This window comes from Drosophila hydei, unplaced genomic scaffold, assembly GCF_003285905.1.
Source record: "Drosophila hydei strain 15085-1641.00,03,60 unplaced genomic scaffold, DhydRS2 tig00000172-arrow-pilon, whole genome shotgun sequence".
Classification (NCBI taxonomy): Eukaryota; Metazoa; Arthropoda; class Insecta; order Diptera; family Drosophilidae; genus Drosophila; species Drosophila hydei.
In genome coordinates, this window is record NW_022045682.1 from 4,691,361 (window position 1) to 4,761,791 (window position 70,431).

The window sequence follows — 70,431 nt, forward strand, 5'->3', positions numbered from 1 at the left end:
CTGCATTAATTAACGGCCCAGTGCACACCCTATGCGCACTCAATCATGGCTAAATTCCGTTTGGCTATAAGCAAATAAATCTGAATGCAGCAATCAAGGCGGTAATTAATGTATAACTGGGCCCGCGGAACTCTGAATGTCCTTCTCAATGAATGCCCCAGTAACTAACTGGAGAGTTGAAGCTGAAATAATAAATATAACTGGGCATGCGAAACTTTGAAGATTCTATCAGACTACATTGATTGATTGATTGATTGACTGATTTATCAGTATAAGCAAATAAAACTGTGTTTTGCAACGATAACTTTTCCATAATTTGACGTGGTAAAGTCTCAATACCCAACGAAACAGGCTGTACAATATGATTGATTGATTGATTGATTGATTGACTGATTAAATAGTGTAAACAATTAAATTAAATTCTGATTCAGTATTCTAGATTAAAAAGAATTGTTAAATGGGCATGAGAAAATTTGATAGCAAAGAATATTTAATCTATTGATTGATGGATTGATGGATTGATTAATTGACTGAGCGAACAGTATAAGCAACCAAATTTAATTCTGTTTAAACATTCTAGATTAGCAGAAATTTCTATAAGCAAACAAAGCAATTTATTCTAAATAATTGATTGATTGATTGACTGAGTGAACTGTATAATCAATCAAATTTGATTGTGCTGAAATATTTTTGATTAAAGTCAATTAGTAATTAGGCAGGTGAAACTTTGATAACCAAATATGATACTTTGTGCAGTTTTATTGATTGATTGACTGATTGATCAAAGCAAACTAAATTTTGCAATGATAATAATTTTGATCCAAGTCGAAGTTAAGTAATTTTTTTGATTGATTGATTGGTTGACGAACAGATAGACTGAAAATTAAAGTACACCAACAGGAAGAACTCGAAACTGAATTTCTTATAAGCCAAGCATAAACTAGTTGATTGATTCAAGATTAGAGTACAGCAAAGCTCTCTCTGTCTATCAGCTATGCCCTCAAAAAACTTAAGGGTATTATATACACAGCTGAACGCATTATTTGTACATGCAGCTGAAGCCTAACTCAACTCAATGCTAACAGCCAACTCAACGTATGGACATGTGAGGGCTTCAAGCACTTCTAGCTAACACACACACAGATACAGATACAGACACATATGTTGGCACATGTATATATGTATATGTTAGCAAACAAATGCAGAGCTGCATATCGATATTTGTTTGCGTTGCGCGTGAATGAGCCAATGAATGATTGGAAAACTGTGAATGATTGAAGGCTTTTGTCTGAGTATAATTTAATTAAACAAATCAAAGCAGGCGATGTGCGTGTATACAACTCTGTGTGAGTGTATATGTAAGAGCGTTTGTATGTATGTATGTTTACACGGGGTGTCAAATGGGTGTTGTTCATGCACGTTCACAAAGTTAAAGGAGTATATTGGTTTTGTGTTCGTTTAGCTGTCTTTTGCGACTCAAACAATTTATACCCTACAGAAGCTAGAGACTGAAACTTGGAGAATAAACTCAAGCTTAAGCTGGTCTAAGGAGGACTTCAGTTTATAGAGCTACAATTCATCTTGATCTGTTTCCCACAGTCTTCTGCAATTTAAATGTACATATTCCTCCCATAGTCAAGTAGCGCGTATAACAAAGTCGCTTATGCTCGACTGCAACATCCTTAATTGTTTTTTTTCCTTCTGTTAATTGAAAATGTGTTCAGCGAATGCGAACAAATAGCTGAAGGCAGGGCAGCGCCCATTTGGAGCTTTAAATAATTAACAGGTCTTTGCACGCTTCCGCATTGTTGTTAAAATATATATATATATATATATATATATATATATATACGAATGTGTATCTGATTGTAATTGTTTATACACGTGCGACTGCTTTTATATTTAATTTATTTGCGAATTTGTATTTGAAAATTCTATATATATATGTATATATATATATATACATAGGTAAACATATGGTTTGTGTGATATTTTGGGGACAATGCCGCGCATAAAGTCAAATATATTAAATGGCTTTCAAATGCTTTAACATTTGTTTTTCTTTTTTTGTGCTATGCTCTGAGAGAAATTAGCTGAAAGTGCGAAAAATAATTAATAAATGGGTGTTTAAAAATAATTACCATAAAATATGGTATTTTTATGATAATTGAAAGAGTTTTATGATTTATATTTATATATCATTTGCATGCGTATTAACACATTCGATTATTCATTGCATATTTTAAGCTTAAATGCAATGCATTTCAAATTTATTGCTTAGTTTGTCTTTGTCGTTTTTTTTTTAATCTAGTCTGCATAATCAGTTTCATTTTAAACGTTATTGTTGCGTTTTTAGTAATAAAAACAATTTGAATAGTTTAAATGGAATTTAAACAATTTTCCATAGGCTCAAGTTTTGCATATTTAACGATTGGCTCCTAACAGAATATGTTAAGCACAGCATTTGCATAGCTAACACGTAAGAGCGCTGTTGGCGGAAGTACACGACTTACAGATACCCGAACTGAGTAAAACGTTGTCGAAATAGTTCGTTATTCTTTTGATCCTATAACGTATAACATATGATTAAATAACTGAAATTTGAATCGATTTTTATCGGTTTTATGGCAAAGTTAATAAAGATTATGTATAAAAGTTAAATAAGCAGACCAACATGATTCAGCCATATATTAAATGATTCTTTTCTAATATTTTATATATATGAAGTGAGTGCCGCCTTCTTCTGCCTGAAATGTGGACAAAACTAATATACCCTATATATGCATTTGCAATTGTATCGAGTATATAAAGCGTTGTTGATAAATAACTACAGTTATTTGCAGTTTCTACACATTATAATATATTTTAACCATAGAAGAGCCTTGAAAGAGTTAGCATTAATCGCAACAATTAAAATGCATGAAAACCGCAAAAATTCGGAATGCCAAATGCCAAATAGCAAATGTGAAATGCAAAATGCAAAATGTGAAACGTGAAATGTGAAATGCATTGCAATAATTTTTAGTCAACTAAGTGGCAAAGCCTTTAAAGTGGGTGTTAAATATTAAATGCGGAATGCAAAAACAATGCCATTACAGCGTTTTATGCAACCTAATGGCCGTCACATTCCAAAATGGCGCTGCGTCCGGAGACAAAATGGCGAGTGCAGCGGGCAGCGTGACCTTGTACAAAAATGGAAAGGCAATAATAAATGGTCCTTCTTCTGCCAACAACACATGCTGAGCGAATCTTCAGCATTGGCCCCTCCAAAAAAAGGAAGAAACTAAAACCTGTAAACAGGATGACCAGAAAACAGGGTGCTGCAGCTAATAAGCAGCATCAAAATTGGCTTAAGCCTGACTTAGATTAAGTGGCTAACAAACTGCAAGGAATGATATCAATCTGAAGAGCATACATCAATAGAGATAAATAACTAATGAGCATATTGATTGCGCCAAGTAAGCTACATTGTAAAAGTGGTGAAAATGAACTGATTCAGTGTTCAATGAACGATATAAATCAGTTCGTCAGGCACAAGGCCTTTGTCCAGCAGCTCAATTGTTCAGGCATTATTCCATTATCTTAAAGCTTTGTTCAGCTTATGTTCCATTTAGTGGCTCAGCTGTGCATAAACAATGCGTTCTATTGAGCGACGGCACGAGAGAAAAGTTCTGCAATACGAATAGTTCATGATTAATAATTACGAACTGGTTCATCAGCAGAACTAGTGCATATGAAATGAATAATAACTTAATAAATTTGAAATTGTGCCGTTCACAAGCTGCTGAACTAAGTGAACTAGTTCAAATATGAACTTATTCATTCAATTGAACTAGAATTGCCGTTTATAAGATATTTATATGGAAATACAGTTCTTGATTTCAAAAAGTTTCAGTCTAAGTTCACATTTGCCTAAAGCCAATATACCTTTTTCTTACTCTTTAAACAGGGTATATCGAAAAGTCAATCAAATTGCTGAAAATAACTCTTAAGCAATTAGGAATAAGATGCACTTAGCTGACTGCTAGGCCGTCTTATGCCCTCTATAAGATATATGTATATAGATATATTGTCTGTAATACGATTTTCTTCAATCTACTGTTAGCTTGCGTTATCTAAATTTAGTATATATATTATATGCAGTAAATATGTCTCTTGGGTTTTCATCTCTGGCATCGACTGGCTGCAAGTTATATAAATGTGAAATTGGCTTAAATTGACAGTTCGAATTGCATTTGCAGGCAAGCAAAATGTAAGAAAGTTAAACGAAAGAAAAAAGGAGTGAAATCATTTCGGAACTTTTCACTATTTTGACATGCTGCGAGCTTTAAAACTTTGACGCTTTTTCCCTTTTTCAGGCTAGAAAAATCGCTGGGAAAAATCACAAAACTATTTGCGACTTATCGCCGAAAAAAAGATAGGCCATTGAATAAATATCAAAAGCAAATGGTCATAAATATTTCTGATCGGCTTTTCATGCCCATCTCTTTTTTCTATTCTCTTTTTTTGTTGTTGTTTTGTCGTGCTTTGCAGCCGCAATATTTTTTTATGGTATCTTTGCACATGGCGCAACAAACCGAAAAAAGAAGCAAAGAAAATGATTATTTTTAGAGAGCTGCGAGACACGTTAAAATCATTTATGCCGCTTAAAAAGCCACAAATGTCTGGCTGGTATCCCGACTGCCCGCCTGACAGCTGAGCAATGTGGAGTTTTTTTGTTGTGTTTCGCTTTTTGTTTTGCAAAGGGGATTTGCACGGCTGTAAAGCGAACGCTGAAAAGTGCGAGCAACAATACTCGTATATAACGTATACGCCGCGTATACTTTTTACGACGATAGAAAACGCGACGCGAGGAGCTTTACGATGCGTGCATCATTTGATTTTATTGCAAATGGCCCAACGAGCGGCTCGCAAGTGTCAAAAAAGAGAGAAAGAATGAACCAAGCAAAAATCATAAGGAAATAACAAAAAAAAAGAAAGAGTTCTGTTGCTTAGAGACTGTTTGACTAGCGAGCACTTTGTTTGCAGCTGCTAGGTGTTAGGTTAATATGACTTGCCGCGTGAAGTCGATGCGCCGTGCTACTCCTTACTAGATCTAGTTAGAGTATCTTAACTGCATGTATCCTAGGCGGGGTATTAAAAGTAAATCAATTTTCGATTTTGCCCTGCATCGCGCCGGGACATGTGGTTCGGTGCGGTGGCGTATGAGCAATGCGAATGGTGGCCCCGTCCTTGAGCCAGTTGTGCGGCCATTTGTTTGTGATTAATGCGATGATTGCGACAATAGCGCGAATGCAGCGATGCACAGCACGTCAAATGCAAATAACCGGCGGCCTGAATATAATCAAATCGAAAATGGCAACAACATCAAAGTTGACGACGGCGACGGAAGCTGCAACAGCAAATGAAACAAAACACAGAGCCTAGCCCCAAGGGCTGGGCTGATGCAGGCTGGGTGGCTGGGCGACTGCGTGTGCCAAGGCCAGACGAATATCAATTAAATTATGGAAGGTGCAAAGCTCTGCATGCAACTGCTAGCTACGTCTACCACTCGAAGGCTTAACAAATATTTTCATGTTTTTCCATTTTATTGACATTTTCTATTTGCCACCGGACAGCACATGCAAAAGGACACAGCAAGGCGGCAAGACAGCCGGAAAAGCGGGCACATAAAAACCAAATTCGACAGGTTATTTCTATTTGTGACAAAATATTTCATACTTTGGCATGTCGCATTGGCATAGGTGACAAATGTATTCGGAAAATGGGTTACGAAATGAACAAAATTGAACAAAATTTCAGACTATGACTTAATATTGGAAACAACACAAGTGTCTGGAAAAACAATACAACAAGCTATACCACAAAAGAAACGTGCGAGGCAGAGAGAAAGAGAGAAAGATAGACAGAGCGAGAGAATAAACATAGCGTAGCAGCTTAGACGCAGGGAAGGAGAGAAGATAGAAAAGCAATTAAAGCGAGAGATAAGGATAAAGTGAAAGGGAACGAGAGAGAAAGAGAGAGAGGGAGAGAGAATAGGGCAATAGGATGGCATACGGAGGAGGAGAGTCGAAATAGAGAAGTATAAATAAAGAGGGACAGTCCGCTTTAAAAGAAAAATAGTGTATAGAAAAAATCTTAATTAAATGACAATTGTATTGAAAGCAATCCCAACTTTGCAAAGAAGAAAAGCAAAGAAACATAGCGAAAGAAGCAGAGAAGATAAAAAGGTAAATTCGGGGAAAATATCAAAACTTAGCATTTAAAAAAGCAGAGAGCGCTGTAGGCAGATCCCACTAGCAATAAATACTTAGCTGTAAACATATTTGAACTGAAATAAATTATAGGAAAAAAGGAACACCATATTCACCTTGCAGTTGATTTCACTAATTTATTTTAATTGAATATATTACTTATTTTAAAAGTTTAAGTCCAAACACATGAAATTTTATTTACAAATTTGTGCGATTATTATTGTGGCGGTCGAGTAACAAGCGATAGGTTCGTTCGATATTTTTCGAACTTTGGCGGGTACCTATAAAATTACGAAATGTTGTTAGGTTCAATAAATATCGATAAGAATTTAATTGTTACGTGCACATTATGAGCGATAAATTTGAGTGACCATACTACAGAATAAGACTGCTAAACATGATAGCGTATTCAATTTAGAAAATGGCAATACCTATATAATGAATAGTCAAATAGAGTAATAGACTAACTAACTAAAACAAATATAAAATTCAACTTAAATATGCTTAAGTTCGACCATTCAAATCGTGCGCGCCAGTTATCGATAGCAAACAGATGTTTGCCCAATAAACATCGTAACAGCCCTGCTCTTGTCTTGTTTTTCTGCTTGCCCAACGAGTAGCTTATTAGTAAATATAAAAATAAATAACTTAATCGTATTGAAATGTCGGTCTGCACAGCTACTGAAATAGCTGAAAAGCGGCGCATTGCACTGGCAAAGCTGCAGGCGAAGAAAAACCAAACACCAGTTATAAATTCAAACACAAAACCCGCAACAAGTGTTAGTGAACAATTGGGCGCAAAATCCGCGTCCAATTTTTACAAATCGCCGCCTCAAAATAATACAAAGACAGTTAACTATAATAACAACAATGTCAGCCAAAACAAGAGCTCCGCTTTTCTAAATGCGCTCAAAGCTATAAAGTCCACAAGTGCGCGTGAATTAGGCCGCGCTGCCGCCCATCCATATCAACGACCCAATGGCGCAAACAGACCCAGCCTCACACTTAGTCCGGAGAAGGAGCAGCCGCTGGCGTCTGTTTTTACCAAATCCATCAACTGTAAAATATATTTGATAAGTGCGCAGCGTTTTGCTGTTGTACCTTCTGGCTTTCATCAACAATTAATTGAAGTCTTTAAGAATATGCCAAGTAAATCGTATGATGCCCAAACACGTATCTGGGATTTTGATCTCAAGGACTACCAGCTGCTGCAGCAGCATGTCGGAGATCTTAAACCGCATGTGGTTATTGGTAGCATACCTAAGAAAGTTATTGACCTGTGCAAGCGACAGGCAAAGCCCATAGAAAGAAGCGTTTTGGCGTCCATTGAAGAGAAGCTGGTCGAAATGCTGATGCCCTTCCAGGAGGAGGGTGTGTGGTAAGAAAGTTACGCTACAATCACAAAGATTATCTTCAAAATATGTAAACCACTTTTCTCTCTCTCACAGCTTCGCGATAGCTCAACAGGGACGCGTCATGATCTGCGATGAAATGGGCCTGGGCAAGACCTATCAGGCTTTAGCTATAGCGGACTATTTCAAGGAAGATTGGCCATTACTCATCTGCACGACGGCCAGCACACGCGACGCTTGGGCAAAACATATAACAGAACTGCTTCCCTCCGTGCCGGTGCACTGTATCCAGTTGCTGACCAACAACAATATGTATGTAGTGGACGCCAAGATTTTGATAACCAGCTACAACATGATGGAACGCCATATGGATAAGCTAATGGAGCGAAAATTTGGCTGCGTGATCTACGATGAATCACACACTCTAAAGAATGGCAAAGCCAAGTGCACAGCCGTGGCCAAGAGGCTGGCAGATCAGGCTAAGCGTGTTATCTTACTCTCTGGCACGCCTGCTCTCTCGCGACCCCTGGAGCTCTTCACACAGATTCAACTCGTGGACAGTCGCTTTATGAACTTTATGGAGTACAGTAAGTCTAGCTAATCTATTTATTTATATATCTCTTTGGTAATTGTCTTCTACCTTTGTCAGCTTCCCGCTATTGTGACGGCAAGCAATCCCATTTTGGCTGGGATGCCAATGGCCAGTCGAATTTAGATGAGCTAAAGGTGATCTTAATGCTCAAATATATGATAAGGCGAACCAAGGCGGAGGTGCTGCCACAGTTGGCCGAGAAGAATCGGTAAGAATTCCAATATTTATAATCTCTAATTACATTAACTTTAAGAATCTAATCAATGGTTGTTTTTGCAGTGAAACAGTTGTGCTTGATCCCGCTTTGATTTGGACAAATGATGCTGAAAAAACTACTTGTAATGAGCTCAACAACGAGCTGCAAAAGGCCAAAGGCAAATCTCGCGAGGAGCTTCTCTTGCGTTTCTATGCGCGCACAGCAGAGGTGAAAACAAGGGCTGTTTGGTAAATAGTGCGAGTCCATCGACAGTCGCTGCTTTGGACTAATCTCTCTTTATATCTTCCAACCATGCAGCGCATATTTAAAAACTTTGATTAAAGAAAAGATGAAGTTCATCATCTTTGCACACCATCGCATTATGATGGATGCTATAAGTGATTGTCTAAGTGCTCTTAAAGTGTCCTTCATTCGCATCGATGGACAAACCCGCAGCGATGTGAGAGCCGACTATGTGGATACCTTTCAAAAGAAAAGCAGCTGCAAGGCTGCAGTCCTATCGCTGAAAGCGTGCAACTCGGGCATCACGCTAACGGCAGCGGAAATTATTGTATTTGCAGAGCTCGATTGGAACCCTAGCGTATGTCTATGCTCCAAATCAAACTCTAATCCACTTTAACTTTCTTCATGTTCTTATTTGCTGCCTTCTAGACCCTGGCACAAGCCGAGAGTCGCGCACATCGCATTGGCCAGACGAAACCTGTGGTCTGTCGCTATCTCATGGCTAATCAGACAGCTGATGATACCATTTGGAATATGTTAAAGAATAAGCAGGAGGTGCTTAGCAAAGTGGGAATTTTTGCCGAGGACTTACAGCATGCCACGCACACAGCAGCGCCGACAACTGTAAGCGTTTAACTCTCATTAAACTAACTTTAACTAATGCCATTTATTGATTTTAGTCGAGCAAGATTGATCAGTATTTTTCGCCAAACAAAGCTGCAGCAGCCAAATTGGAGCCAAGCTCAGCTGAGGCACCAGTCAAAGAGAACATTTCCAGCAGCGAGAAGGAGAAACCCTCAACCGTGGATAGCGAAAAGGATATAGCTGCATTTTTCAATGAAGATGATGATGATGATGCATTTAAGGACCTAATCTTTTGATGGTTCGGTTGTACTCGATATATTTTGCAAAATTTTATTTATTTAATTATAAGAGTTAATAAATCTATAAATAAATTTGGAAATATGCCTATGGCTATTATTGATTGTAAATGAAAATTAGAGTTTTATATAAATATTGTTGTAGTGATGATTATATAGTTTGTAAACTAGATTTTAATTATTTTTAGACATTTAAAATTTGATTTTGACAATTTTTCCCTTTATGAGATTCGAACCCGGAAATTTGCAAAAAGCAGAATTTAAGATGTCAGATTCAGATCAAGTCTATAAAATATATTTAAATTGAATACAAGATAAACCTAAGATGTAATGAGTTCAGTTTAGATGAAAATTTCCTTTTTGCTATAGGGTAAAAAAAGCAGTTAATAGAGCTCAGGCGATAAGGGTTTGTCGTTTCAAAACTAAACAAGTTACTTTTCAGTTAAGCTTAACTAAAATATGCTTTAATAGTCTTAAGCATGCACGCAATGCCAACGTCCTTTGCGCATGCCCACATATTTGTAGCTAATCCATTTCAACCAACTGCCTTGGCAACCACCTGAAACATTAGTCGAGAAAACTTTTTGAATTGACTCAAAAAACAAATAGGATAAACAAAATATATATCGAAAGGCATGGACGGCTCAATAGGCGAAAATGCGGACCTGACGGGGGCGGATGGTGAGGAGGAGGATCTTAATGACGATTACAATGTGTCCTTTATGCAGGACATCATCACACTCGAGTAAGCAGCATCTATAGAGCTCAATTGACGTATTTACTAGATTGCTTTTCAATCTTTGCTTAGACACTCCTTTGGCTACGACTGCAAGCGTCTGTTTAATCTGATTTCGGTAGATGATGACACATTGCTCTTTGCATCCGGCAACTTCTTGCATTACTTTAGCATCTCAAAGGGCGAGGTGACCTTTCGCGAGACCGTCTTTGGCTGCGGCATTGGCTTTATTGCCGTAAGTAGTTCAGTCAAAGATATATAGATGTCACCTCTGGCTTATACTCCTGCAGAAAAATGAACGTCCCGAGTTTAGTCATCTCTTTACTGTTGGTGAAAATGGACCCAAGCCAACGATCTTCATCTACTCGTATCCCTCTCACGATATCCACACAAAACTCTTGAATGCAGCCAAAAATTGCTTCACTGCCGGCTCCTACAATTCGACCGGCGACCTCTTCGCGTCGCAGGCTGGCTATCCGGACTTCATTATCACCATTTGGCGCTGGCAGCAGGCGGAGGTGGTACTGCGTGCCAAATCGTTTCAGAGCAATATACTTTATGTGCACTTCTCCGAGTATAATCCTATTTTGCTGTGCTCCGCCGGTCTTAGCCATATTAAGTTCTGGAAGATGGCTAACACGTTTACGGGCTTAAAGCTGAAAGGAGATCTGGGACGGTTTGGCAAAACGGACTTTAGTGACATCTGTGCGATGTATATGCTGCCCGATGAGAATGTCATCTCGGGCAGTGATTGGGGCAATATTCTCCTATGGGAAGCAGGTCTCATCAAATTCGAGGTCTGTCGCAAGGGTCGCAAGCCGTGCCATACGAAGCCCATCACACGGATCACCATGTCGAATGGAGAGGTCACAACCGTTGGCATGGATGGCTACGTGCGTGTCTGGTATTGGGAAACAGTGGACTTGGCCGATCCGCCGGAAGACGATCTCTTTGTCGAAATCGATCCCATCTATGAGTTCAAAATCTCCAACGTCGAGCTGCGCGCCATGCAGAAAATCAAACCGTTTGATAAAAAAGATTTCGGGTACTATGCTCAGGATGGACTGGGCGGAATTTGGTTCTGCGATATCAATACCTTTGATGTGCCGAGACCACCCAAGCAGATCTACTCCTGCGTGGGCGGACGCGTGCTGGCTGCCCAAATGTCAGCCATATCGCCTCATCTCTTAGCCCTCTCCGAGACTGGCAAGCTCTTCGTCTATGATTTCGAGCGACGCAAGTTGCTGTTGGACAAACAGTTCGCCTCGAATGGTGTGGACATACTTTGGCTCGACTCGCAGATATCCAGCTTTGGCACAGAGTTGATTGCTGGATTTGAAGACGGCATACTGCGACAGCTCTTTCTCGATCTCAGCAATCCGAACAAGGCGTCCATTCAGCTGATACGCGCCTACAAGGCACACACAGCGCCCATCACCTGCCTGGGGGTGAACCGTATTAGCACACTCTTGGTCAGTGGAGCGAAGGACAAAACCATGTTCATCTATCGTTTGAGCAACGATGCCGAGAAGTTGGTCCAGCTGAACCCGCTTGGCTTTGTGGAATTTATGGCCGTGCCCAATTGCTTCCACTGGCACCAGCAAGAGTCCTCGGTGGTGCTGTGTGGGTGCGTGACCGGCGAGGTCTATGAGTATAACATACGCGTGAATGTAACCGCAGCGGAGACATATCTGAGCTACAATATCACGGACCCGAGTCGCTTGCGCAGCACCCGCTTCGTCTCGGTGAAGAGTCGCATACGGCGGGACTTGAGGCGCGAGATGATTAAAAAGCGCAAGGATAAGAAAAAGGAGCGTAAGCTACGCGAAATCGAAAAGCTGAAGAAGGCGAATCCTGGCTTACAAATCGATTTGGAAAGCGCACTGGCCGATTCGGAACCAGAGGAAGAGGAGGAGCCGCTCCACATACCCGCCATACCCAATCGCGTCATCTGGCTGCGCTACACGGAACGCAATACCATCTGGGTCTCCATGGCGGGCTACGATGCCGGCTACCTCTATGAGCTTGACTTTGACAGTCCGGAGCCAAAGTACTGCACGCTGATTGCGGATGCGGACGACATTGAAATACACTGCTACTACATCCTGTAAGTCAACTTAAGAGTAAGGTATCGCCACTCTAATTGGCTCGTTCTCCATTCTTTAGCGAAGAGTTCATTCTGTTTGGTCTGATGAACGGCAGCCTCCGCATTAATCACATAAATTCGGAGAACTTCACAGATCTGTCCGACTATCGCACGTATCCGATGCACGATGCCCTCAAAGGCACCATTCCTGCTATATTAAGCAGCTACAATGGCGAATATCTGGTCACCATTGGGTTCGACGGCAACATCTTTCTGTACAAGTGGAATGGGCCGAAGTATGTTCGCAGTTCACTGTGGTCGAAGTTGCCGGGCTTGCCCAGTCCAAGAACTGTGGAGGACATTACCGATCCGGAGGAGCCGTCGCTGGAGCAGGTAAAGATCAATGCGGAGCTAAAACGTCAGCAGGAAGCAGCCGAGGCACACGATCGTGATGTTCTAGCCAAGATTGGGTTACTGCAGTCCACATACTTCGACATCATCAAGAAGAATGATGAGCTACCACCAGGCTTACGTGTGTCGGACAAAGAGTTGCTGCTTGATCCGCGCATCACGCAACAAATCCGGGACGAGCTGCAGGCCGAGCTTGACGATGTGCGTGAGGATCTCGCCTATGATCTGGAGGTTGCCCAGGTCGGTCACCAGAAGCTCTACAATCATTTTCTCAAGTGCTTGGAGCATATACCCTTTACTGTTACGCCGCTCTAGTGAGTTCCTTCAAATCTCTTAAGACCTTCAGTCAAGCAATGCTATATCGAAATCCACAGCGCCAACATAGATCCCGTATGCACATTTCGCGTGGAGGCTTTGGGCGAGGACTTTGAGCAAATCAAGCGCGACATTGAGGAACGGCTTAGGATGGAACACGATATGCGGTAAGCATGCTCCAATTACTAACTTCAACTCCACTTCTGTAATCCTAAAATATTTAAATTTTTATCACACAAACAAGCAGCGGGGAAAGCGAAGTGCTTGTGCCAGAGCAGCCCGAAGTGTAAGACTATCCAGTTAAATACTTACAATTTGAGCACCTCTTCTATAACTGTATACTTATTCATTTAAACTGAACTTCTCCGTATATGGGAGAAATTTTAACTTCCTTTACTCGTTCCTTCCTTCTTGCCATCGTTGCCTTTACTGAAGTTATTCCTGTCTCATATATATTTTTTTTATTCTATATTAGATATTGATATCCTTGTTTATTTTAAAGATTATTTTCCACGTTTCCTTATCTATTTATTTTGGTTCCTTCTAGTTGCCTTCCTTCATGGGTTTTTTCTATGTTTCCTGTCGAAATCCCTGTACTAAAAGTTATTTATTCTTTGTTAACATAATTTTTTAAGGAAGGAATACTTTTAGTTTCTCCCGTCTAGATGGCTAGTTCTATCTGTAAACCGACAGTGTTTTCTTTAAGTAAACCCCATTAAAACTTGTTCCTCATCATTGTGCAGCTTTACCGAAATGGTAGCCTCTGACGAAAAGGAGGATATAATGGGCGTACCACCCACTGAGACGTTCTTCTTTGGCCGAGAGCCACAGGCAATTACGCCACGTTTTAGCAGAAAGATGATGCGTTTGCTGCATCGCTATCGAGATAGGCAAATGTACGAGGTGCGCCGCATATTCGATTGGGAGAAGCTGGAGCGCCAGAAGCCCGATCCGAATCGCAATCATCCCGACGACGATGCCGAGATAGCGGCCGCAATGCGAAATCTGGGTGACTATAAGCTAAAGATTGGTGACGAATATGAGCCAAAGACCACGGATAACCTGACGGCCAAGTATATTGAGATTGTTAAATGCAGAGAGGAATACTTCAATATGCTCGACAAGTACAACCATCGGGTGAGATCGCTGAGGGAACGCAAAAAGGCGATAATGCACAACATCGCCAAGCGTCGTACACGATTACAGCAAATACACCAATATCTGCCGGAGACGAATCGTATGAACATGCGGCAGATCAATGAGATTGACATCGAAAACGAGTATCCAGAGACGAATCTCATCGAGCACTTTACGCCCGGTTGCGGTATTAACGTGGATGATATACTCAGCTTGGATGTTACCGTTGACGAGCTAATAGCCGCAAAGACCCCACAAGTTACCGTCTCGCAAGTTAGTCTTTACGATATGGATAACTACGCCAACGCGGCAATGCGTGAGCAGATCAAATTCAAGGCGCTCCAGATCAGCAAGTTGTCGAGTACATTGCCACCGACCGAAATGCTCCAGTATATAGAGAGCCTACCCTTGAACACAGATCCAATTTACTACGAGTTAGATGAAGAGGGCAACGGACCCCTGATCCAGGAGATGAGACATCGCTGGCTACGCGTTCTGGTTGTCGAGCAGTTGCTTATGCTGGCCGATGTCGATGAGGAGATACGCCTGTTCGATTTGTCCTTGGAGAAGCTGCAGTCCGAACGCATTAATATCAAAATGAACGCCGAGTTTCTTTCTTCTTATCTGATCACGCTCAATCAGGAGCTCTACATACTGCGCGACAGCGAGGAGATCGAGACACAACTACTCATGAATGCCAAGCACGCCATGAGCACACGCAACGAGCTGCAACTGGTGATCAATGCAACCAATCGACAGCTGGAGGACCTGCGCAAGAACATAGAAAAACTCAATGACCAAATTGTGGCACTGCAGCAGAACTTCCTCATCACGGTGAAAGGGCACAAGTTCTATGATTTTTTGCGACGCATCTTCAAGAAAAAATGGCGTCCGCCGAAGCGTGTACATGGCGACGACGAAGAATCATCTTCGTCCTCTTCCTCGTCGTCGTCTAGTGAGGATGGCGCCGCCGATGCTCAAAGCATTGACTCTTTGGACGTAACCACAATACGGCTGGACGAGGCCACTTGTCCCAGCGGCTTGGATCGCTCCGTCTACGAGTGGTCCTTCGCAATGCGCGCAGATCGTCATGCCCTCGAGCGCACCTTGGCTGAGTGCCATCGTGACGTGGAGCGCAAACGTCGTGAGATTGCCGAAATGCAGACCAAAATGAAGTACCACGAGGAGGTGTACCAGCGGGAGAAGAATACGCTGCTCGAGTTTCGGGTAAGTCGGACCGATGTCTGTGTGAAGGATGCTTAAATTCTTCCTTCTACGATCCTTTTCCTCTGCAGCGCAACAGGCAGCACGAGATCAACAAGGTGCAGATCAGCACGATTCTGCGCATGGATCAGCTGCAGCATTTTCGAGAGGGCGAGGACTACAGGGATGTCTCCAATGCCATTCTCTTCGATGCTGACATTCTGGTGGAGCTGCGTCGACGTGCCGAGAAGCTGCATGAAGAGACGTTAGCTACGAAACGCTGGCATCGCATCAACTTCATTCACTTGCGTCGCATGACTCGGGATATTAAGTTCATGAAATTCGAGATAACGCGCCTGGAGGAGGAGATCAAGCAGGCCATGATGAAACGCTTCGGACTGATCATCAATCTGGATGAGCTGGAAGAGGAGGTGTTGCGACGCTACATCTTCGATCTGGAGACAACGGCCGAGGAGGAGATGCGAGCCCTCGAAAAGGAGCTGCGCAGAAGGCAGGTGGGTCGTCCGTTAACTCTCAGTCAAATCTATTGTCAATTGTAACATGCACTTGCTATTGCCAACCCTTTTCCATTCATCGTGCTACAGCTTGAGCTCTCGCGCTGCGAGGAGGAACTGGTGCAGGAGACGCAGAACAACACGGAGAAGGTGAACATACAGACGGTGCTGCGGGAGCAGAAGATCGTGTTGGACGTCCTGCTAGATATCCAGGAGCGCAATTATAACAAATGGGCTAATCCACAAGTGCTTAATCTTAGCTACGACATCGAGAAGCTAATGGGCATTGACAATCAGCTGCTGCAGCAAATCGAGGTGGGTACTTTCGGACAGCATTGATCATATATGTAATTAGTGGGTAATCCCTCTCCACGTAGAGTTTGGAACGTGAGATCTGTACGCTACGCCTGAAAGCCAAGCCACTGCAGATCAACGAGCTTTTTCCGCAACAGACGGATGTCGTCACCACGGAGATTTTGCCGATGGATGCGGAGATATGTCCTGCCATACTCAATGTGGACGCATATATGCTGCCACCGATGCCGGATGAGTTTATCATGGATCGCGTTCACACGATCGTACAGAAGAACTTCAATCATCTGCTCGGCCGACATACAACGGCAGAGAACGTGAGAAAATTCGCGCAAAGATCTTCGCTTTATCTTTGCCAGGCGGCGTACAACTTCCAGGGCATGTATACGGATCGCATAGCCGAGTGCATCACGGAGCACCTGGAAACTATTGTGCCAAAGAAATACTTCATACACATCAGCGCCGAGGATCTTCGCAAGCTTTTCAAAGAGGTGATTGCCGTCTTTGACTATGAACGCTCCGATGTGAACACCGAAGAATTGATCTCGGGCATCTTTGATCATGCAAAGGATTCGCTTTGCGGTCGTCCTGCCTCTGAGGTGGTCAATCGCACCCAGTTCCTGGTGCTGCACATATTCAAAGAGCTGATCGAGGTGCTACCTTTCGAAGAGTTCCAGGCAGATGAAACGATACGAATTATTGTGGACATACTGGAGCGCGAGCCCATGATAGATCCACGTGCCATCAACATCGAAGAGCTGATAGAAAATACGCTGCGCTATGCCCGTGAGAATCTGCTGGATGATATTACGGCGCTGCCCATCCGCAAGCTGGGCTGCGACATACAGAAGGAGCTGCTAAAGAGGCGCCAGTACAAGCAACCCAATTGCCAATCTCCGCTGGCAGTGAGAATTGCCAGCAAGAAGCCCCCATCAAGTACAGGATTACCATTTTAAGGCAAGATCCGCAAGATTCCGGACTCCTCTTTCATCTTTTCTGCCTGTTGTAAACCAAATACAGAATCTATCTGACTATTCTATTGATATAGAACGCGTTAACAATTTGCTACAGGATTGAAGTCGTTGCCAATTAGTGAATTGAGGGTTCCAATGCACTCTGATTGGACAGCAATAATATATCCCATTACTAAAAGGATTGAAGTGCCACACCGTATACGGGACTTCTTTTTGAAGGCTCGGTAGAAGAAATCTACATTTATTTTGTTCTACCTGCAATAAATTAAACATAGTTATAGAATGCATTTGTAAATAGATTATAGCGAATTCCAGTTAGTTTGAGTTTATTTGGATTATTCCGTTAGTCAACGGATTGTAAAACTGTATTAATGTGGATGCATTCATTCTAGACGGCGTTTCACAGTGTTAATTTTGAGCGGCAACAGCTCCAGCATCTCCCGCACTACACCAATCTCACCCTGCAGCTGCTCTGCCGGCTCCTTCTGCTGGTCGCAGGCATCGCTGAAACGCTTGTAGTAGGTTAAACATTGATTCAATTGCTCCAGCTGCTGCTGGGGATGCGCGCTGATCAGCTTGTAGTAGAGGCGACCAATATGAAAGTGGGCATAGAGCATGGTGCGCAACTCCTCGTTGTCCATGCCAGGCTTCCACTGCTGGCTGTCACTGCTGACCAAATATGACTTTACATAACTCTCAAAATGCTTGATGGCTTTCAGGCAGCTTTGGTTTACGCGTTTTATATCTTCGGGTGTCGGCGATTGATTCGACTTTATGGCATCCAGGCGCACATCGAGAATGGCTGCATGTGCGGTGCCCGCCACATACCAGCATTCCTGGCAGATCTTCAAATAGCACACCGGATCGAGTAGATCGAGAAGATCCTCTAAGTATTTGGCGCGTCGCTTTTGCATCTTGGCTTGATTTTCTGGCTGCTCCTCGAAGAAGGCAATGTGCTCGTAGGCCTCGGCATAATCCTGTATAATCTTCGCATACTCTGTGGCTTCTGTTTCTGCTTTGTAGTAATCCTTCGCTACATCCAGCCACTCGTTGATGAAGTGAAAGACTAGCTTCGCATCATCGAATGTCAGACAGTAGTCACAGGTAATGCGCCGCTCGATGGCTGTTAGGTCGAGGTCCACAAAGCGATAATCGATATCTTCTACTTGCAGCTGCTTGGCAGCTGCCGCCAGCTTCTTCTGCTCCTGCTCCTCCTCCTCGTCGTCGCGCAGCAGCCGTTCCTTAGACGTCTGCAAGAGCAGCAGGCCGTATTTCGCCCAGCAGCGTGCCACATCCGCATAGCGATGCTTGAAGGTCTCCGAAGCATCCGACTTCTCCTGCTCACTCATATCCGGCTTCAGCATTTGCGTTTCGTGCTCAGCCATTACAATGGTGGCAGCAGCCAGATGATGGCGCGCCTCCTTAAATCTCTCCTGTCCAATGTAATATTGCGAAAGCGTTGCCGTATTGAGCGCAAAGTCAACGGCATCGTACGATTTGTATTGCAGCTGTCGGTGAAGCGTTCGATGGCAGCATTGCGCAGATTTTTCTGGTTCACCTAAATGCCCATACATCTGAGCCAAATAGAAGCAGCAGAGCGTATACAAATTCTCTAGCTCATTCTCGCCGCCCTTGGCTGGTCGTAGCTCATCAGGTGGATTATAGAGATCTTCAACTGTTAAAGCTATCTGACCACTAGTCTTGAATTCCTCATAACACTTATCGGCTTTTAAAAGCAGCTCGACTGCTTTCTTATACTCCTGCCTGGAGGCAAGTACAATGCTCAGCTCGTTCACAGCGCCCATATATGGTAGTATACCTTGTGGGCATTGCTTGTGTGGCTCCATAAGCTCCAAGCAGCGATTCAGCAATTGCTCACCGTCGCCGACCTCCTCAACGTATATATAAATTCGTCCCAGGTCGCGGCATGTGAAGCCTAACATGGACTTGTAACACAGCTCATCGGAGCCTCCTTCTTCTTCAGCTGCTTGTATGGATATAAGTTGCTCGTCCAACTGTTTTTTCAAATCGAGGAGCACGTCACGCGCTTTGTAATGGGAACGATAGGGATCAGTGGGTGGATCTGTGCGACTATCCTGTTCCACTAGTTTGGCCGATTTCTCGAATAGCTCTTTGTAGTCGCTGAGTATTTCTTTAGGTATAACCATATTGTATGTATTTTAAATAATTTAATTTCGAAATTTCCAATTTTGTTACTTTTGACTCATTTTATGTTTTATTTTTTTAACATGAAACTTAGCAATTGTGGCGGCCAGGCGATAAGAGAATTTGCCTACTTATACGAAATCAATATTGCAATTCATCGTATATCTTTGCATATTGGTTATCTGAATCGTATTTACCAACATTGATTGCGACTGTCATCACCAGTTTTCTGAAAACAGCGAACAATATTAACAATATATAAATAATGGCTTCTGATGGCGAGGATATGAATGTAACAGCATCTGAAAGCGAAGTTTCTGCAGCAGAAACGGAAACTGATACTGAGGATGCACCGTTACCGGATTTAGAAACAGATGAAGAAAATTTAGATGTTGAAGCTGTGCCCCTATCGAACGACGAAGCAGAAATGGAGGAATTATTGGGACAACTGGAGGATTACACGCCCACTGTGCCAGATGCGCTTACTATGCGGATACTCAATAGCGTAAGTTAACTTGAAGACCTCCTGCTTAACTGCTTTTAACAATTTTCATAGTCTGGCTTTGGCTCCGTGGATCCCCGAATCGTTCGCATAATTTCTGTTTCAGCACAAAAATTCATCTCGGACATTGCAAATGATGCGTTGCAGCATTGTAAAACACGCACAACTAACATTCAACACTCTAGCGGCCACAGCTCCAGCAAGGTAAGCTATTAATTTCTCAGCAATAAACAAAATAACTTAAATATAAATATAAATATTGTTGCAGGACAAGAAGAACCCAAAAGATCGCAAATACACGTTGGCTATGGAGGACTTGGTACCAGCTCTGGCCGATCATGGCATAACAATGCGGAAACCACAATATTTTGTATAAAATATCATACATTAAAATCACATACAGAAAAAATAGAAAATATAATAAGTATATATTTACAATTGTAACAGCAATTACTTTTTATATGCAATTTCTAACAGTTACTACTATCGGTTACATGTCAAACAAGCTAATCTCATCAAAAGCTATCAGATTTAGTTTAATATAACAGTACAATTTAATGAAAAATATATATGAATGACTAGCGAACTATCGAAAAAAGAATATGCTGCTTATTATTTTAATTCTTTTAATAATAAAAATATATTTTATTCAATTTTAACTTAAAAAAAACTCATGTAACTAACAGTTACTGTTGACGGCTACCTACATGCGGCAACCCTAAGCGAACTATCGAAATAAACCAGTTGATTGTTCTTATCGATGTCGAACATATGTTCAGTGGCAAGAAGCAGCACAAGATGGGAGTGTTTTCGTTTCGTCCGATATTTTATTTTTTTAATTATTTACGCGCTAAATAGTTGTAATTATTTGTTAAAAATACAGAAAAAAGTGTAAATACGACTCGCGCTAACTATAAATATAACTGCAAGCGCGTGGCTTCGATGAAAACGGACGAAAATAGTAAACAAAAATTGAGACAACGACGACCTCCAATACAAAGTGGGAAAAATCGAACTTTGTGCGCGTATGTGTGTGTGTGCATGTGTATGTTCAATAAGTTAAAATCAATGAAAGCAAATAAACATGAAATGTTTATGCATATTCATTGATAAAGTGCAAGAATAAGTAAAATGTGGTTAGACAGCATTAAGCGTTAATTTAATAAACGAGCTATCAACACCCAACCCCTTCTACCCTCGTTTGGCAAGAAAAAGAAAATCTGCGAAAATGGATTTGGATGAAACAAGCGACAATGGAATTTCCCTTGGGTTTCCCGAAGTGGGCACCTGGAATCGCACACACAATGTTCCGCTGGAGAACATGAAAATCGATGCACCCATGGTATAAATACATATGTATACTTATGCACATTTTACCCATATACGTATTTGCTTTGATTAATGTGTCATGAATCAGCAGAGGACGAGGCTTTATCAGCTTCTCGAATACTGCCTCTCACGTTGATCGCTCGCTACCCACTTAAATAGCCACAGTCATTCGACGAACAAGTGCGCGACTTTTTCCATTTGCAGCAGGCCTTATCAATCATTTAAAGATCTTTGGTCATTGACACAGACACACTCTCTCTCCATTACACTAGTGAACATAGACACAGTTTATTTAGAGCCAGCTTCGTATGTAATTGATCTAACTTAATATATATACCGATAACTACTCAAATGTATCGTTAACTATTCAACAATTAGTCAATCAAGGGGAATATAGAAGCACATTCTCTATAAATATGTTTAAAAATAATATACATAAACTTCGATAAATATCCGATATTCAGTCGATAGGTAGGTAAGTTAGCTTGAACTTGTAAAACCAATTAGGGATCTTATAGTAATGGATATATATATATAAATATATATATGTTTGTTAAGTATGTCTATCAGTATATAACAATATGCGTATGTTATTCGATATATATTCGATTAGTTTTATTGAAATGTTTGTGTATAGAAAAGTTAAAAACAGTTTTCATTACTGAAATTTTGAAGAGATTCCTATTCCTGTTCTATAACTTATCGTATACAAAACCCCTTTTTGAAATTTCATCCGCACTTTTTTATTTAATACATAAATGAGATTTATACAACAATCTCTTGCTCGATATTTGATAAGTTTCGTTTTCATAAACTTAACTCTAAACCATTTGCTTTTGAAAACAAAGCAATTAGGGTTTGTATTGACAACTGGCACAGAATAGGTCCTTAAGCTCATATTAATCGGGCTGGCTTTCTTTTTACTTATATGAACAAACGTTCTAAATTATTTTAATACGCACAGAGTCTATTACGCGGTCTAAGAACGCAGCTTTTGCAACGAATTTCTAAAAAAACGTAAAACTAAAATAACGATAAGCAAACATTTTGATTTTATGATCTGATAGCTAAAAATTTTAGTTAAGTTATTTAACGCCTCCCATCAACCACCTCACCAACAGACGAATTGTAATAAATATAGTAAATAATATATAATGCAAACTTTAAGATTTTTAAGTAGATGTTTGAAGGACCGAAAACTACTTCAGAATCAAAAATGCGTGAAGCCCGCTCGGCGGTTCACGAGTAGCAGTAGCCTGCCAAACTTTATATTGGTTGATATGGAGGAGCAGGACGATCTTGAGAATGATGATGATTTCAAAATTCATCCTATATATCCCATATTGGGAAATCGTTACTCCGATCTCTTCTATATGCCACATAGCGTTGGACCGGCCTATCAGGATCTGTTCACCACCGCCGATCAATTCGATTTGAGCAAATATCATAAGTCGATCGCTTGGAAAGGCAAGCCGATTCGAGCGCAGGTGGTGCAATGTCCCAAACTCTTGCTGACCCACATGAAGCGACTGTTTACTATTCCTTATTCCAAATTCAAGGATCCCGGCAATTTTAGCATCTTCAATTTATACTTTGATAGTGATGTAAACAGTGCTATCAAGGCATTTGTTCTCATAGCCTCGCAATATTCCGTGGAGTTTATGCAGGATGGCTATTGGTCGGACTTTGTCAATCCATTTACGGGTCGTGCATATTTCCGACCAGCTGCGCGGCGCACTTTCTGTACTGTGAATCAGCCGCGCTGCGTGGGCCACAATATATTTTTCAAGGATATTCATGGATGCACTGTCATCAAGGAGGCTAAGAAATGCACCTTTGCCGGCGCCATCTTTAGCGATGTGCCTGTCAACTATTTTGACTGAGCACTAACTTTAAACAACCGCACACAAAAAACATACTCTGATTTCCCATTTTCAATGGGATCAAGGTGTAAAAATAATTACTGTGCACAAAGTAACAATTTTTTTATATTAAATGTCATGGTTCCTTGTCTACATTAACACGTCCTTTAAGTTTGTGCGTAAATAATTAAAAATAATAAAATCGATCATGTATATTGTTTCGTAAAAACTTATTTAGTTAGTCAACAATTAATTAGATAATGATATGAGTTTTTGCTCTAATTTATGATCACTAAAAGATCATTAAACAAATTTTTAATATATATCCAATCTATTGGAATTTTGAAAAATCGTGGCAATTGTTCACTGATCCATGGACTACTCACCATATGGACTAAACCAAGCGTGACTAAGCGCATTGTTTTCTAATTTCATATCAATTTCATATTTGCATTAATTGCCATTTATAGCTTCACAATGCTATAGAAGTCAATCGAGAGTTCTCTTAATATATATATTAATCCGATAAGCCACGAACCACTTAAGTTGTTTTTAGACTTGAAGTTAAATCGAGTTTAGCTCGTATTTAGTTTTATTTACGTAGATCTGTTTCACATACGATGTGTGTTTCGTTATCAAAGTCAGTTGGCTAAAATATCTATGACTAAGTCAATAATTAACCAGAACCATAAAAGCTGTGAGTAACGTGAGTGTTTATAGAGTATATATATAACATATATAAATATATATATTTTAATTATATGCAAGCTGGGAAACTGGGCAACAGAAAACAATTGAAATGAGAGAATGGCTTTGTATGCCTCGTGCTTACATAGGGTATTCCTTAGTGACTACTTACTTTTTATATATAAAAGATTCAAGATTGCCCTTTGCTCTACACATGCTTTAACCCCTTAGCAAAAATGATATAATACTTAATTACGCTCGACCTTTGCTGTTTGCTACTGTAGATATGGCTGATCTGCTCGCTGCTGACGACCATCATGTGGGTGACCTACAACAACTTTTACAACTCTCGAGTTATTGGCATGCTGATCACAAAGATCGCCAACCGCTGGTTTATAAAGGGCGCCTACTTTAAGATAGGATCTGTAGCGATTAATCCGCTGGCTGGCAAAATAATGTTTAGAGACTTTGTGTACATCACCTATGATTACACGATGCGCGTGCAGGATGGCTACTTCATATTTCGCTGGTGGCGTTCGTATGTGCCCAAGGATGTCTCCGAGGGTAGGTATTCAAAGTCACATCATAAGGAAATCAAATTAAAGTCTTCTTCCTTTGCAGATCTCTCGCACTCGGACACGCGTTTGTCTGTGCAGCTGAATGTCTATGAGCTGCACATCTACAATCGCTCCGATCTGTACGATAAGTTGGAGAAGACTTTTGGCTTGGAGCCCTCGCTGCTGATACCCACGGATGTGGTGAGCAATGAGGAGCGTAATAAGCTCAAGGAGCATCATATGAATCTGGAGAATGCAAAGCAGAGCAAACGCGTGAATAGCGTTAAGAACTCTGAAGCTATGCAGGCCACCACCTGGCGAGATTTAATACCTGTTATCAAAATTGACATCAGCTCAGGTCGCTTTGTCTTTGGCAATCGCTTAACACCGACAACATTGTCCATATCCATGGAGGAGGCGCACTGCACGTACAGCACCAAGCCCGCAGTTTGTCCGCTCGATAATTTTATGCACTTCGTCAAGGCGAAGGTGGAAAATGCCAAAATTTTATTCTGCCCAAGTCCGAAATATACGGGTTTAATTGACGAACCTCCACGCTATATGGGCGAGGGTTTTGTGGTTATGATGTCCAACCAAATGGACTTGTATTTCTATATGGATGAGCCTGGAGTTGTGCCAGAGGAGCCGGTCCAGATTCTCTTGGCCAACGGCGATGAATCGGAGCCGTCGCCGCCCGTTTGGGGTATCAATGCACATTGCCTGAAGGGCACAGACTTTAGCTACGGCCCCTGGGCAGATAGACAACGCGATCATCTCTACAGATACTTCTATCCATCCGATTGGAAAGAAGCCGAGGTAACACCGACACCTCAGCCAGGTGAACTGCGCACCTATCAATCGTTTGATGTAACGCTCTGTGTGCTGAATGAAGCCACGATTGACATACTCTTCTCGAAAGAGAAGGAGACAAATGCCATGCATATAACCGTGGGCCCCGCCTCCTATGTGGAGGTGACCATACCCTGGGTGACCCTAGCCGATGGCTATACCTCCAAGATTCAGGGTCAACTGTTCCACGTGGAGGCCACAACCTCACTGCAATATCGCAGCTTGGCAGAGTTCGAATCGTTGGAGTATAAAGTGCGAATCCATTATCCAACCAAATGGAATGCGCCGCAGGATTGGAACATCTCGCTGGCTGGCTGCAAGACAACAGCGTTTATTGTGTATAAGCACAAATGCTTCTTCCAGGATCTCATCGAGGATTGGGCGAATAAAGCTAGACCCGATATACTTAGCTTTGTGCCCTACACTTGCAATTTTAATATACGTTTGAACGAATTCGAGATTCTAATGCTGTGCAACGAATACAATTGGATCGACTGCAGCAGTGCGAATCAGGAGAACAATCATTTGGGCTTCTGTGGCGATGTCTTTGAGATGAGCTTTGCGCTGCCCTTCGATGATTTTCTACCCAAGACTGTGACGCTCAAGTTCTGGATACATGGCGAAGGTCTCGACTTGAGTTTGTATGTGCCGGAGGTATCGTCCGTGCGACCCATTGTCCTAGCCATAGATGAGAATGCAAGACTGTTAACACGCGAAGGCAAACTAATCAGACGCCCAGAGCTCTATACGAAAAAATGGCGCAAGATTTGCCAACGCAGCGCCGGCTGGATCGATTGCTGGGCAGTGCCCATATTGGCACTGTCTATCCAATATGTTTACCATCCGGTGCCGCCGCTGGGGCCTGATCCACAAGCGGATATCACGACGCCCGAAAAGGAGGAGATTCTACTGAGTCCAATGCGCATACCGAAAGTAAGAAAATCTCCTGTTAGCAATAGTTGGCAGCAGGCACAGCAAATCGAGCAGCAGCAAAATAAATTCGATCCGGGCACTCTGACTGCGGATCAAGTTACAGTGGAGTTGGAGATCGGCAGCTCGGTGCTGATGGCATATGGCAATGTGCTGCGAAATTTTATCAGCCTCAAGGAGAATATATTTGGCGAGGATCAGAGCTTCACGGACATGGAGCAATCGAATGTGAATAATGTAAAGGAGCCAGGCGCTGCTCCAAATCCGAAAGATCAACTGCTGGCCAAGGAAAAGGAGCTGGCCAACAAATCCATATCAGAGACAGCTCCACCCGAAGAGAAGCGCAAACCGTTCGATCCACGGCTCTATCGCCCACTAGAGGTCATGGTATCGGTCATAGTACATGACATTCAAGCACACGTGATGAAGAACTGCAATCCAGATGATCCGCCTTGCCCGGTGGTGCTGATCGAACGCTTCGGCTTCGAGATGGACAAACGTTATCATGAGACAACGCTGCAAGTGCTTGTCAGTCCCTCTTATCTGCTCACAGCCGACACGCTGCAGCGCCAGCAGCGTGAGCAGCACATACAGCAGGGTCATCTGCTGCTCTCTGCTGTCCAGGTGCGAGGACATGCAATGTTCAGCAATGAGGGCTGTGCCTTGGATGAGGATACCCTAGAGTATTCGTGGCTAGTTGAAGTGCAGCTGGGCAAGCTGACGGGCAAGTTGACTCTGCCACAGCTGGTGAATGTCGTCACTGGCTTGGAGACACTTGTGCTGCTTGCCATTGATCCAGAGAACTGCTTAAAATCGCCTAAAACCGTTCGTAACTGTCATCATGGGGTGCCCAGTAATCTGTGCCCGCACACCAAGGAGGAGAACAAGTACAAATGCCCATCCTCTGAGGACATCAAATACAAGATGACGCGCGTTTCGGTAGATGCTGTGGACGTTTATCTCATTGAGAGCGGCACGGCTTTGCATGCTTGGATCTCACCTATACGACTAGCAAATTGCAATTTGCACGGCCAACGCGTCAAATCTGGCATCTCGGGTCTGTTGCCCTCAATTCTGCTTCGGCTCTTCATGCTCCATGCAGGCAATGCACCCAACAGCAGTTACAATACGAATACGACGGGCAGCAACCGATCGGGCAAGCTGCGACGCGCTGATCAGGACTCGCTCAAGTCGCAGGATGTGCCCAACAGTGGGCATTACGCCACGCATAAGCCCACCAGTAAACGCAGCTCCAACTCATTCTCGCAACGTCGCGACTCGCGCGAAGATTCGGCACGCAGCAAACTGCGCGATAGTGTGGATGCTCATGCAAAGCGCACGCCGCAAACATCGGAGCTCTGCGAGAATTGGGTGGAGGTGGGCTGCACCTCTTTGGGTCCCATACTGTTAGAAGGCGCCTCTGCACTGCCCATACCTGATCATGAGCTGCATCTCGTGCAGCACAAGTGAGTGAAAGCATTGGCAACAAGCGCTTTTATATACTAACATTTTTTTGTCTATTTTGCTCAGCTTTCTGCGTGAACACGATGCCAAGTTTAAGCGCTTGTGGTTCCTGTGGACAAACAATGGTAGTGCTCTTAGTTCCGGCTCGGAAACATCGCGTTGTGGTTGCATTGGTGGCTGCGCCTTCTTTGGCAGCAATCGAAATGGCCAAAAGTTCTTCAAGCCCACGGCCCAAGATGTGAATGACAATTATAATATAGCGCGTTATTTGTAAGTAGCGAAAAGTCTTCTTTATTACTTTATGCTCATCTCACTTCGTACTTGCAGCATCATCAACAACAGCAAAGATTTTGGCTTTGGCGAGAGCATTCTGCATCAGGGCCAGCTGGTCTTCCACACGCCACCTTATAGCCTACACTGCGTTTCGCTTTATGACGCGGCCGACTTCAATGGCAAGGGTAAGCTGTACAGACCCGCGAGTGAGATGCGCAATGGCAGCTTAAAGAAATCGGAGCTTGGCTCGCTGCCCGATGGCACTAAATTCAAAATTGGAGCTGGTGCAGTTGACAAACCAGAGCTTAACAGCAACCGGCATAAGTCTCGCGAGAGCATTGGGTCACCGAACACCCTGGAGCGACGCAGCAAGCGTTATACATGCACAAGGCAGACCTCTGTGGAGGTGCCGTACGCGCGCCTGCTGGACAGCCCGTCCAAGAAACTGCAATTGCAGCACGAGTCCATGGAGAGGGAGACAAACAACGCCATCAGCCAGCAAAGACGCGGCTCTGATTCGCACAGACTACGTGTATCGCCCCCCAAGACAAGCATATCCGACTCTAGACTGACTGGCGAGGTGGCTCTAGATGATGAACAGGAGGTAAGCAGATGATATGATAAGCGAGTGAGCTACATACTAATATTGAGACTTACGCTCAGATTCCCGACGAGATGTCCCACTCGGCGCCTCATTCGCATCCACTGGAATTTGAGATAGCGGACATTGTGCTGCATGGTGGAGACCAGTTGACGCGTGAAGTACAGCGCACCATATCGCTAACCTCCGAGAATCCCTCAGAGATGTTCTTCTCCGCCGAGGAAGACATATCGAATGTTATGTCACAGCGCGGCTCCATGAAGCAGCGAAGTGGCACTGGCTCCATCATTTTATCGGGTAGAAAACGTTTCTCCTCTGATTTCAGGTAGGTCCAACTAAATGTATATATTAGAACTATATATCTAATTGCAATATATTGTAGCATTGGCGCCCAAAATGAAAATGGCAGCCACACTCTGCCCACCTATCGAAGCGATCTGGAGATTCATCCATCCGAGAGCAACAAAACGCTGCCCAAGCGACCACAGAGCACAACAGAACTGGTAAAAACAATCGAGCAAATGTTGAAAAACATTCATATATATATATATTAAGTCTTTAAGTATTCAATTATATATACTATACTATATACACTTTGCAGCTTTACTGCTTTTAAGGCCTAGTTTATATTCCACTTTCACCAACTACAATTTATAGCATATAAAGCAGCCCAGTTCCAAAGTATTTGGGAAAAACTTGTCGTACATTTCTATATATATATATTTCTATATATATATACATATATCATGCATGCTCCTCTTCTTAACTTTAAGCTATATTTCTCTATAACTCTATTGTTAAACAAAATCCACACCTAAATTCTATTCCTTTCCACAAACTCGAAATTTTCGAATCATAAAAACTAAACGTTAAATAAAAACTATATAAATACGTAAAACTCATCCAGAACGAAGACGCGAGACGCATTCACGGTCTTGCCACACCTATAAGAAAATTAACAAATATATCATCACGACCCGAGTATCGACATTTTGTTCACGATGTGAGTAGTTCTTAGCAAACAGCCTAAAACAAAAGTACAGTAACATAAATTTAAAAACAATGAAATCCTTAATCTTTTACTAACATGTGTAGTGCAACTAGATTCAAATATTTCTTTCTATCTTAATGTTTCAAAATTCTTCTTATCATATGAAAAATGTTATGAAACTAAATTATCTTCGGTTAGCCGGAAGACTGCGGGAGTGGTTTGACTTATAATTTATTTATAATTATTTAAATATTTAAAATGGTCTCAAATTGTTCAGACCACTTTCGCAAATCCTTGTAGACAGATTACTAATTATTAAAAATTATTTAAGCTTAATTTTAATTTGTAATATATAATTTAATTCATTTTGAACCCTCTGCAAGGGTTTCTAATGCGTTGTCTGCATGACTTTAATATTTCGCATGCAACTTGAAGCTAATCGAAGTCTGATTTAGTTTATTTCTAGTTTAGTTTTAAGTACCTAACACACACGCACACATTGCACATTTGGCGCCACTTGTTCTGCCCACCTTTTCCATTTGATTTGTAGCCGTTTGCTATGGATTCCTTTACTACGTGTTTCTAATTGCATTCTTGGTTTGCTTTGCATTTCCCAGGCGGACTCACGTGGCTCGTCGTCGGGCACACCCTCGCTCTCATCGAACTCGTTTATATCGGCCATGTCGTCGCAGGAGGATGTGGCTCTGGTCAATTTGCATCAGCAGGTCAATCGACCCATCATCGATTCGCCTCTCCTGATGGCCAGCTATTTAAATCACTTGTCGCAGGTCAAGTGCTTCAATTGGAATGGCTGCTCATTTCCACTCGGACCGGATGTTTTCTCCACACCGCTCTTCCACGAGAACGAAGATGGAGGTCTCACTTACATTGGCAGCAAAATGTTGCCACATTTCGATTTGTATTCGTGTTGGCGGGAGATCAAAGTGGTGCCACGCTATGAGAACTCCACTGGCAGCAACAGCTCGGCCACATTTATGGGCGGCCCTAAATCGCATCCCTGGGATCCCAGTGTTCTGCTTAAGGAGGAGGAGACGGATAAGACGACAAATGGTTTCGATGACGGCGAATTCATGAGTCTTCAGTCGGAAGGCGGTGCGGCGTGCACCTCGGTTGTGGCTAGATTGAAGGGACAGCTCAATGTATTCCTTACGCCCCTTCTACTGGAGGGACTACAAAGGTGAGTTTCAATATACAACTAACCCAGACGCAACGTGTTTATTCACAGATTCTTATAAAAAAATATATATTTATGTATACATCGATCAATTGAACAATTGGAATAATAATGAAAACTTAACTTCGTTTAACACGCAAATGCGTTAGTTCTGCCAGCCTGATGGCTACATTGAGGTTGCTTGGCACGTTCTTATCACGGGGAAACGAGTCCATCAGCTTTTTGAGATAGCTTTCGTTGTTGTTGTTCTGGATGGAGTCCTTAATAGTCTGTTAAATATTTCAAGCTGCACTTACCTCGGCCGAGTCATCGTCGCATTTTCTTATATTATTCTCCCGCTTGATGCGCTTCGACTGCTGCAGCTGATCCTGTAAAGGAACTCGTTTATTGGCTGGTTGATACGGTTCATAGTTGAGCATTTCGCTGTGTTCCCTGTCTGTACGCAGCTGGTTTTCGATGGGTTCGATCTCGCTTTTGCCATAGCCCTCATCTGTTTGAATTAGGTAGCGCAATGGATCGCGCGCATTGTGCGCAATGAAACTGCCAACGGAAACGTTTATAGTTTAGTGGGGCATTGATTTATGTATTAAGGTGTCCAACCTGTCGCCTTCATTAACTCCGAGTTCGGCTGGATCATCCAGTTGCATATTCTCGTCCAGCTCTTCGGTCTGCTTGTCATCCTCCTCCTCTTCCTGTCGTTGTCTTCGCCCGTTTGCTGACCTTGCCAGCTCATGTCGCTCGTAGGGCATATTAAGCAGCTTCTCGTTTTGTTGTGATTGTCCAACCTCATCCTCAGCCACGTTCACTCGAGCCCAGGCGCTGTCTACTTTGGGCGACTCTTTGAATGCATCCACATTGGCTAACTTGTCATAGTCCATGTTTGATACCTCAGGTATTGCGTCTTCTTTGACATTCCAGTTTTTCAGTTGCCTGTTCAGCTTAAGCGCGTCGTTGCGATGAGCCTGAGCTGCCAATTTCTCCAAGCTGTCCATTGCAAAGGGCCCGTGATTCTCACTCACAGTGGCAAAGTCATGCATGCTTGGCCGCTGCATCGATCTGTGTTGTAGGCGCTGCAGGCACATCGTATCCTCTGGATCACATTCCTCAACAGTTTTGCATTTTAGTTTGGCTTTGTTTCTGTCTGACTTGGATCCATCTAAATGTATATCTAAAAAGCCGTCCAAGGATCTGCATGGGGTCGTACTCTTTCGAGTGGTTCCACTGCACCGCCGTGTGGTGGGTCGCTTGTTGCATTTGGGTTGTTGGGTGCAGTTGTCCTTTTCTTCTTCCTCGTCCTCATCATGACAGGCATCGTCTTCTGTTTGTCTGTCCGGCTTCAAGGCACTCTCCTGGTCCTCGTTCACACTATCAACATCCGCGTAAGGCTGCTTTTTGGCTTGCCTATGGTGTCCCCTAAGGCTTGCTTGCTTTGAAAGAAATTAATTATGGAAGGGTCTGCCTTTCAGCGTATGTAGTCTATACCCTTTAAATCGAATGGTCCATTGCCAGCATCATCCAAAAGTTTATTCAATGCATTCAAATCATCTAGGGATAAGCCATTGAGTGTTGACTCCACTTCAGCGTCACTTAGACCATTTGTTAAATCAGGATATTCAGCCGGATCGAGCTCCTCATTTCGTACGGGTTTTACTGCGGCTTCCTGCTGCATTAGTTTGTATTGGCAAGAAGTTAGAGAGGCTTTTGGCAACTTACCAGCGGATATGCTGCGATAAAGGTCAGCAGGGCACACAGCAAACCAACCCGCATTAGGAGCATTTCTATGAACTTATAGCACTTAAATTTGTAGTATATTGATCTTATGCTGATCGAAGTACAATGTTTTTGCTTTGACTTGTTTACTGATTACAGATAAAGCAATGAACTTTAGTTTTGGAATAGGTGTTTTCTTTATGAAACTGCTCCTTATCTGTGTCCTTTTTACTTCTTTCCACTTCTCTTATTTTGCAAGATGTTGCTTAAGAGGATTTATCAATAATTCTATGTAAGCTTCTTTCTCTCCGCTTATTTAGAATATTTACTAATTTCTCTCTCTCATAGATAGTACAGATTTTCTTGTTCACGCTTCTTCCTTTTCACTTTTTGCTTCTCTCTAGCTATCACAATTTCATCTTTTAAACACATGTCGAGGTAAAAGCCATGATATGTTGTCTATTGACCACTATCAACGCTTCTCTCTATTCCATTTTCACAATTTGATGTCGCTCACTTATCGCTTACATATAAAAGTTTAACAATAACAAATTTGTTTCTTACCTTGCAGAATGGTTGAGGCTGCCGTACCAACAATCCAGTCAATGCATCTGCTCTCTGTTGTAAACTTTATACACGCCTCTTGCATAGCGAAAGTGAAGAACGACAATATCTTAAAGCGTGATCAGAGTCTCAGCTACTGGTCACAGGTGCACTCGAATTCCAAGCGCTCGACAACCGAACGACATCTGCAGGGACCCGGCGACTCTTTTCTGAGCGATGTCTATGAGGAGAGCATTTCGACGAAGACTCAGGGATTGATTGTCTTGCCCAAGGTGAGCATCACAATGCTGCAGTCGTCAATTGTGGAGGAGATTATATCCGTGGCAGCACTCGACAATGTGCAGGTGAGTCAGAGATATATGCAATCACAATTTGTTGCGTCTAATGAATGTTTTGTATACAGGATCTCAGCTGTGTCTCGCTACTTACGTTCTACATGGAGGGCATCTCGACTAAATTTCATTTAGGTAAAACCACACGAGCCTCAATGCATAATGTCTATATACAGCAGGCCGTGCAATCGGGCAGCAGTCATAAGAAAGGTGGCATTATGAAGGGCACTCGTGCGTTGCTCGCTCATCTCTCCTCGCAAACGAGACCCGACAATGTGCAAGGCGAGCCGATACTCATTGAGACCTCGGAGAAGCAGCTGGAAGAGCTAGTAATTACACTCGATATTGGTCGTGCACATGCGCAGCTACGTCGCCTTAAGACCGAGGGGCAGTCGTGTGCCCCAGAGACTCCTATTATTGTGACTGCCATACCGGAGCATAAGAGCAAGGTGCTCTTCGAATGCCTGAAGATGCCCGAGAGTACAGGCATTGAGAGCATTGGCTACATTATGTTCGAGTGTGGCTTAGAAGGAGTTGGCGTTAAGATTGTAAAGCGTTCGCATTTCGAGAAGTCGGAGAATAGCAAAGAAGAGCTAGCTGAGATGACAGCTGGTGCAGAGGGCGTTGCCTCTACAGGAGGTGGCTTTAACCTAACCGAACTGGTTGGGGGTTCAGGTGCTGAAGCCGCAACTTCATCGGCAGATGCAAGTGGTGCTACCTCGAAAGCCGAAGCAGCTTGGCGTTTGATTACCAAAAAGCCACCAACACCTAAAACACCCAAAGAGAAATTCCCGCATGCGTTGGATAGCAATATTGCCAGCGAAGGTGGTGCAGAGCAGACACGCAAAGCGACACCAAAACAGCCGGCTGATGAGGATGTGGAGAAAGGAGCAGCGGGCAACTCACAGACATCAGGCACACAAAAGCCAGGCACCGCTGCGAATGCAGCGAAGGATGGCTACGACAAGGCGCTCTCGAATGTCAAAGGCACTGACAAAACCTCCTCCTGTGTAATAGAGTTAAAGTCTGTGTGGTTTAACTTTGCGGCGCCTCCTTGTGTGCCAATTACACGTAAAATCGATTTGACGCGCTTGGATTGGAATCTGTTGAGCACTGCCTCGCCGGCCATAACGGCTTGGATGAATCCCAGCAATCGTCTAGCCATGAAAATTGTGTCCCTGATGAAGGTGCTGCATACAAGGCAAACGGCAGTTGCTGCCTGCCTCATGGCGGATGCCATGGAGAATGAGAAGATTCAACGGAATCCAAAGATAAAGAAGGTCAGTGAAGGCAGTAAGCGATATGCCCATATAGATGCTTATATATAATCTCTCTCAATCAGAGTCGCTATGCGAACAACTATACGCTGTTGTCGAAGACCTTGCAGGAGGATCCCAGCTGTCAGCTTTGCTACATTATGCAAAAGCTAGTCTTGGATGAAGGCGTGCAGCGCATTGAGCAAATTTTCAAGCACGGCGAAGTGCCCCATTTGAATACGCTTCGGCAGGTAAGTAATATATCCACTTGCCTACAGATATATATCTTAATGTCTGCTCCATTTAAATAGGGTATCATTGTATTAAGTCGTCAGTGGAAGAACACCTTGTATAATCCCATATTGTTTGAGCATCAGTATAAGAATAAATTGGCTCGACCGATCAATGTGACATTCTCCTTTCCACAAAACGAAGAGGAGTGCGAAGCGGATGAGTGTGAAGGTGATGTTGAAATGGGCGCCTATGCAGGCGTCGGCGAGCATCCGGAAGAGAGTGAGAATGCTTTATTACTTGGGCAAACACAGCATCATCGAACTCACATTGGTATTCCTTTGATTAACGCTGGTCAGCTGCCTAACATGCAGCCAACTTCCTTTGTTATAACTAATATTTATATATATAGATATAGGAGTTTATTTTTGTATGTTTTTTTTTATGCACGTATCTGTTAATTAATGAATTAATATATAAGCCATGCACAAGTTAACTCTTTAAGCACTCGACAGACATTTGTTTGTTGGCTCTATATATGTTTTTTCCTAACTTTCTTTCTTGTTTGACTTACTTCTATTCTCTCTTCTACTTCTACTCTACTATACCAATTACCCGTATTATATGTCTTCAATCAGCTTTAAGTGTTCATGACTTCATATTGTTTGATGTCTTGCGTTTGCATTATGTATTCAAATATTTAATGTTACTTTCCTTTCCGGCTAAGTTATCAAATCAAAATTTTAGTTTTAAACAATCTAGTGCAGTGTGCTCAACAACTATGTTAATATATGTAAATTATTACGTAAAACTTCATAGATCATGGTCTATCTCTGTATTATACTCCTTTATTCTATTCAATCGAATAATTTCGCACACTGCACTTAGCTAAATTCTATTTTGGTCTCTAACCCCACTGAAGTGCAAAATTGTTATATTTATTTTCATTCAATATAAAAGTTTTTACTTAAGTCTCTTACCATTCCATATATAGACAATTCACAGTATGGGGGCATGTCCTATGCTCAGGAAACAGCGCATCATGGACCAGCATCCCAGAGATCGGCTTCCACATCGCCCAATATACATCACACGCGTCGTGGGTAAGTTCCTTTTTTTAAGGCTTTCAATGTATTCCATATCACATATATGCTTATGCATGTTTCGTCTATTAATGCCTTTGCCTGTGTATGTGTTTTTCTTTTCATACCCAACTCTACTTAACCATCGCATAAATATGAATATATTTGCAAATATATGATATTCGTATTGTTATATATAAAGTCTGGGCAAAGTGCACAGCAAAGCCTCGAATTATTCACATGGCAATTCGTCTCGTTCCAGCATACAAATGCTGCCCATTATATCGGGCTTAGTGGAGAAACAAGTGCCAGAGTTTGGTAAGCCTTAAAATTGAAATATAATTTTTCACATCTATAATATATACAATTTTGGCAGAGTATGGCGCCCTGCAGGAGGGTTCGCTGAGTTCAACAAACTCAGTGAATAAATTCTGGCTGGGTGCTGAAAATCACAAGGAGGATTTGTACTTCTGGATGGCCAAGCAACAGGATAATAACAAAAAGAAAGAACATTCTACTGAAAAGGAACATGCACGTCCAGCTCCACCTAAGCTTCATGGTCATCCACAGGCGAGAGGCACTATTATGCAGGACTCCATTAAGCTGCTGGATGCGCATTTGATCTTCGAGCCGCTGCTCACGTGCTTGGGCGTTATGCCACAGCAAATGATCAATAAGTTCTCAAACGCAGACATCTCTTCGCTGGAGAACTTTGGCACGAATCTCTCGCTCATTGGCACCTTTGATTCAATACGCGTAGACATTGTGGTCAGTGAGGCTGGCGATAAGAAGAACAATACTAATACTAAGCCAGCCAAGCTCAGTAAGAAATCGAATGGCGCACGAGCCTCTATCATGATGGACACGCCGCTCTTTTTGTGTGAACGAGTGGGCGTTGAGTTGGAGGTGTTGAAAATGTCCGATGGCATGGTCGATCAGGCGCGTCAGAATGTCATCTACATGTCCAGGCGGCAGCTCAAGAAGCACACGAGCACAGTCATCAACTTCAGTCTTAATGTGCGCTTCATTTCGCAGCAGGTGAATATGCCGCTGCTTCGACTGCTACATCAGATCTGCAATATGTATCAGAATGTGAAGGATGCTCAGAATGAGTTTCACGAGCATCCCGACTTGAGCAAGAAGAGCCAGACCAAAGACGAATGTAGTCTAGGTAAGAAACATGTAAAACTTGGATTGCAATTTCACTAATCTGATTTATTTCTTGTAGCCTCCGAACCAACGGATTTGTTGCCCTTTTCGGAACGCTTTGCTGGCCCTGGCGAAAGCTTTTCGGATGAGCGCTATGACAAATTTAACGAGACCATGCCCACAATGCCAGCAGGTCGTAATCGTCCCATTATACAGTTAACTCCATCGCCCAATGCCAAGAATCGACCGCAGAGCTTTGCGCAAAAGCTGCGTTCCACGGGCAAATCCGTCAAGGGCAAACTGGGCTACACCAACCTTAATGAGTCCAGCTCTTCGCCCCTGCGAGACAGTCCCACCATGTCGTTCCACGAGCAGCACATCTTGAAGCTTACCACAGAGTCGAAGGCATCGCTGAATGGTGGCTGCGCTACGAGTGTCAGTGGGGATTACAATAACACGCTCACCAAGTCGGCGCCGCTGCTAGAGACACCCAACTGCTGGAAGACAATCTATCATCTGCTAGAGTTGTATGGCACCATGCCGGAGACCAAGACAGTAGCGCAGCGGAGTTCGCTGAATGAGCACAAGAAGGCGCCTCCGAGCTTCGGCAACAACGACGAGGACGATCTGACGAATGCACCAACACCTTTGCCACAGCATCGCGAGATGATGCTGGTGGATGGGGTACCACCAGAGCGAACGCGCCTAATTGTCTTCGGCGTGGCCAAGATACACAAGACCCGATTGTTGGCCACGCTGTCCGGTCTAAAACTGGAGTCTGAGATTACCACGCTGAATAGCACGGCTACATGGAGAAAGAAGGCCAGACCTGTGTCATTGGAATGCTCGCTCACTGGCCAGGTGGGTCGTGCTATGATTGTATTACTCGAGGGTGTGGCGCCCAGTCAGCAGTAAGTACTAAAACCAATTTAATTAAGCTAGTTTACAAATTTATGTGCTTTACAGAACGGTTGTCAAGGTTACAGTGGGCAAGAGCCAGACGCTCTACTCGAGTCTTTCAAAGCGGGGCAAGGATAAGAACAGCGGCCTACTCTCTATTGGACCCGTTAATATAGACATACCTCAGCATCCAGTGGCTCTACACGGCATGATGACGCGCAGCTCGAAGCAGCTGTCTTCCACGTTGCAAGAGCTGCGTGTGAAACGCAATTCGGGAAGATCTACTTTACGATCTCATACAGCGGAAGAGCCAGATTCGCCATTCCATGCGCGCAATTCGGGTGGAGCAGCAAGCGGCGTGGGCACTGCCAGCGAAATGCGTGAGAGAACAATTTCTGGTGGTGCACAGCAGCAGCCGCAATATGCAGCAAGACGAGCTGCCCGCCTAGCTCAATCCAAGCCTGCGACAGCATCAAATGGCTTGCTTCAACCGCTCGTCATGCAATTCAATGTGCTCTTACAGAGTCTGTCCATCAATGCAGCATTGCTGCCCTCGCTGCAGGCGCAGTATCGCATGAATCATGTCAGCTCGATGGGTGTCACGGGGCAGCGAGCAAAGTTTGTCATTGATTTGCCCACGCACACGCTGAGCTTTAATACCAAGATACAGGTTAGTTGTCTCTTAATTTAATTGAGATCTAAACTAAAGCAAGTTACTGTTTCAGAACGAAATGAATCTGCCTTCGGAGGCATGCATTGGCCTACCACCCGTGCATGTTGTAGCAGAATATATACCTGACAATCGACAGGAGCATACGGAGAGCATTGAAGGCATTGTTTTACGACAGGGCGGCTATGTGAATGCCAGCGCTGAGATTGGCGAATTCGAGCGCTGCTTAACCACAGATCTTCTCAATCATTTGGTCTTCGTGCAGAAGGTGTTCATGAGAGAGATCAACGAGGTTCTCCAAAAGGTCTATGGCGGGGAGAAGCCAGTTCCTCTGTGGACCGAGGAGAGTGGCGATAATGCCAGCGTACAGGAATCGACGCTAAAACGCATTCTGTTCTCCATCAACATATCCATGAAGCGCATACAACTAACAGCCACCACACCTTGTTCTTCAGCTGTGCGCTTTGAAACAGGCACATTAGAGTTGCAGCTCTCGAATCGTGTCAAGAATTTGGGTGACATGAGCAATCGCAAATTGTTCTTCAAAGCCCACATCGATTTTAATCTGTCACTGGGCCAGATCATTAGGAATGTGATCTTTGATGAGGCTGAGCCAGAGTTTCAGCAATATGCCTTTTTCCATACGACCATCGGTCTGCGTAACGCTTTCCAGGATGAGCTGCTCAACGAAGACAAGGAGCTCATATTGCTGACGCTAAAGCGTCCCCTGGTCTACGTACAGCCGATAGCCGTGGACAAGGCCATATTGGTCTGGTTGAACTACAAAAATGCCTACGAATATTGGGCCGAGAAACGGGCGAATTTGTGCTACGAACATACAGCCCAAACCACTCAACAGGTCTTTGATCGCGTGGCCTTTGGTCAAATAGCCAGCTCCAATTTGTCCACATTATTCCTGCAACTAACTGTGGAAGATATGGGCATCTGTTTGCCTCTAAAGCAAGTCAATGCAATGGTGAGTGCTAAATTAATATAAGCTAATTAAATAATTTATTTATATGTATTTAATTGTATTTATAGTCCTTTGGCTCGCGTTCGTATCAGGACTTTGATGCCAAAGGCGCTGTGGTCATCACCTTGGAGAATACCATCATATCGGCCTGTAATTCCGGCTCCCTAGTCTCCAAGGGCAAATTTCAGGGTCTGTGTTTGCGCTTTGCAGATGATTTCGAGACCAATCTGGATGACTGGAAGCCGAGTAGCGTGGAGCCCATTATGAATGTGTGCGTCGTCTCTGAGGGCACCTTTGAGGTTTGCTCCCGCACCACAGCCGCCAAGAAGGGCGAGAATGCCAAGTGGCTGTTGAATGTGAAGTGGCAGATGGAGGGCGTTGACATTCATTTAGATGTGAACATTGGCAAGCAGCTCTCCTCGCTGGGCCACACGCTCACCATGCTCACGGGCTTCGAAGAAGACGACACGCAAGTGGAATCACCCGATAGCGATGAAGGCGATCAGAGCAGTCGGGATACGTATGTCCGAAGGCGTGCGGAATTCGATAATCTGCCCGCCTTTGTATTCGACCCGACTATTGACTCGAAGAAGCGCTCATTCATGATGGAGAAGGAGATGGCTGAGCAGTTGAAGATTATAAATGATTTGCGTACATTGGGTGCTTCTCATAATACGGTTGCACACGAGGAGCGACGCTTGCAGGAGCTGCAGGCCATTTGCTACAAATACTTCCGTCGTGACATGATACAAAAGTGGAGGAAGCCGTCGCTGCGGCGATCTCTAAAGAACTACGGTCGGTCACATTCGTATATAGGCAGTGGAACAGTACCAGGCGTGCCGGTAGCTAGGGAACTGCCCCTCGATAATGGCAGCAGTCACAGCTACGCGGGCAGACGCCTAGATACGATTGCCTCCAATGATGAAATCTCTAGCCTGCAAAGCACGCCCGCTTCCTGTCACTCACGTAGCGCATCCTTTAAGACGGGCGTAGGTCGTGTGACCTTCACAGATGCCATGCGACAGACATCGCTGCCGAATGCAGACACAGACACAGAGACCGCTGACAACGAGCTGGATTGGCGTGGCAGCATCCATGGTGATTGCACGCCCAGCGAAATGGATGTGGATGGCACCTCAGTAGAGATGCGACGCAAGCATGCACATGCCCATGGCCAAAAACAACAGCCAGAGCCAAACATTGATTTCGAACTGGATGTCAAGGTGCTTGTCAATTCGGGCAAGTGCGTCCTCCACACCAAGGAGAACAACAGCGGCGAGGAACGTGCTGCCTATGCAGCTGGTGGGGCAGCTGCCTCGAGTGTGAAGTCGCATAAGCGCGAACGCAGCATTGGCAACGATTGGGGCAGTCCCACGCCCTCGCGTCGACAGCGAGATAAGAGTAAGCTGCGTTTCAACGCCAGCTCGCATAATAATGCGCTGCTCGCAGATCTCACCATCTTTCATATACCCGGCCTGGACGTCAAGCTGCACTATCAATCACGCACGCTAGCCGACTCCAACGAGCAGCCATCGACACCAGCAAACGCATCAGCTATGCCACATATGCGACGCTTGGGCAACAAGCGAGCCACGCTGAGCGCCTGGATGACGTTGCAGAGCATACCAGAGGAGACAATCCTCTCGCCTCACATACTAGAGTTCCTCGAGCAAACTCTAGAGCCCATACCCGCTCGACAGGCCAACAGCGTGCCAGTCACGCCCTCGCATACAGCAGCTGTTAATCTGGATATATTGCCTGCAAATTATGCAACCTATGCATCATTTCCCGTCGATGTCATCGTTTACTTCCACATGCAGCCGTCCACGTTTAGATTTAGCTGCCTGCCGGTTTCTAGAGTGGAGTGCATGCTGCAGCTGCCCAGTTTGGATATTGTTTTCAGCTCCAAGCGCAGCGGTGATGAACAGGAGCAGCAGCAGCAACCGCAACAACAGCAGCCACACACAAGCCAAAGCCATGCAGATCAGCAGCTGCCCACTGGCGGGCTAAGTGTTACAGGCTGCCTGGCGGACTTTAATGTCTACATCTTTCATCCATATGGCGGCAAGAAGACCTCCAAGGAGACCCAGTTCTCGCCGCTAAGCGACAGCGAACGCAAAGATTCGCTGAGCATCAATGTGGAGTTCGTTAAATTTCACATTACGCGCTGCCGCAAAGTTTACATTGAGCCGTTGCCCAGTTCGAAGCGTGCGCTGGATCAATCTCGTGCTGTAATACGCTTTTCCACTATTGTTGACATTGGCAGCGCGAGCTTTAAGTACGATATGCGACGACTCACTGAGATTTTGGCCTTTCCCAAGGCCTGGTACAGGCGACGCATTGTGCGACGTCTATTCCTGGGTGATCTAAGTGTGCACCAGCAGCAGCAGCAGCAACAACAGGCGGGCGCAGAAACGCCAACGCCAGCCACGCCAACGCCCACACCCAGCGAGGGTCGCAGCAAGGACAAACTACGTCTGGACTTCGAGGGTCAACAGGCACAGCAGCAACTGGGTCACTTTGGCGCTGTGCGTAAGCTGAAGTCGTTGGGCAAGTCGTCCAGTGCTGAATCGTCCGGTACGCCGCCCTCTGAAAAGAATCAAATAACTGCCTGGGAAACTTTGGTCATCTTCGCGGTCAACTTCACCAAGCTGAATGTGCAAATGAATATAGGCAATGTGTGTGGCAATGTGGTCTGGCTAACCAAGGATTTTCGCTCGGATGGTCGCCTATCTATAGGCAGCACCGGCTATAAGAATATGTATGCAGGCATCTATTTGGGTGGCTCGGCACTGGATGCCAAGGGTGGCATTGTTGGCGGTAGCTTTGAAGTAAACAAGATCAACAAGCGCTTCCACATCAAAGAGGAATCTGGCATGGAGCCGTATCATACGCTGGGACTTAGTTTTATGGCATTGGAGCTGCGCTTGGACTACATGGGCACTTCGGTCCTGATGACACGTATCAGCACCTTTGCTGCGGCCATGAAGGACGAATGGCGCACAGCATCGCAGGCTGCAGCCTGTGGCAAGGATCAGCCACGTGCTCTGATCTTTATACACGGCGATCTCAGCTGGGATCAATTGCAGATCATGATATCCAAGTCGACGACTGCGGATCTTATGAAAATGTACTTCAAGCTTGAAGAGTTCTTTACCCAGCAATTTAAGTCTTCCAAGCGGGTGTTCTCCAGTCTAGAGCCGCGTTTGCAGGATCGCACGGCGAGCATCAAGCGCCGCCAGCAGCTGAAGAAGAAGCCCAATGGCGAGCTGCCTCCAGCAGCAGCTGCTCCCAATTACTGTGGTGTGGACAACACGGATGCACGTCATCATCGTCATTGGCAGAAGCCACTTGCACAGGCCATTGGCTTGGTGGTACCATCGCTGGTGACGCGCCTGCCACGGCATGGCAATGTGCTTGGCGGCACTGTGGATCTGCGTGGTCAGAACATTTCTCTCGCTTGCTTCCACGGCATCAACTTCAAGTCGAAAGCTTGGGCACTGTTTAGTCTGAAATCACCTTCCATCAATTTTGCAACTGAGGCGCGACAGCTGGAGGACTCCAGTGAGGTGCTCGTCACCCAGACATTAACGTCCTGCCTGGGCCAGACGACAGAGGTGCAGCAGCAACAGAATCACTCCATGGCCATTGTCAGTCGCATCACACGCAACATCATCTTTCCACCTCAATTTAAGACCCTCAACGAATGGTTCCATTATGCATTTGCCAACAGCGAAATTGATGGTGAGTTAATGTAACTTTGACTTCCGTCTGGAACTGAGTTATTTATTGCTTATGTGATTTCTCTTTAACAGCTGTGGATCGCTTCCCCATGCTGGAGTGTGAGCGGGAGATAGCCTCCAATTCAATTGAACGTACGCGTGCTTCGGGCAGCAGCAGCTCGGCTAAATCGCAGGAGCACAATCACAATCGCGAGGTTATCTTTGCGCTGCCCAGCCTTCAGCTGTATTTCAAGACCGAGCACAAGCAAGGACCCAGCACACCAGAGCCAACTGGTAAGCTAATCCAAAATTCTTTCTATATAATTAATAATAAAAACATTTTTCTTTAGAAACGAAACCTGAAGTTTTGTGCAGCTTTATAACAGAGTTTGATGATCACATATTTGTCACTGTGGATGCAGATGCCTTTTTCTTTCTGCATGATCTAATCACCTCGTATGTGACTGAAAAAGAAAAAGTGGTAAGTTGATTGAGTATGTCTTTCAGAGAAAGGAATCCTTAACTTATGCTTTTCCTCTCTTGCAGCTTGGTGCACAATCGGCGCGCGCCGCTTCGCCAAACTTGTCGCAGAAGGCGAGCCTAAAGCCATATTTAACAGATGACATACTCAAGGAGAAGAAGGGTGCTTCCAATACGAATTTGACCGTACAGAGCCAGCACCTGAGTGGCAGCAAGAGCAGCCTGGAGCCACTGCAGGGCAGTCATACGAATCTGAATACGGCAACGAATACTGCCACAACAGCAAACACTGCGACAACAACAACAACTACGACAACGACAACAGCAACTACAACGTCAGCAACAACGCAGCCGACGACAACAGCAAATGCAGCTGCAAGCGATGTTAAGGATGGAAATGCACAGTCAAATGCCGCAAATCCTGAAGCCGGTGCACAGCTGCCCAGCTTTGATATTGAATCGTTTGTGCGCGATTGGCGACACTTTGACTGCCAAACTTGGCATCTGGAGCCGACGGTACGACTACTCTCCTGGGCTGGTAAATCCATCGAGCCGTATGGCGTGGACTATATACTCAATAAGCTGGGCTTTAGTCATGCGCGCACCACCATACCGAAGTGGTTGCAGCGTGGCTTTATGGATCCACTGGACAAAGTGGAGGCGCTGATGATGCTGCAGCTGCTGTTAATGGTGCGCGAGAATAAATCGGAAGCTGGCCAATCAAAACAGCAGCAGCAGCAGCAACAGAATCATAATCGACCAGCTCCGTGAGAGCAACTCAGCCATGACAATTGACCAATTTGTATGTCGATTAATAATTAGCTTTATTCGCATTGTATATCGATCTTGTTGTAATATTTGTAATTTGTGTGATTTGTGTGACGATTTCTTGATCTAACCATCTCTATGTTTTGCATAGTAAATTGTTTTATTAGACTCAAGTTATTCGTATTATTAATATTAATATTATAATTAGCTAATCGGGCAACCTTCGTTAAATTGTAAATTGTTTGCTCGCTTCTAAATACACATAAATATATATATATATAATTACTTCGATTTAGGTCTAAAGTCAAGTGCTTCGCGTAATTTGCTCAATTTTTAGTGCTTTGTAATTATCGTATTGTTTATAAACTGATTGTGCGAGAGCAAAGTTAATGTTTAAACTATAAGTAGCAATAATTTATATACATAAAGGCATACTCTGCAACTCGAACAAGAACTGTGTATGTTTCGAAATAGATAATAAAATCGACTCTTCAAAGGGAATACCAATCATAATAAACGAAACGAGAGGAAGCAACGTTTTGTTACCATATGCGTTGCGTGGAATTAATTTAATTTTATAATTATATTTTAATTAATATATCATTAAATTTATTATTGATTATTAATATAAGTTTTACTTTATACAATTTAATTTTTTTTTCCATTTTAAATTTTCGGCTTTCTCTACTGAAACCGATTTGAAATACAGTTTCTCAATTATCAATCTCTCTATCTCTCTTTCTATTAGAATTTATAAGTGTATGCTTTAGTTGTGAATTTTAGATAAATATTTCGAAATTATAGCTTGCTTATTGCTAGGACTTAACCAATTGCTTCTCCTTGTGTGCCAACGCTTAGCTTTGTTTTTATGAGTAAAAATCAATGAGAATTTCCAATTTAATAATGTAATTCTGTGGAATAGATATTTTATACCAGAAGTAGGCAAAATAATTAGTTAAATGGGGCTAAAAAGACCGACCTAGTCGTGTTGATATAAATATAAATATATAAATAAACGAATATAATTTAAAATATATAATATTTAAATATTTTTATTATATTATATTTTTTATTTTATGAACTCTCAGACTCGAAATTTGCTCGTTTATTTTTAAGACTTCATTGCAACTCAAGTAGACCATGTCTAATTTTTTATAATTTTTAATCTTTCTAATCTAAAAGACATAATTATATCTTATATAGTAGCTCGATTAACAATCAAAATTTGTTTAAGTTTTCTTTTACAATTTTCTTGCAAGTTTCCGTTTTCGTCTCATAAGTTTTTAATTTAAATACATAGCTCTCTCCATTAAGCTTTCGATTAGTCTTAGCTGAATTAAATAAATTCTTTTAGTGTATAGTATATAGTATACATATACTTTATTTGGGGGATAGCATCTGGCCAGGCATTTGGTAGCGGCAAAAATGCTCTTTTAATTTTATGTTTTCTTTCGCTTGAGTTTGCATTCTGCGTTTCAGTTTCCTTCGGCTGGGTGACTCGACCTGCCACGCCTCCGCCGCCTACGTCTCCTTGGCTTGCTTGAGTAAACTTTGCATCCGCTGCGTGTATCCGTTTTTGTTTTGGTTTTCTGAGCACTGAAAATGTTTCTTCTACTTCTTCGCTTTTCTTGTGTTTTTTTTTTTTTACTTTTTTAGCCTTTCAATAGTATTTTTTTCTTAGCTTTTTCGTTTTCTTGTCACAGTTTTTTTTTATTTCGTGCGCCTGTGTGTCTTTGTAAACATTTCATTTTTATCAAGGTTGCGTTTTTAATTATTTTTCCTTTCTCTTGGCTTGTGCCCCCGCTGCTTCTGCTTCAACTGCTTCTGCTGCTGCTGCTACTTCTGCTGTTATGCTTGCTCTGCATACTATTAGGTTTGTCCTGTTTCTACATCATTTTGTGCAGCACAATTGGCGAAGCAAAAAAGTCATGGGGATTTTCTAAGAGCGCGCCCATTTGATGAGCTTTTCACGCACTGTAGGCGCGCCCTGAAAACTGAGTGTGCTGCACTGTGTGTGTGTGTGGTTGGGTGGTTGGCTGGCTGGTTTGGTTGGGTCCACCCTCGGGCAGGGTCGCGCGCGGTCTCTCACACAAAAGGCCATGAATGCGAGTGGTTTACTTTGGAGATTAGTTTATCTAAAGTTAATGAGGGTTAAAACTAATAGGCGAATGGCTTAATTTTTAATTATGAGACTTGGTTTCAGTCCTTTCAGTCCTTGTGTTTTGTTTTTCTTACATTTTTGTGGCTTTCCTTTTTTCTTCTCCTTTTTTTTGTATTTTTGGTTTGTTTTCTTTGCTGTTGTGGCATTTAATTTTTGTCATTTTGGCCCACTGCCACAGGCAATATTCGGGCTTATAAAACGACATTCTAAGGGCAACCAAATGATGAGATTGGCTTTTTAAAATTCGCTCTAAGCGAAGGGAGCGCGCTCCACAGAGATATAAAATTAGTCAGCAGCTAAGCTGTTCTAAGAATTTTTGTGTCTTGCGCTAAAAGGATTCTCGAGTAGTTTGAATGTTAAATGAGCTTGTCGACTTGGCCTTGCCAAACGAGTACACTTGTAAGAAATATACGAATTATTGAGCGTATCAAGTAAACAGCTAAAAATATTACAGATGACGAAGAAGCTAGCAAGCCTATTCTTGTTTATTGTCTTTAAGATTATGATATTTAATATAGATATTCAAGTGAACTCTATGTATCCCAATACTTTAATCATAATCTATCGGTTTATTTTTTTGTTTGTCTCTCTCTCTCTTTCTCTGCTCCCTGGCCCTTTCGCTTTCTGCTACTCTCTACCATTCTCTGGCTCCATCTCTATTTCTTTCAATCTCACTCTGTCTCTGTTTTTTATTTTATTTCTCTCTCACACTCTTTTACTATCTGTCTCACTCACTCTGCCTATCTATTCCCTCTCTTTCCCACATTTTTTCTCTCTCTCTACATTCGTGATTCTCTATTGTTCGTTTTCTGTTGTAATTTCAAGTCAATGCCAAGTGAAACTCAAATCTTGGCTCCAGTCATTCGATAATCGTACATCAAGTATACGCAGCGTAACGCATTAAATTCTTCGCTTTTGAATTCTGTTTGCAGCACTAAACTGACACGCTTCATCTTAGTGGACACTAGATGTCACTTATTGGTGAAACAATATACTCGTACTCGGACTTTAATTAGTTTTCACTCTGTGCGTTTGGCTGTTGGCAAATTTGAAATTGAGTGTTTCTCGGATTTCCACTGAGTTCATAAATTGCGAATAGTTGTTAGGCAACTGGCAACGCACATTTTTCAATTAAATGTTTTTCGGTGCCAGAAAAATAAAACTTTTTAAAATGTTGGCAATTTATTGAGACGAAGTTAACACTTGGCAAATACATATATAAATATATATATATATATATATATTTGATTTGGTCGGCGGTCTACAGTTACATGTGATATATGAGTGCGAGCGAGTGTCATAACACATACGTACAATAAATTGCAAAAACGCCGTCATTAGAAACTGCTGGCCTTTATTTATGTGGCCTGTAAGCCGAAAGGCAATCAGACACAGCCTGCGCCAGCCAGCCAGTCAGACGTTTGGCAAATTTATGCAGCAGCCCTCGAGCTGGGCGCTAAATTATTTTTTAATTTCCCTGGGCTGAAGCCTAAGAAAACTTTCTTCTTCATTTTTTTTCTTTCCTTCTCGGTTCGAAAACAAGAGGCCAACATAATAATCAAGTCAATAAAAAAGCCATAAAAAACGAAAATATCGCAAAAGGCCAAGGCGCTTGGCATGTCCAAGTCTATTTGTCTAGTTGTGTGTAACTGTATGTGTATGAGTGTGGCTATTGTGGCATGCCCAACACATTTCCACACACACACACACTGAGGGGGAAGGACATGCCATAGACAAATATCAGACAAGTCAAGACAAGACAAGGGCAATACGCAGAACTTGTAGAACGATAAAGCAGGCAATAAAAACCACTGAGCATAATAAAAATTACATTTTATTTTATTTCTGTGTGTTGTGGTTGTTGTTGCTGCTGTTGCTCTTGCTGGTGAATACAACATTTTTAAATACATAGTCAAAGGCACGCACATCAACAGGCTAAAGTCCTTTGGCAGGCGTCGCCTTTGCCTACGCTCACAAATTACGCCAAGATATTTTTGTCCATAGATTGCGTGGGCAGCAGCAACGACAACAACAACGACGACAACAGCAACAACAACAACATGGATACATTGATGCCGCATACTTTGAATAATGTGACCCTCGACTCTGGCCAAAAAATAATGACTCCCCGGTGTCTGTCTCTGTTAGCCAAGTGACCAAGTACTACGATTACAATTTGTGGACATTTAACTGTTTCTAATAATTATGTAAATGTGTGTCACTCGATGTCGCAGCAGCATCCCTCATCTCTCTCAGCTCAATTATGTGCCGCATATAATCAAGTGGACCCGACCATAAAAAGCACTCAACAACTGGGACATTATCAAATTTAATGATGCTTCTTTCTCAGCTGGGAATTGTAAAGACTCTCTCTTTCTCTCCCTCTCTCTCTCTCTCATTGGTTTGCTTCTTTCATTTGACTGTTAATTATTTTAATTTAACGACCATTTTATTTAATGTCTTCGACATTACCTGTTTTTTATTTTTAACTTTTACTTTTATTAATTTTCTTAGTTTTTTTTATATATTTAGAAACGTTTATATTGAACAATGTTATCTTGGAACTTTTTTAATTGCCTCGACTTCTGTTTAGTTTCGTAAAATTAAAATTATAATAATTTTTCTTTATTTTATTTAAATGACCGATTTAATTACTGTGTTGTTATTTCGGCTATATCACCTCAACTTTTCGCGCCCCGTCGACTTTTCTGGCTCATCTTCAACGCTGCAGGCTATGTCAGCTTTATTTTCTTTACTTGACACAAATTTACATCTAAATGTTGACTTAATACTCGCAGTTGTGCATCGGATTGCCTGCGCTTCGAAACTATAATGAGGACTAACTTCAAGAAGAAATTCAGTTTGAGCCTTAACAATTAGACGACATTTTGCAATTTTTATTATGTATTTGGCATATTTAACATATTTATATTTTATAATTATAAAAATAGTACAAATGTATTATTCACTGTCCTACTTAGTTCTCATCATTATTATAACACTTTGGCCTTCATATTTAAGCTAAAATTATTTTTCTTTTTTAAAATATATTTTTTTTTAATTTTTGTTGTATAATAATATATATTTTTTAAATTTGTTATTATTCTTTTTTTATTTTGCTTTAATTTTCGTATATATGTGCTCTTAAAATATAAATTTGTTCCACCTTCTCCTAGTGCTTATCTATTAATGATTCAAGCTTCACTCACATTCATATTATTTTTACATATTAAAATAATCTTTTAATAATATTTCTTATCACAAACTTTAAAAGTCTTGGCTCTCGGCTATATAATCTAGCATAATGGTTGAAATAATTACACACTCAGTCCCAAAGCGGATGTCGCTCGACCATGCAAATTAAGTGAAAAATTACAAGGCACAAAAAAATAATTATACACTTTGTATGCACTTTGCTCTGAATGTGTGTGTGTGTATGTATGCAGGTTAGTTAGTATGCGGAGGTCACACAATGCCATTTGCGCTTGCATAATTATAAAATTACTTGCCGCCAAGTGGCAAACAACGCGCACTTCCTTAGCTCATTCTTTTGTGATTCGCACTCCAGAGTTTATATAGAACTCTACAGAAGTACATAAATATATGTAAAAGTGTTGAATGCAATGTTTCCTTTGGCTTGAATATCTTAGGTTATGTATTAATAAAAATTAACTTTGAGTTTAAGCTGATTCCTTTTTATTAAATATAATAAGAAAAGAATTTTATAAAGTCTAGTCTGATAAAATCATAAATTACAATTGGAAAATTCTTAGAATCATCTCTGACTTTTCCTTACTTTTTTTCTGAATGAGATATTTATGAGCTATTGCAACGTATTTTTAAATAATTGCTTACAAGTATTTTTATTTATTTTAATTTATTTTTGATTGTGTACATATTTTTAATTAGACTAAACATATCTACAGGCTAGTTATAGACCGGCTTATTCGTTTGCATGTTTACGACTTAAGTAGCTGTATTTTTCCTTTACTGAGGATGTGCTTACGTGTGAAGTTCATTAACAGCCGTCAGGTGATCAACTGCATTGCATGATGTTTGAATGGGCCGACCCGCTGAGCAAACACTTGACAGTAGAGGAAAATGAAGGGGCGGGAGAGAGACGGCAGTGGGGTATAGAAACTGGGCAAGGGATTGCTTTTATGGGCTGGCACTTGGTCTCCAACAATACCAAATGCCGGCGGCTGGATATCCCATTCGACTGCAGCGAGCCATAAAATTATTATGCAAATACGTGGAACGAGGTGCACGAGGGGCGTGCTTGGGGTGGCAGCACAAGGGGTGCGCACATTAGACGCACAAGCCGTTAATATGCAAATGCAAAGGGGCTCATTCATATAAAAAAAAAGAAGTGCCAGCTGAGTTTTTTCTCCACTTGCCTGGCGACGGGGTGCTGCCCATTCACTTCGATGGTCTTGAAAGCTGGCCAGTGGAAAGGAAACACAATGAAGTTTTTTCTATCGGCCATGTGCATAGTTTGTAAGACTAATGAGCAGTCCAACTAAGGGGGACTGCCATTAAGAAGTTGCGAGCGAACAGTCTACAAGTTGCAACTAGAAAGCTAGCTAAGGGGCGCTCTTAACAGATTTTGCATAGGCCAAGTTGTGAAGATAAAAAAGAGATTTGTGCTCTATTTCAATTTAAGATACAGATTAGACTTGTGAAATAGGCCTTAGGCTTTTGGCTTTTGTCCTCTTCAAAGTAATTTTCTTAAAAATTCAGTTCAAGACTTTTAAATATAGAACTAATCTAAGGAAAAAGACGTCAATTAATATCAAATGGAATTCCGACTTCAGGTATTTTACTAATATGTAAACCAAAATTTTTCATAAATCATTAAACATATTTAGGCAGCTTAAAATAGCTTTAATTTTTTCTGAACTTCTGCTATATATAATCAACACAATTAGGAACTAAGAAACTCTTTAAAAGTTAATATATGAAATTCTTGGGTTTCTCTTTTTTTGTTGTAAATTGATTTTTGTCATGACTCCCGGTCAAAGCTCAAGTGTTGCTAGATTGAATAATTATGCAGTGCAGCAAATTTTATCTTTCAAATTTCGAGCGTCAAGCAGCAGGGACAACTAACTAACTAAATAAGCTGGAAAAAGGCCGCGTGGCGGGCAAAAAACCGCCAGCCATGAATAAATTTTGGCAGCTCGGTTATCAGTCAAGTTAAGTTATATATACGCACATAAAGTATAAGCCTGTTTGGGCCAGACCCTCAGCCACCACTGCCCCCGCGCCCACCATTAAAATACTTAAACCAAAGGCGCTTGTAATCTTAATTATATATTACAAAGTGTTGCGGCTGCTGGAGAGAGTAAGGGGGGATGAGGGGGCAGGGCGTTGGAGTAGGAGTTGTTTTGTCGTCAAAAGTAAGCAGGAAATGAATGAATTTTTCAGTGGCATAATCCGGCGATGTGCCAATGTGTTTGCCACGCCCAACCGCATAGCCGCCCACAAGCTAAGTCCTCGACGTCCTCAGCCCCATTCGTCGTTTCCTCATAAAATATATTGTCTGGTGAGAAACGAAAAACTTTTCAATGCTCTGTGGCCCGCACACAGAAGAAGATGATGAAGAAGAAGAAGACGAACCAGCAGAGCCAGCATCACATCTTCTCGCTTCCATTGCCCTTCGCTTCCCATCGACCACTCTGTTAGTGTAAGACATTGAAGTGTATAAGAATAAGTGTTGGGATTAGGCGCTTGACTTGAAAATTTTATAAAACAAAATTTTTGCATAAGCTCTGGGCGATGGCTCGAGCTCCACAGCGCCACAGCTCGACGGCTCCACGGCTCCACAGGGGCTGCCTGCCTGTTCCCCTGTGGTTGCGACAGCTAAGCGCGTTAGCAGCTCAAGGATTTAATGGAAAATCGCGCGTCCTTGCGTTGGCTCGCAATGGGGCAAACGGGGTAAATCACGCATTTAATTCCAAAACATTTAACAGTTTTTGGCTCTTATCTAATATTTTACAAACCATTTATATGATGATTAGCGCAAAGTGACTGCGGCATTTGCCTTCGCCCACAATGCCAACGAAAAAAATATGAACTCGGAATGCTCTAGTCTAGGAAAGCTGAACTATTAAATACCCTGTACTTTGATATGGTTGGGTGTTGTTAGAAATATATATATATATATATATATATATATATATATATATATATATATATATATATATATATTTATATATACAGTTGTTCTGTTTGTTTCTAAAGTCCATAAGTAATGGAAATCCCATTAAATTGCTGGTAAAAATTAGTCTACTTATAATTTGTTTTATCTTTCGAAAGTTTTTATTCCATTTTTAAGGCCTTTGGCTCATTAAATATTCAATATATGCTCAAATAATTGAAGCATGATATGGAATGTGATACACTGAACTGAGCTTGCACTATTTGAACCTATGTGTACATATCTCAAACTCTAGTTCGAAAAAGGAGATCAATCAATGCCCATATATAGACCGCAATAAATAATGGCTAAGTCGACTCGGCTGTTAATGCTGTATCTATTGTTATAGACAATTGTTACACACTCTTCAACAAGCCGCATATGCCCTGCTTACGCACAAGCAATTCATTTGAGGTATAAACAAACCAAGTAAAAAGTTCCTGTGCAAAGTGAAAAATGGTAAAAACTTTGAGTTTTGCGCAGTTGCAATTTTTTCTTTTGATGTCCTGATTTTTATTTTTATTTCATAATTTTATAGCCCAAGCTTGATGAAAAGCTCAACATTGATTGAAATAGTTGTAATTTGTATACAAATATAAATATTAATGTATTTAAATAAGCTTAAATAAGTTAAATAAATAATCACAAATTAATACTAATGAAACAAAATTATAATAATAATAAATAATTAAAATATAAAAAAGTTAATTGATATTAATAACATAATAGTAAATAATATATAAACTTATTATAGCTTCAGCTCATATTTAAAATGATTTTAAATTCCATAAATTAATTTAAAAATGTATATATATATATATATATATATATATATATAAAAGTGTATAAGAACAAAATAATATTTTACTGAAAAAGCTAATTTTAACAAGCTTGTTGAAAAATAAAATTATAATGAAAAAAAAAAATATAAAATAAATTAAATGAAAATAAAAAATTTAATAATAATTTATGCAAATTTATTAATAATAAAATTAAAAAATATTATACGTTAAATATGTTGCATATCCACATCTAAGCATAAGTTTGTTGCAGTAACTAGTAATATAGTAGCTAATAGATATTACTTCATCAAGGCACATTCATATGCGTTGCCAAGCGACACAAATGCTTTGGCATTTGGCATGTTAAATAATAGCTCTATACCCTGTAAAATGGGCAATGACAGAAGTTAGAATCTGATATACTTATAGGAAATATATTTATTGAATAGGAAAATCCGGCATCTGATCTATACTCTAAAGACAAAAATATTTGTTAACAGACATTCATAAATTTCAACTCAAAATACAGGGTATTTAGTGTTCAGTTGACCGGAAGTTTTCAAGTTTGAACTTTTACATAGACTTTAACGACTTAAAAAGTTTGTTTATCTCTGAAGTTAAATAGAAATTCAATTAGAGGGTATTTGTTTGTCAATCAATCTGAGCTGCATCACTTCAAGTTGCTTTAGTTTCAATTTGTCTGACGCATTAATCAGCATTCGATTTGAATCTCATTATCAGGAGCCGCGCTACGTCGTCCCCAAGCACATGTGGGTGCACCGCCCAACCACTGTGGTGGCATAGCCAGCCAACCATTGCCAATAAATTTGAGCATCAAATGTTGAGTAATTTTTTGTTGTTGTATTTGCTAGGGGGAAAGACAGAGAGCTGGTTTAATATGCCATCATTACTTAGAAGTGAACAGGACACAGATCCACCTGGTCGAAATTAGTATGCGAAGGCATGAAAATCATTAGGCGAGGAATGGTATGGGTGTGTGTGTAACTGTAGCTCTGTCTGTACGTGTGTGTATGTGTGTGTGTATGCTGGCTGCATTCGGGGTGTCACTAATTAAATTATACACATAACAAGCAGCCAGCACTTGACTGTAGAGGAGCCAATAGCTGGCCTCTCTCTTTGTTGTGCGTAGGTGTGCATATATATGTGTGTGTGTGTGTGTGTGTGTGTGCTGGTGTATATTACCGCAGGTGTAATTAAAGCGCTCCTAATGCAATAAATTTGTATGTGCGTCGGCTCATGCATAAACAATTTAAGCTCATTATCAGCCCAATGTGCAATGGACTTCGCCTTTTTCTGCCTTTTGTTGAGCGACAATCGGCTAAAAATAAACATCGACCACTAACTAATTAAAGCTGTGCTCGTATAGCCAAAAGGCAAATGAGTTTTCTGTGGTGCGATTGTATATTCGATAAACATTATAGACTCTAGTTGAAACTGTGCGGTCTGGCCAATGCTGCCGTCATTAAGATGCTTAACTGTCCTACCCTAACTGCTGGCAGAGTCCTTATTGGCAACTGATATGGCGTACGGAGTAGTTGATGCTTAAATACCCTGTAATAAAAGCTGAAGAGCTGTGCGGATTAGATATGTTTAAAAAAACTGCAAATGTCGAATTTTCCATCCTATTTTTAGACGAATTCACCAAACTTCTTCTTTAATACATATATACTTTTCCTAAGTCTTAGATTTCGGACTCTTTAAACTTTTCTTTCTCATTCAATAAGTCAATCCTACTGAAGCATGCCATCAGCATGAACAGCCTTATCAATTTCTCACTTCTTTTAGCTGCAAGTTGGGTTCTGAAATAAATGAAATTGTTCAAAAATTCTATCGAAGAACTTTCCTTATATGAAGCCAACAGACCCCTCCACAAATTGCCTCTACTGCACACTTGATATATAAGAATAAACATTTTTGCCATTTCCATTTGTGTTTCAGTTTTTTAATTCGAAAGGATTTGCCAGCCTACGAAACGGTTTGCTGGGAACTGGTAAAGTGGGGACATTCGGTCCAAGCAATGGGTTAAATCGCTTGTAATTACGCTACATAAATTTTAAATAAGTATCCGTTTCTTTTCGCTGCTTTGTGCGTGCTGGCAGGGGGAAGGCGCAGGATACGCTCCCTTGAAATGCCCTTTGTGTGTGTTAATTGTGCCCGGTTAGAGCGACTTTGACTGCCAGTTTTGCGGTTGTTCAGCTCAAGCACAATGCCAATTTCGAGCTTCATGTACTTTTAGTCGAGCTGACCTTTTAGCATTTTTTTCTTTTTTTATTTTTTGTTATGCATGAGCTTTAGACGGGGATGTCGTTTGCTCTGCTTTCGGCTTACATGCTAATTGTAGCCAAAAATCCTGTTTATTGTGTGCACATCAAACTTTTAGTGTTGGTAAGCGGCTTAGTATTCAAATTGAATGTAATACATTTTGGCTAAATTGCATGCGAGCAGGTCTTAACGCAAAGTCCCCGGGATTTCGACTGACTTAAGCTGCCATTCCCAGGCAGCAACTTTGCGGGCGGGGCATTTAAATTGCGAAAGGGTTGAGCACGTTGCTGCTGAGAGGGTCAACCATGTGGGTAACTGGGCTAACGATGTGTCTTGGGCAATGCAAAAGTTACTATCTAATATGTCAGAGCTTATGTGCAGCTCGTCGTTGTCATTATCATTATCGCAATGTTTCCAATCGCGCTTTGCTATCTAAAAGTGTGTACCTCTTATCAGATTATATTAGTCGCAAAAGTTGCGAGCTTCGAAAAGGGAAACAAATTTTGTGCTTAAATTATGTAAAGTCCTCGCCTAATGTTAGTTAATAGTGTGCAAATTTGTGTGGAATTGATAATGCAGCTCTATTCTGTATGAAGATAAGGGTGATGATAATGATTATTATTGTGATTACAATCATGAGAAAAACATTAATAATCAGAGTTAAAATAATAAAGATAAGGCTTATTTAAAAATATAATGAATAAAAATTTTATTTAATTTTTTTTTAAATTTATATAAAATTTATAATAATTCTAATCCTTAGACTAATCTTCATAAAAATAAGCACAAATATATATATTAAAAGAAAATTTCATGAATTCTTTGAGCCATTTGCAAATGTTGCCGCCATCTTATTATGCTTCAAAGATTTTTAATTATTTTAAGCATTTCCATAATTAATACACACAAAGAAAAAAGAAAGGAAAAACATTTTGTTGGCATCTGACATTCAATTCGCGTAGATAAATTGCCGGCTCTTACGGAGACATTGGTCTCGGTGCGCAAGCTTACTTAATTTTGTTAATAAATTCACCTGTTCCCCGCGTGAAGACGTGAAGCGTATTCTGCGTATATCCTGCCCAATGGCAATGTTTTAAATAATCACATTAAGCATAACGCCCCTCCATACGAATACACACACGCGCGGCCATATAAAGCGCATCAATTTCATGCCTTGAACAGAAATACTCAGCGACAACAAAAAAGTGAATAAATATGTGTACAAAAACAGAAACAGAAACAGAAAGAGGAAGAGGAAGGGCAAGAGAAAAACGAAAGAGGAAAGGAATACCATCGCAAGGCATTAAAAATGGTTACGTATACGCCGAGTGGGCGGCGTTTGGCAAAAGCGGATATTGATAAATTCACGGCAATCAATAAAAAGTGATAAATGACAATTGCGTGTAAGTAAAAGTACAAAAATACAAAAAAAAAACACAAAAAATAATAAATACGTAAAAGAAAGCAATGGGAATCAGAAATAAGTAAACATTGTACGGGCATAAATTTAAACTTAACGAGTCGTGGGTGGGTGGGTTGCCTTTTTTCTTAGCACCGGCTTTAACAGTCCATGGGCTGCTGCTGGTCCCTGGGGGCTGTCAGGCGTTAATTGCAATTACTTGTAGGAGCCGATGCCTGACAATCGGTCCTGAGAGTAGAGTATGCAATGTTACTAATTGCTTTCTAATATCAATTTCTCAAATGAATTCGTTTGATGGCTTTGAGTTTGTGCTAGGCTCGTCTTTGTTACGCTTCAGCATGCAAGCTTTCCAGGAATTTGCATGTGAAATCAAGTAGCAACGTTTTTACACTCTCATTGCACATTTATTTTATATTTTTGTTGTATATGTCAGAGATCGAGGTGATGCTGAGGCATTCTCAGTAGGCCTTCCAGACTCCATTTTACGTGCCATAATAATAGTCATAATTCTCTCTTCATATGCCGACTGAACCTCTGGTCTACCTGTTAGTCTCACGTTCGGCTTGTGCATTGATTCTATAAGTTGAGTTTGGATAATTGCAAACCAAATTTGGATTAGTTTTGTAGCCATATATAATTATATTTAACACAATCAGAATATATTTTATTTTGAAAATTATAAAGAAAAGTTTAGACAACTATTTACTGTATTTTTAAAAATGTTATTACATAATTATTTAGAGGCCAAGCAATATACCATATAACAGCACTTATACTAAAATGAATGAAAACCCTGTTCTTAGAGCTTATAGACGAGGCATCATATGAATTCATATAACTGCGCTCAATAAGAGTATTCCATGCTCTGCATGCCAAGCATAACCAAACTTCGATAGATGTATATATATATATATAAAAATCCTTTTTGTTATGGCATATTGTTAGCCATTGTTGTCTCATGGCTGAGTGCATCGTTCTATTGGGCAACGGGTGTTTGTGTAGAGGCAGGTGCAGGTGCAGCATTCGAGAATCCAGGCAAAATTCTCGTTTTGTCTGTCTGCTTTTGTTGACACAAAAACCAGTTGCTGTTATCAAATTGTTAACTGAAATAGGAAATCTTAGTTATGCATTTGTCCTACATAGTTGCCTAGCTCAACGAATGTTGTTATGTGTCTGTCTCTTTGTGTGTGTCTGTGTGTTGTTTGGCATCATTACACGCATTTGTTAGCTGTGATATGCCTTTTGTTTGGGCAGCAGTGTCCAGCTCGGTTTTTGTTGTCCTTTGTCTTTTGTGTCTTGTGGCCCTTTTTGAAATGGTCAATAAAATTGCCGTTGTTCTGCAGTCAAGCGCAAACTGCTTTCACTTGGACAGTGGCGTAGCCCATATGACAGCCAATCACTGCAAATATAACAGTAAAAAATTCAACAACACACACACACACACGTATAAACACACACAATTTGAATATATGCAACGCAGTTCAAATTAAAAAGTCTACCAAGGATTCGCTCATTCATTCGATTTTAAGTGGGCGACCAAAAAGAAAAAGAGAGAAAGAGAAGGAAATGGAGGGAGAGAGAAGAGTATGCCAACCAATTAAGGAACAACTCATGCAACACACACAGTTCCACACACTCACACACACATTGCATACGCCATTACGTGTTATAAGTTTTTTCATTTTATATGAGAGGCAAACAACTCAACTCAACTTTTTTTTCGTATTTATTTTCGTTTTCGTAATTGTTGTTTTATTATTGTTTTGATTGGTGGGCGTTTAAAATGGGGCGTGGTTGCATGAATATTTCAATAAGGCATAAGAGCATATGCATGTGCCTAACAGGCGGCGTAATTCTACCAAATTTGTTCTGAATAATTTCAAAATTATTTCCGCCCTAGTTTCAAGCGCGTCAATAACAATTGAGGGTATTTCATGAGGCTCTGATTGGCTATATATAGGTATATTTGAAATACTAAATAATTAACAAGTTTTTGGTAGAAAAACGTATAAATTTTGCTAGCTATTTTTGCTCTTCTAGTAAAGTTGTTCGCTTTATGTATATATCTCTTTATATAATGCAATTGGGCTATATCACTTAATTTTCGAAATTTTCTGTTGGTTTGCCAAGCTGCTTTATACAGCAGCAGCAGCAGCATAGCTGTTTATTTTATTTTATCACGAATGGTCATAGAAAAACTGTCAGCGAATTGCCCGATAATTGAGACATAGACGCGCAGGCAAGTCTAAAAAGCAAAAAAAAAGGAATAGAAACAGAGCAAACGATACATTTGACTTGGAAAAAGTGTCACTGTGCGGATAGTCTGCACAATACACTTGGAGAAAATTTAAGAAATTAAATACATAAATTTAAATATAATTATATATATCAGAAATTATTAAAAATTCGAAAAGTAAAAAAAATATTAGTATATTAAAATAGAAAATTTATAAATGGAGTATTAAGTTAGATAGTTAATATAACTTGAAATTAGTTAAACAATTTGTTTTCATTAAAAAATATACGAGAGAAAAATTTTCAGTGGAGTTAAAATTTATCTAAAATGGGTAATTTTTTGTAAATTATAATTTTAATTTTAATTTATTTACCTTATATAATAGAGAGAGAGAGAGAGCTTCTATAACAAACCTCTGAAAAATAAAAAATATTTATAATTATTTTTATGTTCAAATATAAAATTTAATAAAAATGTTAAATAATAATTAATAAAATTAAAAACATATTAATAAATAAATATATTTATATTTTTATATTCACTAATATATTCATTTCAATGCCTTTCTCTTAGTGTAGCTACACACATATAGAGATTGTTGTGGTCGACGCTTGTGTTGGCCAGCAGCCATTTTGGCCCATCTTGTTGGCCAAACGCAAAGGACACTTGAGCTGCGAAAGGCGCGATAACCATAAAAGTGTAGACAGAGGGAGTGAGAGAGAGATAGCGAAAGAGAGAGAGGAAGAGAGGATGCAACTTTACTCTGTTGTTTGTTTTGTGTGCCACTCGCTCCTTTAGCTCCCTCAGCTGCATCCCTCGGGCGTAACATCTTTTGACACGTTTAATGGACTGCGCCTGGCTGGTTCGGGTTCACTTGCGTCTGCTCCTACTCCAGCTCCAGCTGCAGCTTCTGCTCTGTTGCGGCTGCATTGCGGCCTGTTCTACTGCATGCAACCAGCAGAAGATGTCGCTGGGTCCGGCCGCAGGTAACCGGCCTCAACGCACTTTGATTTTGCATTCCCTTTTTGCGCTGTCTTTGGCTTTTTGTATTTTTAATGGGGTCCTGCGCTGGCAAAAGAAGGAAAATAAGGTATTTTTGGCCTTCACTTTAGTGTAAACCGGCGCTTACTTAGCGGCTGCTCTATGTGACCACAGAGAATGACAAAACAGTTGGCAAAACAATGCAGAGCAGCGAAGCTATTAATGCACTGACTCACTTTTTGTCATTGTGAATGAAGTGATGCTGCCATAGTTAGGGAATAATTGAAAAGTTTCTTAAAAAGTCTGAACATCATTTTGATGATAGATGACTTTATGAATGTATCATCAATATTGAATAAAGAGTTTTTCATGTAAATAATAATCTTTAAACTAGTATATAGTATATATATATGGAATAGACTCTTAATGGAGAGTAAATTTTTCTTTGTTAACACATAGCTTAGTTAGCTTAATTAATTGTTAATTATATCACAGCTTCGATGGGCTCTATAGACTTTGGTCTATATACATTGGTATCAATCTAATGAAAAAGTTTTCTGTCATAACTTATTCAGCAGTTGGCTAAATAGCTCCTTAAAGATTGTAAGGCTAACTAACATTCGATGCCTCATCTCTCATATTATTTACCTTTCAGTGCCAATTAACAGATATTTCTTTTCCCTAAATACAGCCAAGAAAGGCATGCAGCAGGTTAAGTCTCTTTCAGGCAATAAGCTTCTGTGCGATGTCAAATTGTCTTGAAAACTGTTCTTAATTATGCTGCCTTAAAGTTTTCGCACAATCCAGCCTTACCCTCTCACACTCTCTCTCTCTCTCTTGCTCTTTCACACTTCTCGCTTTGCCAAGCTTCCTCCTTTTCCTTCTCAGCTTGCACCCTGCGCTTGCAGCTTTGTTTTGCCAACGGTTCGCTGTGCCAAGAACTTTCAATTTGGCTTTGTTGCAGCTCGCTGATGAGCCGCATGACAATGAGCAATCGCCACGCCCCGCGCAGCAGCAGCAGTTTTGGCAGCACACACATGTCGCTCAACGGCAACGGCAACAGCAACATTGAAATTTTGTTGTTGACGCTGACAACGACAGGAAATTGTCAACAATGGCAAACCGCGTTGTCTGCGGATAATTTCGACATTTGGTGCTGGGCGTTGTTTTGCATTGATGCACGAGCGACTTGCTCTAATCAGCTCTCTCTCTCTCACTCTGTCTCAAGTTGTCTCTTTAAGTTGAAAGAGAAAGAAGTTGAAATTCGCTGCAGCTGGCAAAGTGATTTATGAGCTTTTGTGTCGCAATAAAATGGCAGATCTTTCATTTCATTTGCCATAATCGAATCAATATTTGCTATCTGCCAGGCACCAAGCACTTCCTGCCCACACACACACACAGAGAGATACACAGACAGAGAGAGAGAGAGAGAGCGACGCCTCTAATGCACTTCACTGATTTAGTGTTTGCGACATTTCCTGCTTCCCTTTTTGTTGGTTTCCGTTGTGCTTGCAGCACTTGTTGTTGCTGTTGCTGCTGCTGTTGCTGTTGCTGTTGTTGCTGCCGCTGCCACCAGCAGTGTCATCATGTCGTCCACTTCAAAGCGCCATAATATCATCGTCTGACCGCGCTTTCATTGTCGCACACTTTTCACACTTTCACTGCGGCTAACTGCAGCAGCAGCAGCAGCAGCAGCAACAACTGCAGCAAAAAACTGTCTGACCACGCCGCACACTTTGCTGCGGCCTTTTCGGTTATCCTTTGGCTATTAAAGCGTAATTGACACTTGCTCCAGTTAGCCAACACTTCGTTTTGTTATTGTTCCTTGGACATGCGACTTCTTTCTCTCTGCATTCCCTTCTGCCACCATCTCTTTCACTCTCTCTCTCTCTCTCTTTGTCTCTTTCTTCTCTCTGCTCGTTTAAGCTGTCAGCTGCTGCTAGCTGCAATTGATGCCATTTGATTAGAGCTTGGAATAGCAAATGAACTTTATGAGGCTTACAAATTTACTTTAGTCTTGTCTTTTAATACAAGATTAACTTTGAATGTGTTTTGAGGCATATTTAGTGATATTTTATATGATTTTATTATATTTATATTATGCATAAAAATATGGAATATTTTTGAATATTTGTTTGAAGCAGATTAAAAAGCATAACTTGACGATATGGCATGGAATGTTAAGAATAATGCCTTAAAGTGTATTATATAGTATTTTTTAGGATATTTATAAGAACTTAATTTTAAGTATTAAGATAAGAAGATTAGAAAGTCTTAGACTAAGTCAAGTTGAATAAACAAAAGATTTCAGACTAATATTAAATTAAAGATTAATTTCAAATATTGAATATTTTATATATATTTTTTTATAAAACTATTTTAAACTAATTAAAAAATAAATTAAAACTCAATAAACATTTGAATGTAAATTTCTTAACATAATCTGTTTCAGCACGAAAACTAAGCAAAAAAATAAAAATATTTAATATTTTACTTTTTGTCAGATTCTCTTGTGAATGAATGAAGACTAGAATTTGATGTAAATAGAACAAAATCTTGAATTCATTTAATGCTGTAACTCTATAAATTGTTAAGCTAAATGTTTGCAATCATAAATTTGAGCTCAAATTAAGCTTAGCCAACTTTTCTAATATGTTATTTATACTCCATTTAAAAGCTCTTCAAATATTATTCTGAAACTATAAAAGTTTCAATTTGAATGTTCCATAAAACTTAATTTTTACTGTTCACGTAGTCAGCTTAAGCTATGAGCAGCTGTTAGTTCCAGCTATTTACACATATATGTGGAAGGCAAGGTAAAGCAGTGGAGCTGGCATCTCTTAAACATTTATGCTTACATGTATTTGCGGGAGTTATACAGGCTGCTGGGTTTTTGCCTTTGGCTTGGCAGCTGGAGCAGCCGCTGGCGAAGCAGAGCAACGAACCTGAAAACCGTATCAATTACTTATCGAATCGAGCGAAACCCAAAAGGACTTTTACTATGCTTGCGTGCGCCTGTGTGTGTGTGTCAAACTATCTGCTGCAGCTGCATAAGCAAACATAAATGAAATGTCAATGTAAACAACACGCAGAAAAATGAATTCTTAATAAAAAATAGAACTTCAGAGAGAAACAGAGACAGAGAGAGAGAGAGAGGGAGAGAGAGAGACAGCTACTAGAGCTAGTAGAGCTGAGGCCAGGGGCAGCGGCTGTGTTGCATACATCAAGGCGCTCGAGTGGCACAAAGGAAAGAAGAAGCTGCTGCTGTTGCTGCATTGCAAATGCATAAACACAGTCTGATATTATTCCAGTGCCAGCTGCGCACACTGAATGCCGAGGCTGCAGCTACCTATCCCAATGCCCTAACCCAGCCCCAGCCCTCACAGCCTGCTGACATGGAGAAAAGGGCAACACGTCGTGTTGTGTGTGTATGTGAATCAGAATTGAGGCATGTGACAGTTGCAGTCATTGACAGGCAACATGGCAACAGGCACACAGAGTATCTGCTCGTCGGCTAACGCCGTGCACCATCGGCGCATTAAATATTCAAAATATTGTAAACGTTGAACGCGAACTGCAAACGGGAGTTCTTCTATGGAAAATGCAGCATTCGATGTGCATAATTTCCACTTCGATTTGTCTAATGCAAAATGTCACATGCTGCACTGCTCTGCCTCTACATCTTCCTCTTACTCTCTTAGTCTCTTTCGCTTTCTCCATCTCTGTCTGGCCGCACTGTGAATTATTTATATGCTGTGTGTTCTGTTTGCTCAGCAAATTTAACAGCTTATTAATATTGCATCTTTTTTCCTGCTGACTTGCCATACACTACAGTTTGTTACCAGTTACCAAATCAGACTTCACTTAACCAGCAACACATAGAAATATATATATAAATACAGGTTTATAACTATATACAATTTATACATGTTAGAATTGTCTGGCATTGATTGACTTTAGTGGCTTCTCGCTCAAGTCTCAGCTGTCAATAATTTTGTGATTATTCGAATTATTTTATGTCTATTTGCCTGTCTGTCTCTCTGCGTGTCTCGCTGTCTGCCTGTCTCTCCGTCTTTCTGTGTGACTGTCTGCTCGTCTAGCCTAGCTCAGCGCAAATTCGGAAAATTCGCAAATTTCAACAATAAGTCAGTACAAAATTATGATGTTCTGTCTGTGCATGCCTATTTTGGCAACACGTACTACACTGTGCAACAAAGAACAAGAAATGCACAAAAGAAATATAAAAAATTTATGAACAAAAATTACAAATATATAAACTATTACTTTTTGTTACATATAAAAAAATTTTCAAAGAAAAAAAAATTAATAAATTTGTCCTAAAAAAATTTAAGCAAAACTCTCTCTTTAATAGAATATCAAAACAAGTCAAAAAAAATTTTATGTTAAAAATTAAATTAAAATTTGCATAATTTTAGAATCACTTATCAGAACTCTTTTGAATCAGATTCAAATTACCTAATTAAATGTATTTTTAAATATCTATTTCTTTGATAAACTTAAACCTTACAAATTCTCACACACTTTTGTCTAGCAACATATTTAAAATCACTTCTGTACCAACTTTCCATCACCTTTGAACCATTTTTATGCGCCTTTTCAACTTATCTTTAAATTCATTTGCGAATCAGTTAACTGAACTAAATTACAGCCTTTGCGTTGTTACCGATTGCAGCCACTGTAAGCCAGTTGCCGCCCACAGCGTTTTGTCTAAACGTTGCCCCACAGATAACCATAACTCACATTCTGGGCCACCCACAGCAGCCTCTACCCCTACCCTTACCAACCCGCCACCCCATCCATGTCTGCCGCGCGCGTTTTTGATTGACAGACAACAGCGAAAACAGGCGTCTCACAAAAACTGCCGAGTGTTGTATTTTTGAAGTGCAGTAAAAAATGTGGGATTTGTTTTCTTATTTTCACTTATTGTTGTGCTGCTTGCTGCGCATATTCCAAGTGGTATTTGATCAACCAAGGCCTGGGTTTGTAATGGGCTAGAGAAGAACATGATCTACTGCTCGGTTCGGGCTAGGCTTGTTCATATAAGGCACACTTTTTTCTGAAGAGCTGCAGTTAACATATTAAAATAACGATAATACCCACAAAACCGATAATTATCGTTGAGATAACAATTATCTGCACATAGGGTATCTTCTAGTGTGACACACTCATCATATTTACGCCCACTTTTTGTTCTTTTGGGTAATTGAACTGTAAGTATTTCTTTGTCTGTGTGTGCAGTGTTGAGATATTTCGTATAGCCAACTGCCACGCCCACTGGGCACAGTCGCAACAGCCCCCAAAGCAATTGTCTGGCTTTTAGGCAAATGTGCCGAGCGCACCGTGCGCAAACAGTAAATAAAGTTTAAAATTCAATTACAAGGCAATGGCTCACAAGTTGATGGTCTGACTGCCTAACTGACTAACTGACTAACTGACTGATTGACTGACTGACTGATGGAGTGATGTAGGTACTGATTGACTGGCCGGCTTGGCAAAGCAAATGATAGAGAGCAATGCAAGCGACTGGGATTGCCTTTTGTCATGCTGCAAAATCAAATCCTTTATTGCTGCTTGCTTGCTGTTGGATCAATTAACGTTGAATGTGTGTGCAAAGGCAAGACCGCAAAAGCCACATACGCACACACACGAACACACACACAAACATACATCCAACTGGGAGTACTAGTAGCTGGCGAGTGGTGCAGCGCCAACCACTGACAACCACTCAACTGCTGCAGTTTTTCGTTTAACAATTTGTGTGTGTGTGCGCGTGTGTGTGTGTGTGTGGGAGTGTTGACAGTGCAATTGGAATGTGCAGGCGCTGGACGCTGCCCAGGCGAACAGTTTTGCGGTAAAACGTTAATTTTCCTACCGAGCACTTGTCAACACTGGCACAGCAGAGAGCATCGCGGTTTATTGTGCCAATTGCCAACGACCAAAAATGCTCCCAATGAAAATTGAAAATTTTGTTGCAAAATTCATTTGCTGTGAATTACAAAAACAAAAAAAAATCCACAGAATACATTCGTATATTTTACAGTTATTTAACAAAGTTCGGTTAAAAATGAAAATTTGCCATATATATTTCAAGGTGCGTCGCTGGCAACAGAATTTACTCAAAGTGTTTGCTTACATCGAAGTACTTTGGTAAATATCAATTAAAACTGATTTACCCTCAGTTAAGCGTATCTGTGTGTGTGAGTCGATTTGGGCAGCGACTCCTTGTTAATCCAAATCCAACATTCAATTGGGGTAAAACCGAATTTTTGTGGATTTGCCTTTGCCTTTGGCTTTCGCTTTGCCTTGTACTTGAGCCAGGTACGCTGGAAACAACTATTCTTGTTTCCCTTCCCTTTTTTTCTTCCTCTTGTTTTGAGCATTCGAATCCCTGTGGGTCGCACTTGCACTCAGGCGAGTTTCCCTCCAGGCAGTTAATTAATTTTCAAGTAGCTGCCTAAACATATTTGCGTATGAGTTGATTGTTAACGTATTGAGTATACGCAGCGTATGATTCAGAATAGAGAATCAACTTATGATTTTATGCTGAAAAATATTGCAGCTTGTTAGGCTGAAATTATTTGAAATATTTATAAATTATTTATATATATATAATAGTTATTTGTTAGATGAAATAGAAGAACGCTTTGTGAAGTGTTAAACGATAAATATTAATTCAATGATATACAAATAAAAAAAATGACAAGCAGCTTAATTTTAGATCTCTTTAAAAGCAAAATTTGATTTTAAAAACAATTTTTCAAATTAATAAAACCACTTCAAAAATAAATACAATATTTTATTGACTGATGTACAACACCAAAAACAAATTTGTTTTGATGATGAAAAAAATTGTTAAATAATAAAAAGAAAACAATTGAAGTGCGGAACACAAAAAAAAAACAATGTAAGGCAGTGGAAAATGTGCACTATTTGAACATTGTGTATAAGCAAAAACTTGTTGTGCGGCCATTGTTACAGTTGTTGTTTATTTACTTTTTTTTTGGTTCTTGCAACTGTGGCACACCTGAAAATTCACGATTGCAGCGGTTTATGTGATTGCGCAATATGCGGGCCAGCAACGAACACCGAACAACGTGCGGCGCAGTCAAGAAGCAGCAACAAAGTAAGCTATAGAAACATATATACACAGGCATATATATTTATATATATATTACATATACATATATATATTTGTAATAAGAACAACAAAGAGCATTTTGTGTGCTTGTTGGTCTGTTGTGAACGGCAATGCAATGGCAACGTATTTATTTTTTAGTTGTCGGCCAGCAGAAAAGTATGCTACGATTTTATACTTGACTGCTTGCCCAGGGCAAGCACATGCACACACACACACACACACTCGCACATTGACTAAGGTACGAGCCGATGGGTGTGCATTGATAAGACTATGGCAGTCCATTATGCAGCTCACTTGGCACGGCCCACAAAAATTGTATCGAAGCTGATAAAAGCGAATACTATGTTGAATTCCTAGTTTATTTTTGTTTTCGCTCAAATTAAAGTTGTTTTAAATTCGCTGCAGTGAATGTGAATTAAAAAAGAATTAATTTTTAAAATTATTCAGGTGGCGAAAGAAAGAGCGCTTGAGAGCTGCCCTTCTATGCGATTCTCATGTATTAGAGAGGGTTCAAGCCATAAATGAAGATATGTTGCTCTAAGGAATATTTACTGATTATGTGTATGAATGCATGAAAGTATGTATAGAAGTAAGTATGAATGTATGTCTGAATATATGCATCAAAGTATGTATGTATGGATGTATGGATGTATGGATGTATGTATGAATATATGAATATATGAATGCATGAATGTATGAATGCATGAATGTATGAATGTATGAATGTATGAATGTATGAATGTATGAATGTATGAATGTATGAATGTATGAATGTATGAATGTATGAATGTATGAATGTATGAATGTATGAATGTATGAATGTATGAATATGAATGTATGAATGTATGGAATGTATGAATGTATGAATGTATGAACTGTATGAATGTATGATGTATGATGTATGAATGTATGAATGTATGAATGTATGAATTTATGAGGTATGAATGTATGAATGTATGATGTATGAATGTATGAATGTAATGAATGTATGAATGTATGAATGTATGAAGTATGAATGTATGAATGTATGAATGTATGAATGTATGATGTATGAATGTAATGAATGTATGAATGTATGACTGTATGAATGATTGAATGTATGAATGTATGAATGTATGAATGTATGAATGTATGAATGTATGAATGTATGAATGTATGTATGAATGTATGAATGTATGAATGTAATGTATGATATGATGTATGAATGTATGAATGTATAAATGTATAAATGTATGAATGTATGAATGTATGAATGTATGAATGTATGAATGTATGAATGTATGAATGTATGAATGTATGAATGTATGAATGTATGAATGTATGAATGAATGTATGAATGTATGAATGTATGAATGTATGAATGTATGAATGTATGAATGTATGAATGTATGAATGTATGAATGTATAAATGTATGTATGAATTTCTGTATGTTTGTATATATTCTATGTACACATATAAGAATATATTCATATATCTATGTGAATGTTCTATGCCTATATATTCTTACAGCTGTCCGCCGTTTGTTACTTTTAAGATGTCAATTCCTGTTGGCAGACTTCTAAGCCTTTACTCTTTCTCTTTCGCTCGCCAACTCTATTTTTACTAATAAACTTAATTTCGCGCTGCTTATATACAGCTTTTTCCTTGTTTACATTAATTTTCAATGTGAATTTTAAGACTTAGTAAATTTCTTAATTGAAATTAATATTTGCAATTAATAAGATTGTTTGTAAAGGCAATTGCGACCTGGTCATGGGTTGTGCCCATATTTAATTGCTTTCTAAATTCACTTTCAAAAGCCAATTGAAATGCTTAAATTAGGTGTTCATAACATTTAATTAGCCGTAAATTGAAAATTGCATTTAATACCGATTGAGCGCTGGAAACCTTTAGCATAAACTTAAAAATTCGGTTCATTAAATTCTGCTGATTTGGCCGAAACATCAATTCGTGTTTGCATCTGCAGGCTTACGCACAATTTGGCTACAATTCCCGAAAAACATTTGCTGACAAAATTGCACAATTTGCATTATATGCATTATGAAAATGGAAATAATAATTTCGTGCGGCTTTTGCGGCAGTGAAAAAGTACCAAAACCGCAAAACGAAGAGGAAGAGGAAACATTGCAATTTGAAGTGCCGGAAATGGAATACTCTGCTTTGCATGCGTAAAAAGTTGAAGAATACTTTACGATTGAGTGATCTGTAAAATACAAACAAATTGAGTCGACTTCAAAATTCGAAATCTATGCTAATTTAAGAGATTGTCGAAAAAAGAAGAAAAGCTTAACGTAAAATAGAATTAAAAAAAAGGATTAGAAATTTAATTCTTTTTAATTTTGCTTGTGAATAAAGCAAGTTAAATATAAAATAATAAATTTAATTTAACTTAAAATATTTAATTTAGTTATTTTTAAATATTTATTTAAAAATAAATTAAAATTTCATATATAACAAATTGTTTATCAAATTTAAAGTATCCTAAAGTTACCGCACTTAAACTAGCAAATTCAAATGAAATTGAATCCATTTAGTGTAACAAGCATAAAATCAATAATAATAATAATATGTGTGTAATATTAAGCAATTAAAACGCAATAGCCACAAACTGTTTTGTTGTTGTTGTTTCCCATTTACTATTTCTGTATTTGGCGAACTAATGCTGCAAGCGTGTTGCACGCATTTTAATGCACAACAACAACAACAAGCAAATGCCAAGGGATAATTGATGCATTAGCTGTAATATTTGCGGATGCTTAGTG

General features: G+C 40.8%; 7 protein-coding genes across 13 annotated transcripts; 5 read left to right on the top strand and 2 right to left on the bottom strand.

Annotated features, from left to right (window-relative positions):
• Nucleotides 1-6,831: 6,831 nt before the first annotated feature.
• On the top strand, nt 6,832-9,531 carry LOC111603528 (SWI/SNF-related matrix-associated actin-dependent regulator of chromatin subfamily A-like protein 1). Its single transcript, XM_023321160.2, has 7 exons — nt 6,832-7,632; nt 7,703-8,193; nt 8,256-8,406; nt 8,478-8,642; nt 8,713-8,995; nt 9,067-9,261; nt 9,318-9,531. The coding sequence occupies exons 1-7, from the start codon at nt 6,917-6,919 to the stop codon at nt 9,516-9,518; spliced, it is 2,202 nt and encodes a 733-aa protein (XP_023176928.2). The 5' UTR covers nt 6,832-6,916; the 3' UTR covers nt 9,519-9,531.
• A 530-nt stretch (nt 9,532-10,061) lies between these two features.
• On the top strand, nt 10,062-17,462 carry LOC111603530 (cilia- and flagella-associated protein 44). Its single transcript, XM_030223418.1, has 9 exons — nt 10,062-10,263; nt 10,327-10,489; nt 10,545-12,361; nt 12,421-13,065; nt 13,126-13,233; nt 13,810-15,430; nt 15,499-15,921; nt 16,012-16,236; nt 16,299-17,462. The coding sequence occupies exons 1-9, from the start codon at nt 10,154-10,156 to the stop codon at nt 17,187-17,189; spliced, it is 6,003 nt and encodes a 2,000-aa protein (XP_030079278.1). The 5' UTR covers nt 10,062-10,153; the 3' UTR covers nt 17,190-17,462.
• Nucleotides 17,463-17,521: 59 nt separating this feature from the next.
• Nucleotides 17,522-19,494, bottom strand: LOC111603541 (protein KBP homolog). The gene has a single exon (XM_023321175.2). The coding sequence runs from the start codon at nt 19,373-19,375 to the stop codon at nt 17,591-17,593; it is 1,785 nt and encodes a 594-aa protein (XP_023176943.1). The 5' UTR covers nt 19,376-19,494; the 3' UTR covers nt 17,522-17,590.
• Nucleotides 19,495-19,559: 65 nt separating this feature from the next.
• LOC111603542 (transcription initiation factor TFIID subunit 10) lies at nt 19,560-20,300 on the top strand. The gene is made up of 3 exons (XM_023321176.2): nt 19,560-19,878; nt 19,930-20,079; nt 20,144-20,300. The coding sequence occupies exons 1-3, from the start codon at nt 19,639-19,641 to the stop codon at nt 20,249-20,251; spliced, it is 498 nt and encodes a 165-aa protein (XP_023176944.1). The 5' UTR covers nt 19,560-19,638; the 3' UTR covers nt 20,252-20,300.
• Nucleotides 20,301-20,981: 681 nt separating this feature from the next.
• LOC111603519 (transmembrane protein KIAA1109 homolog) lies at nt 20,982-44,666 on the top strand. 6 transcript variants are annotated; one of them, XM_030223347.1, is made up of 23 exons: nt 20,982-21,217; nt 24,038-24,317; nt 24,375-27,555; nt 27,620-27,823; nt 27,881-28,430; nt 28,490-28,752; nt 28,810-28,930; nt 29,335-29,430; nt 30,036-30,616; nt 32,895-33,231; nt 33,291-34,499; nt 34,562-34,726; nt 34,787-35,039; nt 35,701-35,809; nt 35,991-36,106; nt 36,165-36,959; nt 37,017-37,848; nt 37,904-38,507; nt 38,563-39,483; nt 39,549-43,224; nt 43,296-43,496; nt 43,553-43,683; nt 43,749-44,666. In XM_030223347.1, exons 1-23 carry the CDS (start codon nt 21,104-21,106, stop codon nt 44,451-44,453), a joined length of 15,444 nt encoding a protein of 5,147 aa, XP_030079207.1. In that variant the 5' UTR covers nt 20,982-21,103; the 3' UTR covers nt 44,454-44,666. The 6 variants fall into 6 exon arrangements, with proteins under 6 accessions (XP_030079207.1, XP_023176911.2, XP_023176913.2 ...); XM_023321143.2 differs by lacking the exon at nt 29,335-29,430 and having other exon boundaries at nt 34,787-35,060; XM_023321145.2 differs by lacking the exon at nt 29,335-29,430 and having other exon boundaries at nt 34,787-35,060; nt 36,051-36,106.
• LOC111603522 (methylmalonic aciduria and homocystinuria type D homolog, mitochondrial) lies at nt 22,088-23,256 on the top strand. Its single transcript, XM_023321153.2, has one exon. The coding sequence runs from the start codon at nt 22,359-22,361 to the stop codon at nt 23,085-23,087; it is 729 nt and encodes a 242-aa protein (XP_023176921.1). The 5' UTR covers nt 22,088-22,358; the 3' UTR covers nt 23,088-23,256.
• Nucleotides 30,718-32,474, bottom strand: LOC111603521. 2 transcript variants are annotated; one of them, XM_023321149.2, is made up of 5 exons: nt 32,327-32,474; nt 32,096-32,273; nt 31,214-32,036; nt 30,910-31,153; nt 30,718-30,861 (listed from the first exon to the last, which is right to left on the bottom strand). In XM_023321149.2, exons 1-5 carry the CDS (start codon nt 32,387-32,389, stop codon nt 30,733-30,735), a joined length of 1,437 nt encoding a protein of 478 aa, XP_023176917.2. In that variant the 5' UTR covers nt 32,390-32,474; the 3' UTR covers nt 30,718-30,732. The 2 variants fall into 2 exon arrangements, with proteins under 2 accessions (XP_023176917.2, XP_030079208.1); XM_030223348.1 differs by having other exon boundaries at nt 30,747-30,844.
• Nucleotides 44,667-70,431: the final 25,765 nt, after the last annotated feature.

Excerpts from the sequence above, each read along its gene's own strand:
- LOC111603528 (XM_023321160.2), top strand. The coding sequence starts at position 6,917 with ATGTCGGTCTGCACAGCTACTGAAATAGCTGAAAAGCGGCGCATTGCA. Across the intron at positions 7,633-7,702 it reads TTCCAGGAGGAGGGTGTGTG|CTTCGCGATAGCTCAACAGG; the intron begins GTAAGAAAGTTA and ends TCTCTCTCACAG. Across the intron at positions 8,996-9,066 it reads AGCTCGATTGGAACCCTAGC|ACCCTGGCACAAGCCGAGAG; the intron begins GTATGTCTATGC and ends GCTGCCTTCTAG.
- LOC111603530 (XM_030223418.1), top strand. The coding sequence starts at position 10,154 with ATGGACGGCTCAATAGGCGAAAATGCGGACCTGACGGGGGCGGATGGT. Across the intron at positions 12,362-12,420 it reads ATACACTGCTACTACATCCT|CGAAGAGTTCATTCTGTTTG; the intron begins GTAAGTCAACTT and ends TCCATTCTTTAG. Across the intron at positions 16,237-16,298 it reads AGCTGCTGCAGCAAATCGAG|AGTTTGGAACGTGAGATCTG; the intron begins GTGGGTACTTTC and ends CTCTCCACGTAG.
- LOC111603541 (XM_023321175.2), bottom strand. The coding sequence starts at position 19,375 with ATGGTTATACCTAAAGAAATACTCAGCGACTACAAAGAGCTATTCGAG.
- LOC111603542 (XM_023321176.2), top strand. The coding sequence starts at position 19,639 with ATGGCTTCTGATGGCGAGGATATGAATGTAACAGCATCTGAAAGCGAA. Across the intron at positions 19,879-19,929 it reads CTATGCGGATACTCAATAGC|TCTGGCTTTGGCTCCGTGGA; the intron begins GTAAGTTAACTT and ends CAATTTTCATAG. Across the intron at positions 20,080-20,143 it reads GCGGCCACAGCTCCAGCAAG|GACAAGAAGAACCCAAAAGA; the intron begins GTAAGCTATTAA and ends ATATTGTTGCAG.
- LOC111603519 (XM_030223347.1), top strand. The coding sequence starts at position 21,104 with ATGGATTTGGATGAAACAAGCGACAATGGAATTTCCCTTGGGTTTCCC. Across the intron at positions 29,431-30,035 it reads ATCGACATTTTGTTCACGAT|GCGGACTCACGTGGCTCGTC; the intron begins GTGAGTAGTTCT and ends TGCATTTCCCAG. Across the intron at positions 36,107-36,164 it reads GAAACAAGTGCCAGAGTTTG|AGTATGGCGCCCTGCAGGAG; the intron begins GTAAGCCTTAAA and ends CAATTTTGGCAG.
- LOC111603522 (XM_023321153.2), top strand. The coding sequence starts at position 22,359 with ATGCAAACTTTAAGATTTTTAAGTAGATGTTTGAAGGACCGAAAACTA.
- LOC111603521 (XM_023321149.2), bottom strand. The coding sequence starts at position 32,389 with ATGCTCCTAATGCGGGTTGGTTTGCTGTGTGCCCTGCTGACCTTTATC. Across the intron at positions 32,037-32,095 it reads TGGACCATTCGATTTAAAGG|CAAGCCTTAGGGGACACCAT; the intron begins GTATAGACTACA and ends TTTCAAAGCAAG. Across the intron at positions 30,862-30,909 it reads GCGACGATGACTCGGCCGAG|AACAACAACAACGAAAGCTA; the intron begins GTAAGTGCAGCT and ends GACTCCATCCAG.